Source organism: Nerophis lumbriciformis, linkage group LG19 (genome assembly GCF_033978685.3).
Source record: "Nerophis lumbriciformis linkage group LG19, RoL_Nlum_v2.1, whole genome shotgun sequence".
Taxonomy (NCBI): domain Eukaryota; kingdom Metazoa; phylum Chordata; class Actinopteri; order Syngnathiformes; family Syngnathidae; genus Nerophis; species Nerophis lumbriciformis.
Window position 1 is genome coordinate 36,974,596 of NC_084566.2, and position 72,089 is coordinate 37,046,684.

At 39.3% G+C, this 72,089-nt stretch overlaps 1 protein-coding gene across 3 annotated transcripts; it reads right to left on the reverse strand.

Annotated features, from left to right (window-relative positions):
• Positions 1 to 3,328: 3,328 nt before the first annotated feature.
• On the reverse strand, positions 3,329 to 59,260 carry LOC133618472 (uncharacterized). 3 transcript variants are annotated; one of them, XM_061978858.2, is made up of 3 exons: positions 58,980 to 59,260; positions 11,131 to 11,437; positions 3,329 to 4,192 (listed from the first exon to the last, which is right to left on the reverse strand). In XM_061978858.2, the coding sequence occupies exons 2-3, from the start codon at positions 11,408 to 11,410 to the stop codon at positions 3,762 to 3,764; spliced, it is 711 nt and encodes a 236-aa protein (XP_061834842.1). In that variant the 5' UTR covers positions 11,411 to 11,437; positions 58,980 to 59,260; the 3' UTR covers positions 3,329 to 3,761. The 3 variants fall into 3 exon arrangements, with proteins under 3 accessions (XP_061834842.1, XP_061834841.1, XP_061834840.1); XM_061978857.2 differs by lacking the exon at positions 58,980 to 59,260 and adding an exon at positions 14,044 to 14,718 and having other exon boundaries at positions 11,131 to 14,011; XM_061978856.2 differs by lacking the exon at positions 58,980 to 59,260 and adding an exon at positions 13,360 to 14,718 and having other exon boundaries at positions 11,131 to 11,939.
• Between the last annotated feature and the right edge of the window lie 12,829 nt (positions 59,261 to 72,089).

The window sequence follows — 72,089 nt, forward strand, 5'->3', positions numbered from 1 at the left end:
TCTTGAAATGTCTTGAGTTGCATGTTATGAGCCTATGTTATGGTGGTTAGAGTGTCTGCCCTGAGATCGGTAGGTTGTGAGTTCATACCAAAGACTGTAAAAATGGGACCTGTTACCTCCCTGCAAAAGTGATAGCCCTATCCTTGAGAAGAGACTACCTGTCGAGCTCAACGCCAACATTTAAGTAATGACTTAAAGCAGTTGTTTTCCAGACACTTACACACAAACATCTCCTTTTGTGAGTAGGTTGTGAGTTCTAACCCCAGCCGGCCGAGTCATTTACCATTTACCATTAATTTCAACAATTCAACTTCAAATGTGAGACTAATATGTGATATCAACTCATCACATGCAAAGCTAAATAAGCCAAGCTTTTATTTTATAATTTTGCCGATCATTGTTAACAGATTTTTGAAAACCCAATATTTTCTAAAAATTTTAATTTGAGGTTTTTTATAAGTTTAATCATCAAAATTGTATCACCAGGAGTCTTGAAAAGTCTTGAGTTGCATGCTATGAGCCTATGTTATGGTGGTTAGAGTGTCTGCCCTGAGATCGGTAGGTTGTGAGTTCAAAGTCATACCAAAGACTGTAAAAATGGGACCTCCCTGCAAAAGTGATAGCCCTATCCTTGAGAAGAGACTACCTGTCTAGCTCAACGCCAACATTTAAGTTATGACTTAAAGCAGTTGTTTTCCAGACACTTACACACAAACATCTCCTTTTGTGAGATGGCTAGGTTGTGAGTTCAAACCCCGGCCGGCCGAGTCATTTACCATTTACCATTAATTTCAACAATTCAACTTCAAGTGTGAGACTAATATGTGATATCAACTCATCACATGTAAAGCTAAATAAGCCAAGCTTTTATTTGTTATAATTTTGGCGATCATTGTTTACAGTTTTTTGAAAACCCAATATTTTCTAAAAATTTTAATTTGAGGTTTTTTATAAGTTTAATCATCAAAATTGTATCACCTAGAGTCTTGAAATGTCTTGAGTTGCATGTTATGAGCCTATGTTATGGTGGTTAGAGTGTCTGCCCTGAGATGGGTAGGTTGTGAGTTCAAACCCCGGGCCGAGTCATACCAAAGACTATAGAAATGGGACCTCCCTGCAAAAGTGATAGCCCTATCCTTGAGAAGAGACTACCCGTCTAGCTCAACGCCAACATTTAAGTTATGACTTAAAGCAGTTGTTTTCCAGACACTTACACACAAACATCTCCTTTTGTGAGATGGGTAGGTTGTGAGTTCAAACCCCGGCCGAGTCATTTACCATTTACCATTAATTTCAACAATTCAACTTCAAATGTGAGACTAATATGTGATATCAACTCATCACATGCAAAGCTAAATAAGCCAAGCTTTTATTTATTATAATTTTGCCGATCATTGTTTACAGATTTTTGAAAACCCAATATTTTCTAAAAATTTTAATTTGAGGTTTTTTATAAGTTTAATCATCAAAATTGTATCACCAGAAGTCTTGAAATGTCTTGAGTTGCATGTTATGAGCCTATGTCATGGTGGTTAGAGTGTCTGCCCTGAGATCGGTAGGTGGTGAGTTCAAACCACCGTCCGAGTCATACCAAAGATTATACAAATGGGACCTCCCTGCAAAAGTGATAGCCCTATCCTTGAGAAGAGACTGCCTGTCTAGCTCAACACCAACATTTAAGTTCTGACTTAAAGCAGTTGTTTTCCAGACACTTACACGCGAACATCTCCTTTTGTGAGATGGGTAGGTTGTGAGTTCAAACCCCGGCCGAGTCATTTACCTTTAATTTCAATAATTCAACTTCAAATGTGAGACTAATATGTGATATCAACTCATCACATGCAAAGCTAAATATGCCAAGCTTTTATTTGTTATAATTTTGGCGATCATTGTTTACAGTTTTTTGAAAACCCAATATTTTCTAAAAATTTTAATTTGAGGTTTTTTATAAGTTTAATCATCAAAATTGTATCACCAAGAGTCTTGAAATGTCTTGAGTTGCATGTTATGAGCCTATGTTATGGTGGTTAGAGTGTCTGCCTTGAGATCAGTAGGTGGTGAGTTCAAACCACCGGCCGAGTCATACCAAAAACTATACAAATGGGACCTCCCTGCAAAAGTGATAGCCCTATCCTTGAGAAGAGACTACCTGTCTAGCTCAACGCCAACATTTAAGTTATGACTTAAAGCAGTTGTTTTCCAGACACTTACACACAAACATCTCCTTTTGTGAGATAGGTATGTTGTGATTTCTAACCCCGGCCGAGTCATTTACCATTTACCATTAATTTCAACAATTCAACTTCAAGTGTGAGACTAATATGTGATATCAACTCATCACATGCAAAGCTAAATAAGCCAAGCTTTTATTTGTTATAATTTTGGCGATCATTGTTTATAGATTTTTGAAAACCCAATATTTTCTAAAAATTTTAATTTGAGGTTTTTTATAAGTTTAATCATCAACATTTTATCACCAAGAGTCTTGAAATGTCTTGAGTTGCATGTTATGAGCCTATGTTATGGTGGTTAGAGTGTCTGCCTTGAGATCGGTAGGTTGTGAGTTCAAAGTCATACCAAAGACTGTAAAAACGGGACCTCGCTGCAAAAGTGATAGCCCTATCCTTGAGAAGAGACTACCCGTCTAGCTCAACGCCAACATTTAAGTTATGACTTAAAGCAGTTGTTTTCCAGACACTTACATGCGAACATCTCCTTTTGTGAGATGGGTAGGTTGTGAGTTCAAACCCCGGCCGAGTCATACGAAAGACTGTAAAAATGGGACCCGTTACCTTCCTGCAAAAGTGATAGTCCTATCCTTGAGAAGAGACTACCTGTCTAGCTCAACGCCAACATTTAAGTTATGACTTGAAGCAGTTGTTTTCCAGACACTTACATGCGAACATCTCCTTTTGTGAGATGGGTAGGTTGTGAGTTCAAACCCCGGCCGAGTCATACGAAAGACTGTAAAAATGGGACCCGTTACCTCCCTGCAAAAGTGATAGCCCTATCCTTGAGAAGAGACTACCCGTCTAGCTCAACGCCAACATTTAAGTTATGACTTGAAGCAGTTGTTTTCCAGATACTTACATGCGAACAAAAATGGGACCCATGACCTCCCTGCTTGGCACTCAGCATCAAGGGTTAGAATTGGGGGGTTAAATCACCAAAAATGATTCCCGGGCGCGGCTACCGATGCTGCTCACTTCTCCCCTCACCTCCCAGGGGGTGGAACAAGGGGATGGGTCAAATGCAGAGGATAATCTCACCACACCTAGAGTGTGTGTGTGACAATCATTGGTATTTTAACTTTAACTTTAAAGGAAAGGAAGACCCTCACAAACCGTACAAATCACTAAGATTCTTGGTGTGATGAAGAATAATAAGCCAGGGGAAAGTAGTGATTAGTACGATTACAAAATTAATAGGACTGTGTTGTCTGAATTTGCTGTGTCTACCGCGTTCCAGTCGGAAGAACGTTGAAATATACTTGGGTTGAGATGTGAAACGGTGAAGTTTAGTCTTGAGCCGGGCGGCCATGACTCATCAGGTCTTAGTCACGCGGTCACGTGACCCGGAAGAACACGCCATGTTGCTACATTGCTGTGTTTACAGTGTTACTACACATATAGAAAAAGAACAGTCATTCTCTGTCTGCAAATCCTTCTGATTCATTCCCACGTGGAGTCGGTCCAGGTCCAACATATTCCTGATCTGGAGTTCCCCCCCTCCCCATGTTGTCCCACGTCGGAGTCCGTGGGTCATACGCAGCCGCAGTTCTTGGCCGAGATGTTCTGTATGCTGTGGTAGCGGCTCCGGTTGTCCAGGAAGGAAAAGTCCTTCTCGAAAGCCGTGGGCCGGCAGCACGGACCGTTGCCGACCTTGTCCTTGCGGCCCCTCTTCTTGAAGCCAGTCCGCATCATGTGCTCCATGGTGATGTCGTAGTTGCGCCGCTGCGCCGTGCACTTGCCGCTGCAGTAGCGCAGCACCACCGTCTCGTCGCTGTCGTAGCCCAGGCCCAGCTCGCTCACTGTCAGCTCCAGTTCTCTCAGGGAGCAGGGCTTGGCCCGCCGGGCTCTTTTAGTCCTTCTGGTCTGGCTTTGGCTCCGGTTCTTCCGCTGCTTCCTGTCCATCAGGGTCCCAACCATGTGCTGAAGTTCACCTTCCGTGAAGCTCTGGAACATCATGGACACTGCGAGAGAAAAACAGGGTTTGGGTTAGAGCTCGGGCAATTGGGGCTAGGGTTGGAATGAGAGAACTAGACTCAGGGTTTTAGCAAGTGTTATAATTAGATTTTGGTTTAGAACTAGCTTTTAGGTTGAGGTCCTCTCCCAGGACTGGCATTTGGGTCAGAACTAGCTTTTAGGTTCAGGACCTCTCCTAGGACTGGCATTTGGGTTAGAACTAGCTTTTAGGTTGAGGTCCTCTCCTAGGACTGGCATTTGGGCAGAACTAGCTTTTAGGCTGAGGTCCTCTCCTACGACTGGCATTTGGTTTAGAACTAGCTTTTAGGTTCAGGACCTCTCCTAGGACTGGCATTTGGGTCAGAACTAGCTTTTAGCCTGAGGTCCTCTCCTAGGACTGGCATTTGGTCTAGAACTAGCTTTTAGGTTCAGGACCTCTCCTAGGACTGGCATTTGGGTCAGAATGAGCTTTTAGGTTGAGGTCCTCTCCTAGGACTGGCATTTGGGTCAGAACTAGCCTTTAGGCTGAGGTCCTCTCCGAGGACTGGCATTTGGGTCAAAACTAGCTTTTAGGTGTAGGTCCTCTCCTAAGACTGGCATTTGGGTCAGAACTAGCTTTTAGATTGAGGTCCTCTCCCAGGACTGGCATTTGGGTCAGAATTAGCTTTTAGGCTGAGGTCCTCTCCGAGGACTGGCATTTGGTTTAGAACTAGCTTTTAGGTTCAGGACCTCTCCTAGGACTGGCATTTGGGTCAGTACTCGCTTTTAGGTTGAGGTCCTCTCCCAAGACTGGCATTTGGGTCAGAACTAGCTTTTAGGTTGAGGTCCTCTCCCAGGACTGGCATTTGGGTCAGAACTAGCTTTTAGTTGAGGTCCTCTCCTTGGACTGGCATTTGGGTCAGAACTAGCTTTTAGGTTAAAGTTCTCTCCTAGGACTGGCATTTGGGTCAGAACTAGCTTTTAGGCTGAGGTCCTCTCCTATGACTGGCATTTGGTTTAGAACTAGATTTTAGGTTCAGGACCTCTCCTAAGACTGGCATTTGGGTCAGAACTAGCTTTTAGGTTGAGGTCCTCTCCTAGGACTGGCATTTGGGTCAGAACTAGCTTTTAGGTTGAGATCCTCTCCCAGGACTGGCATTTGGGTCAGAACTAGCTTTTAGGTTAAAGTTCTCTCCTAGGACTGGCATTTGGGTCAGAACTAGCTTTTAGGCTGAGGTCCTCTCCTACGACTGGCATTTGGTTTAGAATTAGCTTTTAGGTTGAGGTCCTCTCCTAAGACTGGCATTTGGGTCAGAACTAGCTTTTAAGTTGAGGTCCTCTCCCAGGACTGGCATTTGGGTCAGAACTAGCTTTTAGGTTGAGATCCTCACCCAGGACTGGCATTTGGGTCAGAACTAGCTTTTAGATAGAGGTGCTCTCCCAGGACTGGCATTTGGGTCAGAACTAGCTTTTAGGTTGATGTCCTCTCCCAGGACTGGCATTTGGGTCAGAACTAGCTTTTAGGTTGAGGTCCTCTCCCAGGACTGGCATTTGGGTCAGAATTAGCTTTTAGGTTGAGGTCCTCTCCCAGGACTGGCATTTGGGTCAGAACTAGCTTTTAGGTTGAGGTCCTCTCCCAGGACTGGCATTTGGGTCAGAACTAGCTTTTAGGTTGAGGTCCTCTCCCAGGACTGGCATTTGGGTCAGAACTAGCTTTTAGGTTAAAGTCCTCTCCTAGGACTGGCATTTGGGTCAGAACTAGCTTTTAGATTGAGGTCCCCTCCCAGGACTGGCATTTGGGTCAGAACTAGCTTTTAGGTTGAGGTCCTCTCCCAGGACTGGTATTTGGGTCAGAACTAGCTTTTAGGTTGAAGTCCTCTCCCAGGACTGGCATTTGGTTTAGAACTAGCTTTGAGGTTCAGGACCTCTCCTAGGACTGGCATTTGGGTCAGAACTCGCTTTTAGGTTGAGGTCCTCTCCCAGGACTGGCATTTGGGTCAGAACTAGCTTTTAGGTTGAGGTCCTCTCCCAGGACTGGCATTTGGGTCAGAACTAGCTTTTAGGTTAAAGTTCTCTCCTAGGACTGGCATTTGGGTCAGAACTAGCTTTTAGACTGAGGTCCTCTCCTACGACTGGCATTTGGTTTAGAATTAGCTTTTAGGTTGAGGTCCTCTCCTCAGACTGGCATTTGGGTCAGAACTAGCTTTTAGGTTGAGATCCTCACCCAGGACTGGCATTTGGGTCAGAACTAGCTTTTAGATAGAGGTCCTCTCCCAGGACTGGCATTTGGGTCAGAACTAGCTTTTAGGTTGATGTCCTCTCCCAGGACTGGCATTTGGGTCAGAACTAACTTTTAGGTTGAGGTCCTCTCCCAGGACTGGCATTTGGGTCAGAATTAGCTTTTAGGTTGAGGTCCTCTCCCAGGACTGGCATTTGGGTCAGAACTAGCTTTTAGGTTGAGATCCTCTCCCAGGACTGGCATTTGGGTCAGAACTAGCTTTTAGGTTGAGGTCTTCTCCTAGGCCTGGAATTTGGGTCAGAACTAGCTTTTTGGTTGAGGTCTTCTCCCAGGACTGGCATTTGGGTCAGAACTAGCTTTTAGGTTGAGGTCCTCTCCCAGGACTGGCATTTGGGTCAGAACTAGCTTTTAGATAGAGGTCCTCTCCCAGGACTGGCATTTGGGTCAGAACTAGCTTTTAGGTTGATGTCCTCTCCCAGGACTGGCATTTGGGTCAGAACTAGCTTTTAGGTTGAGGTCCTCTCCCAGGACTGGCATTTGGGTCAGAACTAGCTTTTAGGTTGAGGTCTTCTCCTAGGCCTGGAATTTGGGTCAGAACTAGCTTTTTGGTTGAGGTCCTCTCCCAGGACTGGCATTGGTTTAGAACTAGCTTTTAGGTTCAGGACCTCTCCTAAGACTGGCATTTTGGTCAGAACTAGCTTTTAGGTTGAGGTCCTCTCCTCAGACTGGTATTTGGGTTAGAATTAAGGCAGTGTTTCCCACACATTCATTTATTTGTGGCGGCCCGCCACGAAAGAATTACGTCCGCCACAAATGGATTTTTCGGCTTTTGACTCGCTCGACCGCTCATAAAAGCAATGGGACTCTGTCTGTGAATGTACCTTGTAGTTACAACTCCGGTGCAGTAGGTGGCGGTAGCCTACTATGCATTGTAACTCCGCCAATAGCACTTAATTCACCTGGTGGGCCAGAAGAAGAAGAAGAAGAAGAAGACGACGACGACGGAGTAAAAGAACGGACCGACCGGATCAAAATACGAGGGTAATATAGGTTATAAGTAGCTAGGTTATAGCTGCATCGCTCGCGGCTCGTCATATATTTAACGGTAATCCGCGATTTCACCGAGCGTTTCACTGACTGTGAGCAGCCTGACGCTGCTTCATTAACACCGCCGCTGTTTGACTCGGGGGCCGGGGCAGACGCACGCAGTAACAGTCTTCTGTTTTCATACCGACGAGCTAACGTGTCCAGGTTTTAGGTCCAGGTGTCAATAAACACACGTGGAGACGGTGCTTCAGATACTACATTAATACTCAAGCTAAAATGTCCACTGTCCATTGCAGCATGTGAATGCAATGAAAAGAATAAAATCTGAGCCAACCAGCTGTTAAAATGTTGTCCAGGTTAATGTTTTGGCCATTAAAGGCCCTTCATTTCAAGATTTCAACTGTGATCGGGCTTTAAACAGGTGGCTGACCTGTTCAGATGAGTGTAACTGCTACTGGTCAAATAATGTGAAACAGCATTTAATTTTACATGTATGCAATGTCATTTAAATGTAATTATAGATAATAATAATAATAATAATAATAATAAATACTGTGTAGTGTTGTAAATAGTCAACGGGAAGGATTTTAGTAAGATATAAGCCATGAGCACTACACAGCCAGAAAAAAACCTAGGCAGGACAAGTAAAAATATTGGGGCAAGTAGATTTGAGAAGTCGGGCAAGTAGAAAAAAACCTTAACGTTGAACGCTGCATGTGTTGAGCTGCTGCCGCTTAAGGTTAGACGGCACTGTACATAGAGCGGTTCTGCTCGTTAGTAATAAATTCTAATGTTGGATGTTCACTCCTTCACACAGATGAGTATAGAAAAATAATTCATTAATTAATTAACTAATTTATATTCTTATGTGCCTTATAGAGAGGACCACGACAAAACATAGAGCGACTAGCTCCAGTGCGACCTGTTCAGCAGCAGCAGGAGGAGGAGGAGGAGGTTGACTGACTGTGGCAGGACACCTCTGCCTCTGTTTCACTTTATGTTGCTGGTAAATAATATGGTTGTAGTAGTAGGCTAAAGTTAAATTATTTAGTATGCACTAATTAAAGGGGCAGAGCTTTAAGAGACATTTTAGCTTTTATATTTTATAAGATATATTTTTTGTAAGAACCACAATTAATAAATATATTTCAGTGAATAACTAATTGTTCAAATCTGTATATAAATATGTACATAAAGTGTTGTAATTATATTCCAACTCCGCGTTCTTCTTGGTCATCGCCGCTGCCGCCGCCACCCGACCACACCACCACAAATAGATGCCTGTCCTGTGGGAAACACTGTTAGGGTTTGAGAGCATATTGAAGGCATATTTTTATCTATTTTATTTTTATACAAGTTTTTGTTTTAATTTCGGGCTCGGGTCAGTGTTTTGGTTAAAACTAGGGTTAGGGCTAAAATTAAACCTGGATTATGATTTTGGTTACAGTTGAAATAAAGTTTTGGGTCAGAACTAGCTTTTAGATTGAGGTCCTCTCCCAGGACTGGCATTTGGGGTCAGAACTAGCTTTTAGGTTGAGGTCCTCTCCCAGGACTGGCATTTGGGTCAGAACTAGCTTTTAGGTTGAGGTCCTCTCCGAGGACTGGCATTTGGTTTAGAACTAGCTTTAAGGTTCAGGTCCTCTCCTAGGACTGGAATTTGGGTCAGAACTAGCTTTTAGGTTGAGATTCACTCCCAGGACTGGCATTTGGGTCAGAACTAGCTTTTAGGTTGAGGTCCTCTCCCAGGACTGGCATTTGGGTCAGAACTAGCTTTTAGGTTGAGGTCCTCTCCCAGGACTGGCATTTGGTTTAGAACTAGCTTTTAGGTTCAGGACCTCTCCTAGGACTGGCATTTGGGTCAGAACTCGCTTTTAGGTTGAGGTCCTCTCCCAGGACTGGCATTTGGGTCAGAACTAGCTTGTAGGCTGAGGTCCTCTCCTACGATTGGCATTTGGTTTAGAACTAGCTTTTAGGTTCAGGACCTCTCCTAAGACTGGCATTTGGGTCAGAACTAGCTTTTAGGTTGAGGTCCTCTCCCAGGACTGGCATTTGGGTCAGAACTAGCTTTTAGGTTGAGGTCCTCTCCCAGGACTGGCATTTGGGTCAGAACTAGCTTTTAGGTTGAGGTCCTCTCCCAGGACTGGCATTTGGGTCAGAATTAGCTTTTAGGTTGAGGTCTTCTCCTAGGACTGGCATTTGGGTCAGAACTAGCTTTTAGATTGAGATCCTCTCCCAGGACTGGCATTTGGGTCAGAACTAGCTTTAAGGCTGAGGTCCTCTCCCAGGACTGGCATATGGGTCAGAACTAGCTTTTAGGTTGAGGTCCTCTCCTAGGACTGGCATTTGGGTCAGAACTAGCTTTTAGGTTGAGGTCCTCTCCTAGGACTGGCATTTGGGTCAGTACTAGCTTTTAGGTTGAGGTCCTCTCCCAGGACTGGCATTTGGGTCAGAACTAGCTTTTAGGTTCAGGACCTCTCCTAAGACTGGCATTTGGGTCAGAACTAGCTTTTAGGTTCAGGACCTCTCCTAAGACTGGCATTTGGGTCAGAACTAGCTTTTAGGTTGAGGTCCTCTCCCAGGACTGGCATTTGGTTTAGAACTAGCTTTTAGGTTCAGGACCTCTCCTAGGACTGGCATTTGGGTCAGAATTAGCTTTTAGGTTGAGGTCCTCTCCTAGGACTGGCATTTTTTAGGTTGAGGTCCTCTCCCAGGACTGGCATTTGGTTTAGAACTAGCTTTTAGGTTCAGGACCTCTCCTAGGACTGGCATTTGGGTCAGAACTAGCTTTTAGGTTGAGGTCCTCTCCTAGGACTGGCATTTGGGTCAGTACTAGCTTTTAGGTTGAGGTCCTCTCCCAGGACTGGCATTTGGGTCAGAACTAGCTTTTAGGTTCAGGCCCTCTCCTAAGACTGGCATTTGGGTCAGAACTAGCTTTTAGGTTGAGGTCCTCTCCTCGGACTGGCATTTGGGTTAGAACTAAGGGTTTGAGAGCATATTGAAGGCACATTTTTATCTATTTTATTTTTTATACAAGTTTTTGTTTTAATTTCGGGCTCGGGTCAGTGTTTTGGTTAAAACTAGAGTTAGGGCTAAAATTAAACCTGGATTATGATTTTCGTTACAGTTGAAATAATGTTTTGGGTTAGAACTAGGGTTCAGGTCTTCACCTACAATTGGCATTTGGAATAGGTTTAGATTTATGGTTTGGTTTAGAATTAGAGTTTGGTCTATGGTTAGGTTTGGATTTGGGCTATGGTTGGAATTAGGTTTTGTGTTAAAACTGGGGTTTGCGTTCAAGCCTAAGGGTTAGTGTTTGGGTTTCAGTTCAATTAAGGACTTTGGGCTAGGATTGGAACGAGGGTTCGGGCTTGGGTTAGGGTTCGGACCACTGCACTGTCAATCAGGTAGACTGACACCATTACTGTGCATGCTGGACTGAAGGAAATGTAATCAAAACAGCTTTTCACGCAAGCGCAAGAGAAGATAACGACATGTAAGTCGTTAATTGCCTGCACAACATTACGAGACATTCAAACCTGCTCTAACGTGCCGCTATGAGCATGATGTCATGCTGCATATTTTGACACTTCCCGCTAACACACCTGAGCTGGCACGGGAGCAGCCGCCAGGTGGACGGGAGCGTCATGGCAACGTTCTTACGTCAGTCCCGAGAAAACTTACACTCGGAGAGGAGAGAGCTCATGTCTGCCGAGCGCGGCCGCCGACGGAGGCCGACACCCCAGCCGGGCGGAGATGATGGCGATGATGAGGTTTCTGACGGTGAGGTGGAAGGGTACCACGAGGAGGAGGAGGATGATGATGATGATGATGATGAGGATGAGGTGTGTTTGGTCTTGGCTTTAGGCGCTCCCACGACGGTGGCCATGTTTTTAATGAGGACGACAGACAGGGCGGCGCCACAGAGCACAAAGGCAAAAGTAGCACTTTTCCATAACTTCATCTTAGAACGTGGAAGAGCATTGAAACTCTGGCGGGAAGGAGAAGGAGAAGAAGAAGAAGAAGGAGAAACGATCAAACGTTACTTGAGTGTTCAGTCGCACTTTTTACCACATGCCACAAATCAGCTCACTCTCACTTTGTGACACCTGAGAATGCAGCGAGAAGGTCTCACGGAACCCTGAGACTTTTCCTTCAAGTCCTCAGGCTTCCTACATACATAAACATGTGAAGGTGATTGTTTTTCTTATTTTCTTCTCCGGGAATCCGTTTTTTTTTTTTTTTTATGTGGTGGAACAAAAACGTACCTTGTTTGAGTGCATATGCAGACCCTCCCTGTCAAAGGTTGCTTGGTTTATCCCTCCTTTTGTACCCTAAAGCAGGGGTCGGCAACCCAAAATGTTGAAAGAGCCAAATTACAAATCTGTCTGGAGCCGCAAAAAAAAAAATTGTGGCTCAATTTTTGTTTCATCTCAACTAAATTTGTTGGTTTTCTGACATGGACTTGTTTCTTGGGAATGCCATTCTAAAACCTTAATTCTAGCCTGATTTAGCCATTCCTTTACCACTTTTGACGTGTGTTTGGGATCATTGTTGGAACACCCAACTGCGCCCAAGACCCAACCTCCGGGCTGATAATTTTAGCTTGTCCTGAAGAATTTGGAGGTAATCCTCCTTTTTCATTGTTCCATTTACTCTCTGTAAAGCACCAGTTCCATTGGCAGCAAAACAAGCCAAGAGCATAGGACTACCACCACCATGCTTGACGGTAGGGATGGCGTTCCTGGGATTAAAAGCCTCAACTTTTCTCCTCCAAACGTATTGCTGGGTATTGTGGCCAAACAGCTCCATTTTTGTTTCATCAGAAGCTTGTCAATGGCTACCAAAAGCACCCTCCTACATACATAAACATGTGAAGGTGATTGTTTTTCTTATTTTCTTCTCCGGGAATCGTTTTTTTTTTTTATTCGTGTGGTGGAACAAAAATGTACCTTGTTTGAGTGCATATGCACTGTTAAAGGTTGCTTCAGGTTGCTCGGTTTATCCCTCCTTTTATACCCTAAAGCAGGGGTCGGCAACCCAAAATGTTGAAAGAGCCAAATTACAAATCTGTCTGGAGCCGCAAAAAAAAAATTGTGGCTCAATTTTTGTTTCATCTCAACTAAATTTGTTGTTTTTCTGACATGGACTTGTTTCATCAGAATTGTCCACACGTTTAAGTCAGGACTTTGGGAATGCCATTCTAAAACCTTCATTCTAGCCTGATGTAGCCATTCCTTTACCACTTTTGAAGTGTTTGGGATCATTGTCCTCCTGGAACACCCAACTGCGCCCAAGACCCAACCTGATGATTTTAGGTTGTCCTGAAGAATTTGGAGGTAATCCTCCTTTTTCATTGTCCCATTTAAAGCACCAGTTCCATTGGCAGCAAAACAAGCCAAGAGCATAATACTACCACCACCATGCTTGACGGTAGGGATGGCATTCCTGGGATTAAAAGCCTCAACTTTTCTCCTCCAAACGTATTGCTGGGTATTGTGGCCAAACAGCTACATTTTTGTTTCATCATAAGCTTGTCAATGGCTACCAAAAGCACCCTCCTACATACATAAACATGTGAACGTGATTGTTTTTCTTATTTTCTTCTCCGGGAATCCGGTTTTTTTTTTTATTCATGTGGTGGAACAAAAATGTACCTTGTTTGAGTGCATATGCAGACCCTCCCTGTCAAAGGTTGCTCGGTTTATCCCTCCTTTTATACCCTAAAGCAGGGGTCGGCAACCCAAAATGTTGAAAGAGCCAAATTACAAATCTGTCTGGAGCCGCAAAAAAAAAATTGTGGCTCAATTTTTGTTTCATCTCAGCTAAATTTGTTGGTTTTCTGACATGGACTTGTTTCTTCAGCATTGTCCACAGGTTTAAGTCAGGACTTTGGGAAGGCCATTCTATAACCTTAATTCGAGCCTGATTTATTACCACTTTTGACGTGTGTTTGGGGTCATTGTCCTGTTGGAACACCCAACTGCGCCCAAGACCCAACCTCCGAGCTGATGATTTTAGCTTGTCCTGAAGAATTTGGAGGTAATCCTCCTTTTTCATTGTCCCATTTAAAGCACCAGTTCCATTGGCAGCAAAACAGACCCAGAGCATAATACTACCACCACCATGCTTGACGGTAGGTTTGGTGTTCCTGGGATTAAAAGCCTCAACTTTTCTCCTCCAAACGTATTGCTGGGTATTGTGGCCAAACAGCTACATTTTTGTTTCATCAGAAGCTTGTCAATGGCTACCAAAAGCACCCTCCTACATACATAAACATGTGAAGGTGATTGTTTTTCTTATTTTCTTCTCCGGGAATCCGTTTTTTTATTTTTTTATTCGTGTGGTGGAACAAAAATGTACCTTGTTTGAGTGCATATGCAGACCCTCCCTGTCAAAGGTTGCTTGGTTTATCCCTCCTTTTATACCCTAAAGCAGGGGTCGGCAACCCAAAATGTTGAAAGAGCCAAATTACAAATCTGTCTGGAGCCGCAAAAAAAAAATTGTGGCTCAAATTTTGTTTCATCTCAACTAAATTTGTTGGTTTTCTGACATGGACTTGTTTCTTCAGCATTGTCCACACGTTTAAGTCAGGACTTTGGGAATGCCATTCTAAAACCTTAATTCGAGCCTGATTTATTACCACTTTTGACGTGTGTTTGGGGTCATTGTCCTGCTGGAACACCCAACTGCGCCCAAGACCCAACCTCCGGGCTGATGATTTTAGCTTGTCCTGAAGAATTTGGAGGTAATCCTCCTTTCTCATTGTCCCATTTAAAGCACCAGTTCCATTGGCAGCAAAACAAGCCAAGAGCATAATACTACCACCACCATGCTTGACGGTAGGTATGGTGTTCCTGGGATTAAAGGCCTCAACTTTTCTCCTCCAAACATATTGCTGGGTATTGTGGCCAAACAGCTCAATTTTTGTTTCATCATAAGCTTGTCAATGGCTACCAAAAGCACCCTCCTACATACATAAACATGTGAAGGTGATTGTTTTTCTTATTTTCTTCTCCGGGAATCCGTTTTTTTTTTATTCGTGTAGTGGAACAAAAATGTACCTTGTTTGAGTGCATATGCAGACCCTCCCTTTCATAGGTTGCTTCAGGTTGCTCGGTCCTTTAAGCAGGGGTCGGCAACCCAAAATGTTGAAAGAGCCAAATTACAACAACAACAAAATCTGTTTGGAGCCGCAAAAAAAAAATTGTGGCCAAACAGCTCAATTTTTGTTTCATCTGACCACATAACTTTCCTCCAGAAGGTCTTATCTTTGTCCATGTGATGTCAGGTGAAACAAAAATGGAGCTGTTTGGCCACAGCAATATGTTTTGTCTTTTGACCCAGCACATTTGCTCAAATTTTCAGTAGACCCATAATAAATTCATAAAAATAAAAAAAAACTTCATGAATGTTTTTAGTGACCAACAAGTATGTGCTCCAATCACTCTATCACAAAAAAAATAAGAGTTGTAGAAATGATTGGAAACTCAAGACAGCCATGACATGATGTTCTTTACAAGTGTATGTAAACTTTTGACCGCGACTGTAAGTGTCTATATTAGCTATATTAGCCTACTATCAAAGGCTTGACGCAAATCTTCGTTGACAGAAATGTCGTACATATATTTTTATTCTACACATTTTTGCAACATTGGAAATCATTAGTAAAATGGAGGCTTCTCACAAGATGAGTTAACTTCTGGAAATGACTGGCTCATGGTGGCCAAAGGTATAGGTGTGTTGGTCCAAGTTTAAGGAAAGGAAATAATAAATCAACCAAAGCTCACCTTTATGCATTCACGCACAGCATAAAACATTTGGTGGACAGAACGAGACATGGAAGGAGTGTCATAAAACACGTCTTTCTGTGGCAGCGTCGGAGAAAGTCGGACATGTAAACTAACTACGATGAGTTCACGGATCGCTGAAATTAGTAGGACAAAACGGTGCTCGCCAAATACTCTCATCGGTGAAGCACGTTTTTACATAAACAGTGGGATTTATAACACTTAAGAAGGTTTGTTCTTCCACAGAAAATATATTAAAACAAAAAAGATATTTTCATCTTTTTTCATTTTCACACATCTCTGAAAGAGGTCCAGGGAGCCACTAAGGTGGCGCTAAAGTGGCTCTAGAGCCGCGGGTTGCTGACCCCCCGCCCTAAAGCTAGCCCCAACCCTACACTGCAAAAAGTGAAATCTAAGTAAGATGAAATATGTCAAATAAGGGTGATATTTGCTTCTTTTCTGTCTGATAAGATCATTCTTCTCACTAAGCAGATTTTATGTTAGAGTGTTTTACTTGTTTTAAGTAAATAAAAGTAAATATTAATATTGTTTAAATTATTTATATATTATTATTTTATTATTATATTATATTATTATATATTATATTATTATATATATTTATTATTATTATTATTATTATTATTATTTATATTATATTTAAAATATTATTTAAGTAAATATTACAGTTTTTTGCTGAGATTTGATGACCTATATTGAGTAAAACATGCTTGAAACTAGAATATCAACTGTTGCAAAGCTGTGTCATCAACACTCACAAGTATAAAACTGCTTTTTTAAAGTACCGTATTTTTCGGAGTATAAGTCGCACCGGAGTATAAGTCGCACCTGCCATAAATGCATAATAAAAAAGGAAAAAAACATATATAAATCGCATTGGAGCCCAGCCAAACTATGAAAAAAACTGCGACTTATAGTCCGAAAAATAAGGTAATCATTTCTTACTTCAAGCATGAAAAAAAAAAATCATGATGCCGAGCGCATATCATTATGTCAAGATAATGGCACTAGCATTTACTTATTTAAGAATATTTTTCAACATATTGAGCAAAAAGGTCCAAAAAAAAAGCACTTATTAGTGAGAATTTACTTATTTTAAGGTATTTTTGTTAGCTAATTTTACTTGTTTTGGAAAGTCTTGACAAGCCGGATTTTCTTGTTCTATTGGCAGATAATTTTGCTTAGTCCAAGTAAAATACCCCTCATTTTTATATATTTTTTTTCTTGTTTTTGAACACTGAACTCAAAGAGCTTTTAAAAACTCTGTGTTTGCGTGCACTTGCAGACCTTCACTTTTGTTAAAAGGGGCAAGAGGTTGCTGCTTCGTTTATCCCTCCCCTCGTTATCGTCACACCGCACGTACTTTTCAAGCACTTACAGATTCGCATATCTCTTATCATGTCACACACACAAAAAAAGCCAGAAAAGAAATCATTTCCCCTGAGCCGGAAATAAGTAAATATCCGTCAGTGTCTAACAGCGAATCCAGGCTGGCCTCAAAGTGTTTTGCCAGACTGGGTTGTGTTCACACACGTCTGTGGAGCTCCCACTGACACATACATGTGGATCCAGGCCATTACAACTATGTATGTGATAAATGGCGAGCCTCATAATTATAACAACAGTCAGGGATGTCCCCACTTTTGGCCTCAGATCCTGATCTGATACAACAGATTATAGAAGTGAAAATGTTTTATAGCATGTAACTAAAGCACAGATGTCAAACTCAAGGCCCGGGGGCCCAGATTTGGCCCGTGACATCATTTTATCTGGCCTGCAAACACCTGGAAATGACATGTGTCAATAAAGTACTTCATATTTTCTCACTAAATGTAATGGATTTTTTCAATTTTGACAGAAAAAAATATATGCACTGCTCGAAATTGCATGCCTTTTAAACTTTATAAGTATCCAATATCGCAACAAATGTTACAGTATATTATCCTACTTTCCAAAAATGTTTTTGTCTAAATAAAGCATACTTGCCAACCTTGAGACCTCCGATTTCAGGAGGTGGGGGGTGGGTAGGGGGTGGAGGGCGTGGTCGGAGGTGGGGTGGGGGCGTGGTTAAGAGGGGAAGAGTATATTGACAGCTAGAATTCACCAAGTCAAGTATTTCATACATATATATATATATATATATATATATATATATATATATATATATATATATATATGTCTTAATAAGGTTATCCAAAAAATAGTGCTCGATACCGTAGTAGAGCGCGATATATGTATGTGTGGGAAAAAAAATCACAAGACTACTTCATCTCTACAGGCCTGTTTCATGAGGGGTTCCCTCAATCATCAGGAGATTAATGATGATTGAGGGAACCCCTCATGAAACAGGCCTGTAGAGATGAAGTAGTCTTGTGATTTTTTTTCCCACACATACATATATATATATATATATATATATATATATATATATATATATATATATATATATATATATATCCAGTGATTATACTATAAAGTTATTTTCCATTTAACTTAACCCGTTTTAGATTATTTTTTATTTAAAATCGCTGAATTTTCACATTTGCCGTTCAAATACTGAGAAGAGACGGTGTGGTGAACAGCAGCCAGTTGAGGCACGTCACTCAGTGCCTCAACATGGATTGCGGACTCGGCTAACTGCTGGCCTGCTGTGCAGTGAGACTGTATTGCTATATGAATTATATTATACATTTCCATAGTTTAGTTAGCTGAGGTATATAATGTACAGTGTATTTTGTCAACAACTGTATGTGTGTAAAGTATTTCTTGTGCTGAGCGATCATAAAACGGCTGCAAAAGACGCACTGGCTGAGGCTCGCCTCCTGCACCCCCGCCGTAGAATGCACGGCAACCCCTGAGTGTTATATCAACTAAAGCCCACACTTAAACTTTCCACGTGCAAGATTGAATCTATTTAAAAAAGTTATTTCATAAGAAGCCAAAAAGTGCAAAAACAATAATGTTCGTGTTGGAGAAGTTGTGAATGACTGCAGGGCCACAACATTAGGTACACCTGCAGACTGCAGGTGTATCTAATTCACAACTCCTCCAACACGAACATTATTGTTTTTGCACTTTTTGGCTTCTTATTAAATAACTTTTGTAACCTATTTTCATGGGCTTTCCTCTTTGTGATGTTAAGTTCCTGTTATGCACTGTTATACAGTATATGCCTTGAGCTCTTATTTTGAAGGCGCTAAGAGTGGAAGTGATGTCACGTTGCGGAGTTTTTTGAAAGAAGGTAAATAAAGTGGTCCTCGTGTAAACTGGAGCCTCCGTGTTTGTTATTTTGTAGTTTCATACAGTATAGGCGACATTTATAAACCCTCGGTTACACTTTTTTAAATAGATTCAATCTTGCACGTGGAAAGTTTAAGTGAGGGCTTTAGTTGCGGCGCATGGACTTAATTTCTAAGTAAAGGTAAGACCATAATAACGTTTTTTTTATTAAATGTGCTATTTTGTGTGCTACAGTTTGTATGTGTAAAGTTAAAGTTAAGTTAAAGTACCAATGATTGTCACACACACACTAGGTGTAATGAAATGTGTCCTCTGCATTTGACCCATCCCCTTGTTCACCCCCTGGGAGGTGAGGGGAGCAGTGGGCAGCAGCGGCGCCGCGCCTGGGAATAATTTTTGGTGATTTAACCCCCAATTCTAACCCTTGATGCTGAGTGCCAAGCAGGGAAGAATGCTGGTATGAGCTTTTAAACATAACCCGTTAACTGCTGCCAATCAAATGGTGAATAAGATACTCTTTAGGGTTCATATGTTTGTAAATCTGACTGTGATGAAGTCAGTGCCTCACCAGCCATCAACCTCACCGTACGTCACTGATATATATATATATATATATATATATATATATATATATATATATATATATATATATATATATATATATATATATATATATCTACATCCTGAAAATATGCAAACAAAACTGTGTTTAGATAATTGATACTTCAAACTTGCATAAATAAATATTAAGGAATATAACATAACTTGGCTTCTGAGAGCTTCAAAATGTAATGAATAAAATGCTAAAGTTGTTGATAAACAAGCAATTATTTTAATAATTAAATATGGTCATTTTAAATGAATTATTATGATCATTTAAAATTAATTATTTCAAATATGTTTATTGTAATGTATAATTCTATGGCTGGATGTAATAAGGAGTCAGAAAAAATACAAATAAAATATACAATTAATTTTGATGTTTTTAGCAAAATATAGTAATTTTTTTTTTAATTAATACATTTTTTTTTTTTTTAGGTAAGATAAACATAATAGTACAATTTATCTCTCGTCTGGATGATTTAGTTCTTGTCACCCTGTTGTCCTCCCGTCACAAAAAAAGGTTGTTCTCACTCAGGTCCGCATGGAGCTGGAGGGGGCGTGGCCTCTAGCTCCGGCTGAAAATCGGGAGATTTTCGGGAGAATATTTGTCCCGGGAGGTTTTCGGGAGAGGCGCTGAATTTCGGGAGTCTCCTGGGAAATTCGGGAGGGTTGGCAAGTATGCCTGGGAATAAACTTCATTAATTTTCCGCCATTGGGGGCTGAGGATTAATATCTTAGCTTAGTTTAGTTGCAGCTTGCTCTTTAAATTGGAGCCAGTGTTCTGGCAAGACATGAACCCTCCTGGAATTCATGCAACTCCTCCAAGCTGCGCAACGAGGAATATGGAAATGTCATTGTCTCTCGCTGCGTTTCACATGAGTACAATATTTAGCATGTAAACACTACTCAGTGGCCTAGTGGTTAGAGTGTCCGCCCTGAGATGGGTAGGTTGTGAGTTCAAACCCCGGCCGAGTCATACCAAAGACTATAAAAATGGGACCCATTACCTCCCTGCTTGGCACTCAGCATCAAGGGTTGGAATTGGGGGTTAAATCACCAAAAATGATTCCCGGGCGCGGCCACCGCTGCTGCCCACTGCTCCCCTCACCTCCCAGGGGGTGATCAAGGGTGATGGGTCAAATGCAGAGAATAATCTCGCCACACCTAGTGTGTGTGTGACAATCATTGGTACTTTAACTTTTTAACTTTATCTTTAGCATGCACTGGGTTGTTCTAATGAGGTTACACAGCAAAAAGTGAAATCTAAGTAAGATGAAATATTTCAAATAAGGGTGATATTTGCTTATTTTCTGTCTGATAAGATCGTTCTTCTCACTAAGCAGATTTTATGTTAGTGTGTTTTACTTGTTTTAAGGGTTTTGGTCCTAAATTATCTCACGGATAGAAAAAGTACAACTTCAGCACAATTGATAATAACTATAGCAACGGCCCTTAAGCATAAGAGTTGTGTGATAATATATACATAATTATTCTAACAGTAAGATATTACAGCTTGTTGCTGAGATTTGATGACCTATATTGAGTAAAACATGCTTGAAACTAGAATATCAACTGCTGTGTCATCAACACTCACAAGTATAAAACTACATTTTTAAAGTAATAATTTCTTACTTCAAGCATGAAAAAAAATAATCATGATGCCTAGCATTTACTTCATTTAAGAATATTTTTCAACATATTGAGCAAAAAGGTCTCTTTTTTTTTTTCTACCAAGAAAAGTGCACTTTAATACGTACTCATATAGTAGTACAGTTGTTATTAGTGAGAATATACTTATTTTAAGCTATTTTTGGGTTCATTGAGGTTAGCTAATTTGTTTTGGAAAATCTTGACAAGCCGAATTTTCTTGTTCTATTGGCAGATAATTTTGCTTATTTCAAATAAAATACCCCTCATTTTTGTATTTTTTTTTTCTTGTTTTTGAACACTGACTTTTTGCAGTGTAGCATCTTTGTTGCTGCCTTGGCTAAACCCGGATCACCGAGTTAACATTCTATAACAATGGTGGACCAGTCAGGACTAGAGATGTCCGATAATATCGGACTGCCGATATTATCGGTTCGATTAATGCTTTAAAATGTAATATCGGAAATTATCGGTTTTGGTTTCAAAAAGTAAAATAATGACTTTTTAAAACGCCGCTGTGTACACGGACGTAGGGAGAAGTACAGAGCGCCAATAAACCTTAAAGGCACTGCCTTTGCGTGCCGGCCCAATCACATAATATCGACGGCTTTTCACACACACAAGGCATACTTGGTCAACAGCCATACAGGTCACACTGAGGGTGGCTGTATAAACAACTTTAACACTGTTACAAATATGCGCTACACTGTGAACCCACACCAAACAAGAATGACAAACACATTTCGGGAGAACATCCGCACCGTAACACAACATAAACACAACAGAACAAATACCCAGAATCCCTTGCAGCACTAACTCTTCCGGGACGCTACAATATACACCCCCCGCTACACCCTACCCCCAAAACCCCGCCCACCTCAACCTCCTCATGCTCATGTCCCATATTCCAAGCTGCTGTTTTGAGGCATGTTAAAAAAAAATAATGCACTTTGTGACTTCAATAATAAATATGGCAGTGCCATGTTGGCATTTTTTTTTCCCATAACTTGAGTTGATTTATTTTGGAAAACCTTGTTACATTGGGCAAAATAATGTGTTAATTCCACGACCGTATATATCGGTATCGGTTGATATCGGAATCGGAAATTAAGAGTTGGACAATATCGGGATATCGGCAAAAAAAGCCATTATCGGACATCTCTAGTCAGGACACTGGTGTGATGTTAGCAGCTGACATGGATGCTAAAGTGACTGTTCATACTTGTGTGTTTGTTATAGAGATGCGCGGTTTGCGGACACAACCGCGGAGTCCGCGGATTATCCGCGGATCGGGCGGTTGAAATAAAAAAAAATTAGATTTTATCCGCGGGTCGGGTCGGGTCGGGCGGTTGAAATAAAAAAAAATTAGATTTTAAATAGATTCAGGCGGATGGCAGTTAAACCAATTGGGAAATATATATACATAGTTAAATGTTGTTACCCACATACGAAAAACGAGCAGGCACCTGCAGCATATGCCACAACAGAAGAAGAAGAAAAAAAAAGAGATGGACACTTTTACGGAGCGGAGAAGGGACGCCTCGCCGGGGTCCGGGACCGAGGCCCCTTCCCCCGAGAGGGCCCCACCGGGAGCCGTAGCTGAGGTGATCCGCGAGAAGGGCCCGACGCACGTCCAGGGTCACCACCGCGCCCACCGCACCGACACCCCGCCTCGTCCGCCTTCGCCGCGGCCGGCGTCACGCGCAGCAGGTAAGCAGCTTACCTGCCCGCCACCGGGGGCTCGTAACAGGGGTCACTTCGCGCGCTCCGCCCGCGCAGCTTACCTGCCCGCCACCCCCGTTGCCGGGGGCGCGTAACAGGGGTCACTCCGCGCGCAGTGCGCTCACGAAAGGGGTGGGGCTCACCCTGGTGAGCCGAGTGGATGAACCGAACGCCGGGTTAAGGCGCCCGATGCCGACGCTCATCAGACCCCAGAAAAGGTGTTGGTTGATATAGACAGCAGCTGGACGGTGGCCATGGAAGTCGGAACCCGCTAAGGAGTGTGTAACAACCCACCTGCCGAATCAACTAGCCCTGAAAATGGATGGCGCTGGAGCGTCGGCCGGCCCATCCCCGGCCGTCGCCGGCAGCGAGAGCCGCTAGGGCTAGGCCGCGACGAGTAGGATGGCCGCCGCGGTGCGTGCTGAAGCCTCGGGCACGAGCCCGGGTGGAGCCGCCGCGGGTGCGAGGGACATCGCACCTCCACGCGCTTGGAGGTGCGCTCAGCGCGGCTCCCAGATGATTGCGCACTGGTGTGCGTCTGGGCCGTGACAGCGTGGCACGCATTGAATGTCTCTGCTGCATTGGATCAGTCTCCTTTCTTTAACAGGCAAAAGCTTTATAACCTCACTAATGCCTTGCATCGTCTATATTAGATATATAACAACGGGCGGGTGCGGTGTTGATTAAATGTTAATTCGGGTGGATGCGGATGGTTGACGACTTTTGTGATGCGGTTGCAGATGAAATAATTGCCTATCCGCGCATCTCTAGTTTGTTATCATTTCAATTAGCAGACAAAAATAGTAATATTTACAAGTTAAATTTAAAATATGTTATGATTTCAAAAAGAATTTTTAGCACATTTTTCTCATGTTGCTTTTGCTACAATTGTACAAAGTCATGAAATGTAAAAAAACAAAAACAGAATAGTCATGTATATACAGTGGTGGTCAAAAGTGTACATACACTTGTAAAGAACATCATGTCTTGAGTTTACAATAATTTCTACAAGTCTTATTTTTTTGTGATAGAGTGATTGGAGCACATACTTGTTGGTCACAAATAAACATTCATGAAGTTTGCTTCTTTTATGAATTAATTATGGGTCTACTGAAAATGTGCTGGGTCAAAAGTATACATACAGCAATGTTAATATTTGCTTACATGTCCCTTGGCAAGTTTACCTGCAATAAGGTGCTTTTGGTAGCCATCCACAAGCTTCTGCTTGAATTTTTGACCACTCCTCTTGACAAAATTGGTGCAGTTCAGCTAAATGTGTTGGTTTTCTGACATGGACTTGTTTCTTCAGCATTGTCCACACGTTTAAGTCAGGACTTTGGGAAGAAAACCTTCATTCTAGCCTGATTTAGCCATTTCTTTACCACTTTTGACGTGTGTTTGGGGTCATTGTCCTGTTGGAACACCCAACTGCGCCCAAGACCCAACCTCCGGGCTGATGATTTTAGCTTGTCCTGAAGAATTTGGAGGTAATCCTCCTTTTTCATTGTCCCATTTACTCTCTGTAAAGCACCAGTTCCATTGGCAGCAAAACAGGCCCAGAGCATAATACTACCACCACCATGCTTGACGGTAGGAATGATGTTCCTGGGATTAAAGGCCTCACCTTTTCTACTCCAAACATATTGCTGGGTATTGTGGCCAAACAGCTACATTTTTGTTTCATCAGAAGCTTGTCAATGGCTACCAAAAGCACCCTCCTACATACATAAACATGTGAAGGTGATTGTTTTTCTTATTTTCTTCTCCGGGAATCCGTTTTTTTTTTTTTATTCGTGTGGTGGAACAAAAATGTACCTTGTTTGAGTGCATATGCAGACCCTCCCTTTCATAGGTTGCTTCAGGTTGCTCGGTTTATCCCTGCTTTTATACCCTAAAGCAGGGGTCGGCAACCCAAAATGTTGAAAGAGCCAAAATTACAACCAAAAAAATCTGTCTGGAGACGCAAAAAAAAAAAAAATTGTGGCCCAACAGCTCAATTTTTGTTTCATCTCAGCTAAATTTATTGGTTTTCTGACATGGACTTGTTTCTTCAGCATTGTCCACACGTTTAAGTCAGGACTTTGGCAAGGCCATTGTAAAACCTTCATTCTTAGCCAGATTTAGCCATTATTTTACCACTTTTGACGTGTGTTTGGGGTCATTGTCCTGTTGGAACACCCAACTGCGCCCAAGACCCAACCTGATGATTTTAGCTTGTCCTGAAGAATTTGGAGCTAATCCTCCTTTTTCATTGTCCCATTTACTCTCTGTAAAGCACCAGTTCAATTGGCAGCAAAACAGACCCAGAGCATAATACTATCACCACCATGCTTGACGGTAGGAATTCGAGCCTGATTTAGCCATTCCTTTACCACTTTTGAAGTGTTTGGGATCATTGTCCTGCTGGAACACCCAACTGCGCCCAAGACCCAACCTGATGATTTTAGGTTGTCCAGAAGAATTTAGAGGTAATCCTCCTTTTTCATTGTCCCATTTAAAGCACCAGTTCCATTGGCAGCAAAACAAGCCAAGAGCATAATACGACCACCACCATGCTTGACGGTAGGGATGGTGTTCCTGGGATTAAAAGCCTCAACTTTTCTCCTCCAAACATATTGCTGGGTATTGTGGCCAAACAGCTACATTTTTGTTTCATCTGACATCACATGGACAAAGATAAGACCTTCTTTTTTTTCTTTCTTTCTTTCTTTAGTTTATTTCGAACATGAACACACTTACATCATAATACATCACACAATTTCATATCATTTCATTTTACATCATGCCCGAAAAGGAGTAGGAAGAAACAAAGCTTATTTAATCCTACCCCTTTCCCACTTCAAAGCGTTTACAAATATATAGAATCATTTACTGACCTTTTTCTATAATAAAATAACATCTATGAATTAGTATACAACAGTTTTGTAATATGTAATTAATTAATTAATTCAGTCATTATTAACATACTGAGATGAAGAATATCTTATTTTCAATAAGGTTGAAAGTATTTCTCATAATTATTCTTCTTTGTACTCTGTAAGCACTATTATTTTGAACAACCTCTTAAACTGGATCATATCAGTACAATTTTTAACTTCTTTACTTAATCCATTCCATCATTTAATTCCACATACTGATATGCTAAAAGTTCTAAGTGTTGTACGTGCATATAAATGTTTTAAATTATTTTTTCCTCTAAGGTTATATTTCTCCTCTTTAGTTGAGAAGAATTGTTGTACATTCTTTGGTAGCAGAAGAAAGTTCTGTGGTCAGATGAAACAAAAATGTAGCTGTTTGGCCACAACACCCATCAATATGTTTGGAGGAGAAAAGGTGAGGCCTTTAATCCCAGGAACACTATCCCTACCGCCAAGCATGGTGGTGGTAGTATTATGCTCTGGGCCTGTTTTGCTGCCAATGGAACTGCTGCTTTACAGAGAGTAAATGGGACAATGAAAAAGGAGGATTACCTCCAAATTCTTCAGGACAAGCTAAAATCATCAGCCCGGAGGTTGGGTTTTGGGCGCAGTTGGGTGTTCCAACAAGACAATGACCCCAAAAACACGTCAAAAGTGGTAATAAATCAGGCTCAAATTAAGGTTTTAGAATGGCCTTTCCAAAGTCCTGACTTAAACATGTGGACAATGCTGAAGAAACAAGTCCATGTCAGAAAACCAACAAATTTAGCTGAACTGCACCAATTTAGTCAAGAGGAGTGGTCAAAAAACTCAAGCAGAAGCTTGTGGATGGCTACCAAAAGCGCCTTATTGCAGGTAAACTTGCCAAGGGACATGTAAGCAAATATTAACATTGCTGTATGTATACTTTTGACCCAGCACATTTTCAGTAGACCCATAATAAATTCATAAAAGAAGCAAACTTCATGAATATTTTTTTGTGACCAACAAGTATGTGCTCCAATCACTCTATCACAAAAAAATAAGACTTGTAGAAATTATTGTAAACTCAAGACATGATGTTCTTTACAAGTGTATGTACACTTTTGACCACCACTGTATATACATGAGCCTAATTAGCAGTGTGAACATAGATGACATGTTCCACCTTTAGGGGGTATTTGGGGACAAATATTCTTCATCATGATGCAGAATGTGCTGCACCACAGATGGTCAACACCTGGGCGCTGCACACTTGACATGCAAACACAACATAAACAGGAACAAGCGGCCAAACTGAGCTGGACCTGCTGGACTCACGGCCTCGCCATTTGTTTGTGTTGTTGAAGCAGAATGTCGTCATGCATCACCTCCCGTGTGTGTCTGCCTCTGCAGCCAACCTCCTTGACAGTCCAACCCTCAGTGCAAACACGCCGCAGCTTCATGTGATACACACTGCAAAAAGTCAGTGGTCAAAAGCAAGAAAAAAAAAATACAAAAATGAGGGGTATTTTACTTGAACTAAGCAAAATTATCTGCCAATAGAACAAGAAAATTCGGCTTGTCAAGACTTTCCAAAACAAGTAAAATTAAAGCTGCAAGCAGCGTTGGTCGGGCCCGCGTATTTGGCAGGTGCTAGTCCTAAGTGTCCCAATACTTTAGTCCAGTTTTAGTCCTAAGTGTCCCAATACTTTTGTCAAGTTGCAGTCCTAAGTGTCCCAATACTTTTTTCCAGTGTAGGTGTCCCAATACTTTTGTGCAGTGGTAGTCCTAAGTGTCCCAATACATTTGTCAAGTTGTATTCCTAAGTGTCCCAATACTTTTGTCCAGTGTAAGTGTCCCAATACTTTTGTCCAGTGTAAGTGTCCCAATACTTTTGTGCAGTGGTAGTCCTAAGTGTCCCAATACTTTTGTCAAGTTGTATTCCTAAGTGTCCCAATACTTTTGTCCAGTGTAAGTGTCCCAATACTTTTGTCCAGTGTAAGTGTCCCAAACCTTTTGTCCAGTGGTAGTCCTAAGCGTCCCAATACTTTTGTCTACTTTTAGTCCGAAGTGTCCCAATACTTTTGTCAAGTTGTAGTCCTAAGTGTCCCAATACTTTTGTCCATTGTAAGTGTCTCAATACATTTGTCCAGTGTAAGTGTCCCAAAACTTTTGTCCAGTGGTAGTCGTAAGTGTCCCAATACTTTTGTCAAGTTGTATTCCTAAGTGTCCCAATACTTTTGTCCAGTGTAAGTGTCCCAAAACTTTTGTCCAGTGGTAGTCCTAAGTGTCCCAATACTTTTGTCCAGTGTAAGTGTCCCAATACTTTTGTGCAGTGGTAGTCCTAAGTGTCCCAATACTTTTGTCAAGTTGTAGTCCTAAGTGTCCCAATACTTTTGTCCAGTGTAAGTATCCCAATACTTTTGTCCAGTGTAAGTGTCCCAATACTTTTGTCAAGTTTTAGTCCCAAGTGGCCCAATACTTTTGTCAAGTTCTGTCCTAAGTGTCCCAATACTTTTGTCCAGTTGTAGTCCTAAGTGTCCCAAAACTTTTGTCCAGTTTTAGTCCTAAGTGTCCCAATACTTTTGTCCAGTGTAAGTGTCCCAAAACTTTTGTCCAGTGGTAGTCCTAAGTGTCCCAATACTTTTGTCTACTTTTAGTCCGAAGTGTCCCAATACTTTTGTTCAGTGGTAGTCCTAAGTGTCCCAATACTTTTGTCCAGTGTAAGTGTCCCAATACTTTTGTCAAGTTTTAGTCCCAAGTGGCCCAATACTTTTGTCAAGTTGTATTCCTAAGTGTCCCAATACTTTTGTCCAGTTTTAGTCCTAAGTGTCCCAATACTTATGTCCAGTGGTAGTCCGAAGTGTCCCAATACTTTTGTCAAGTTGTAGTCCTAAGTGTCCCAATACTTTTGTCCAGTGTAGGTGTCCCAATACTTGTGTCCAGTGGTAGTCCTAAGTGTCCCAATACATTTGTCCAGTTTGAGTCCTAAGTGTCCCAATACTTTTGTCCAGTGTATGAACCCAAAAATAGCTTAAAATAAGTATATTCTCACTAATAACAAGTGCACTTTTCTTGGTGGAAAAAAAAGAGACCTTTTTGTTCAATATGTTGAAAAATATTCTTAAATGAAGTAAATGCTAGTGCCATTATCTTGACATAATGATATTACATTTCTTGAAACCAGCAAACTTATACTAAAAACTAGTTTATTGTTCTTAATGGAAAGACAACAAGGCAACCGCTTGTTACTCTCGGGGTATCCTAGCCGCTCAGGAAAATCATATTGTCTAAAAATGCATTTTTCCATGGATAACATGACATCATCGCGCCAAGTGCGTGATCTTTCAGTCAATTAGTGCGCATATATACAGCCCGGCCCCCGGCCCAATGTTTTTTAATGGTAATTTTGAAGAATTTACCTGAATGTGCATGAACTATTTATGTTCAAAATAGTTAGAAATGTTATATGTTTAAATATTAACTGTCAGTTTACTGTACTGTGCCAACTGTACTACTATATGAGTACCTATTTTCTATTGTTTCATTGAAAATAAAACAGCAAAGTCCATTTGGCTGTCATCTGTTTTAATTATGAGACACAATTGTGTCAAAGTCATGATTTTTTTGTTCATGCTTGAAGTAAGAAACGATTACTTTAAAAAAGTAGTTTTATACTTGTGAGTGTTGATGACACAGCTTTGCAACACTTGATATTCTAGTTTCAAGCATGTTTTACTCAATATAGGTCATCAAATCTCAGCAACAAGCTGTAATATCTTACTGAGATCATTTAGGACCAAAACACTTAAAACAAGTAAAACACTCTAACATAAAATCTGCTTAGTGAGAAGAATTATCTTATCAAACAGAAAATAAGCAAATATCACCCTTATTTGAGATATTTCATCTTACTTAGATTTCAGTTTTCTCTTATGTATGGTAATCAACAGAAAGATATTGTTCTAACCCAAGGACTTCAAAGCGGACAGATGACAGGATCTGCCCAATTTCCAGACGAACTCTTTTTGAACTATTTTATGGAACTCTTTTTAAACTATTTTACGAACCTTTAACCTTTGGAAGCAGTGGTGACCATGTGGTCGGGGGAGGTTCCAAAATAAAAGGAGGAGGCGTGCAATCTTTTGGCAGAACGTGATGACACCGTTGTGGTGAAGAAGGAGCTGAGCCGGAAGGCAAAGCTCTCAATTTACCGGTCGATCTACGTTCCCATCCTCACCTATGGTCATGAGCTTTGGGTTATGACCGAAAGGACAAGATCACGGGTACAAGCGGCCCAAATGAGTTTCCTCCGCCGGGTGGCGGGGCTCTCCCTTAGAGATAGGGTGAGAAGCTCTGCCAACCGGGAGGAGCTCAGAGTAAAGCCGCTGCTCCTCCACATCGAGAGGAGCCAGATGAGGTGGTTCGGGCATCTGGTCAGGATGCCACCCGAACGCCTCCCTAGGGAGGTGTTTAGGGCACGTCCGACCGGTAGGAGGCCGCGGGGAAGACCCAGGACACGTTGGGAAGACTATGTCTCCCGGCTGGCCTGGGAACGCCTCGGGGTCCCACAGGAAGAGCTGGACGAAGTGGCTGAGGAGAGGGAAGTCTGGGCTTCCCTGCTTAGGCTGCTGCCCCCGCGACCCGACCTCGGATAAGCGGAAGAAGATGGATGGATGGATGGATGGATGGATGGTGATGACACTGTACAAGGATACAGATGTGCACGTTTCTCCTCACTGAACCACATTGAATTCTGTCTCTGTTTGATTCTTTGCTTCTTGTCTTGTTTAATAGATGTCATCAGTGTTTGAACCTGACACACACCAGACTGTATCTGTGCTACACGACGCGTTGCTTGAACTAAATAAATGACACTTTCAACTTTTAGGGGGCGCTTGGGATCCACGATTCTTTTCGCAAGCAATTGCAGCTTTTAATGAATATCAATTGTATGGAATTAGTGTCACGATGTTATGGTGATCGTAGGTTGCAGTCCTCTGGAGCTGTTCCTAATGTTTTGGTTAGCTCCAAGTCCTATTGCCGGTCTCCCTAATAAATGGTATCATTGTCGAAATGACCACCTAGTGATAATTGCTCCATATTAGGCCAACTTTTAGCCATTAGGGGTGCCCTGCCATTCGTTATGATGATGAATCGGCGTCCGTTTGACATTGAGCGAGGAAGCGGCGCGACGCGGATGAGTGCACGGCTTCCTGTTAGGACAAACGCTGATGTCTGCCAGCAAAACAGCGGCGAGGACGGAGGAGGAGGAAGAAGAGGGGAGACAAAGTCCCGGGAGAAAGAGAGGAAGCAGCAGGAAAAGTCATAATCCGAGAAGCTGAAAAACAAAATGTTGAGAAAAGGCGAAGATACGTGAGGTCAACACAATGTTCGCCGTTTTTGGCCCCCGACCAGCAACACAACGTCTCTGAGGATTGTTCACATGTTTGAAGGCAGCCGTTAAAGCGTCGCCAAAAATCATCACAATGCTGACAGGCTCATACTCCAACTGTATTTTTATTTTATTTTTTTTAACATGGATAACAATTGCAAAGGTAAAAGTTAAAGTTAAAGTTAAAGTACCAATGATAGTCACACACACCCTAGGTGTGGTGAAATTACCCTCTGCATTTGACCCATCCCCTTGTTCCACCCCCCCTGGGAGGTGAGGGGAGCAGTGAGCAGCAGCGGTGGCCGCGCCCGGGAATAATTTTTGGTGATTTAACCCCCAATTCCAACTGAGTGCCAAGCAGGGAGGTAATGGGCCCCATTATTAATAATAATAATAGGTTTTATTTGTAAAAAAGCACTTTCCATTGGGTAAACAACCTGAAAGTGCGACAGTGTATTAAAAAAATAATAAAAATAAATAAAAATAAAAAGTAGAACGAGCACGCATATATCTAGCCCAGAGGATCACTGCATGTCCTCTTACATCTCTAGAGCAGTGGTTCTCAAATGGGGGTACGCGTACCCCTTGGGGTACTTGAAGGTATGCCAATTTTTTTTTAAATATTCTAAAAATAGCAACAATTCAAAAATCCTTTATAAATATAAATAAAAACCTATCTTTATTTCCAAATAGTTCAAGAAAGACCACTACAAATGAGCAATAGTTTGCACTGTTATACAATTTAATAAATCAGAAACTGATGACATAGTGCTGTATTTGACTTCTTTATCTCTTTTTTTCAACCAAAAATGCTTTGCTCTGATTAGGGGGTACTTGAATTAAAAAAAAAAATCACTGAAAAAAGGTTGAGAACCACTGCTCTAGAGGACCTGTATAAGAGACACTGTAACAGGAGGGCAAACAGCATCCTCAGGGACTCATCCCACCCAGGTCACCACTGGCTTGAACTCTTGCCCTCAGGGAGGCGCTATAAGACCATCAAAGCAAAGACAAATAGACTGAAAAACAGTTTCTATCCTAGAGCTGTTATTGCCCTAAACTCTGCATTTACCTGAACACTCACCACTTTATTACTGGCTTACCTCTGATAGAGATCTACTGTGCAATATTTTTTTAACATTTTATTATGTTTTTAAAAATTTTTTATTATTATTGTTGTCTTAAGACTATTTCATGTAGCGTATTTTTCGGAGTATAAGTCGCACCTGCCGAAAATGCATAATAAAAAAGGAAAAAAACATATATAAGTCAAACTATGAAAAAAACTGCGACTTATAGTCCGAAAAATACGGTAGGTTTGTTTTAAGAGCACTGAGCTGGATTGCTGTCCAATTTCGTTGTTTCCATACAATGACAATAAAGGTATTCTGATTCTGATTCTAAAAAAATTCTTTTTTAAAAAGAAGGGTTTTTAAGCCTTTTTTAAAAGCATCCACAGTCTGTGGTGCCCTCAGGTGGTCAGGGAGAGCGTTCCACAGACTGGGAGCGGCGGAGCAGAAAGCCCGGTCTCCCATTGTTCGTAGCTTTGTCCTTGGAGGTTAGAGGAGGTTAGTCTGTCCGATCCGGACAGACTAACAGACTTATTATAGTCTTTGGTATGACTCGGCCGGGGTTTGAACACCGTCTTACCGATTTTAGGGCAGACACTCTAACCACAAGGCCACTGAGCAGGATAGTATTGCACGTTTTCTGATCAAAGTTCAGATCATGGATGGAGAGGCAGTGATGTCCCACATCAACAAAAGATTGTAGCGATTAAATCTAATGCTAAGTGTTTTAACGACATGGAACAAAGTATTTTCTGCAAGACAGTCCCTATGCCGCTTACTGCCACTAGGGGGCATATATACATGGTATCAGGGGGTTGTTTTGATATGCTGCAATGCATGTCCAGCCTCATAGCTCTGCATGCACAATTTCTAGTGTGATTCTTTTCTATTCTAATCTATTCTATTCTATTCTGTGATGAAAAATGCTAACTCTAAAAGTCAGTGTCCTTTCACAGCCATAAAAAGTCTGCTATCAATGTAGTCATTGGGGGCTCTCTATTTTGCCCACAAAATTTTCTAATTCACGATCCAAAACCCAGCAACAGTACTCTTTATACATATCTTGACCTGAATATTGACCAAATAGTATGCATTATAACCTAATATTATGCATTCTAAGTCGTAAATAAATAAATACATAAAAAGTCTGCTAACAATGTAGTCAATGGGGGCTCTCTATTTTGCCCACAAAATTATCTATTTAATGATCCAAAACCCGCCAACAATACCCTTTATACATATCTTCACCTGAATATTAACCAAATATTATGCATTCTAACCAAATATTATGCATTCTAAGTCGTAAATAAATAAATACATAAAAAGTCTGGTAAAAATGTAGTCATTGGGGGCTCTCTATTTTGCCCACAAAATTCTCTAACTAACGATCCAAAACCCGCCAACAATACCCTTTATACATATGTTGACCTGAATATTAACCAAATATTATTCATTCTAACCAAATATTATGCATTCTAAGTCGTAAATAAATAAATACATAAAAAGTCTGCTAACAATGTAGTCATTGGGGGCTCTCTATTTTGCCCACAAAATTCTCTAATTAACGATCCAAAACCCGTCAACAGTACTCTTTATACATATCTTGACCTGAATATTGACCAAATATTATGCATTCTAACCAAATAATATGCATTCTAAGTCGTAAATAAATAAATACATAAAAAGTCTGCTAACAATGTAGTCATTGGGGGCTCTCTATTTTGCCCACAAAATTCTCTAACGATCCAAAACCCGCCAACAATACTCTTTATACATATCTTGACCTGGATATTAACCAAATATTATGCATTCTAAGTCGTAAATAAGTAAATACATAAAAGTCTACTAACAATGTAGTCATTGGGGGCTCTCTATTTTGCCAACAAAATTCTCTAACTAACGATCCAAAACCCGCCAACAGTACTATTTATACATATCTTGACCTGAATATTATGCATTCTAACCAAATATTATGCATTCTAAGTCGTAAATAAATAAATACATAAAAAGTCTGGTAAAAATTTAGTCATTGGGTGCTCTCTATTTTGCCCACAAAATTCTCTAACTAATGATCCAAAACCCGCCAACAATACTCTTTATACATATCTTCACCTGAATATTAACCAAATATTATGCATTCTAGCCAAATATTATGCATTCTAAGTCGTAAATAAATAAATACATAAAAAGTCTGGTAAAAATGTAGTCATTGAGGACTCTCTATTTTTCCCACAAAATTCTCTAACTAACGATCCAAAACCCGCCAACAATACTCTTTATACATATCTTGACCTGAATATTGACCAAATATTATGCATTCTAACCAAATAATATGCATTCTAAGTCGTAAATAAACAAATACATAAAACGTCTGCTAACAATGTAGTCATTGGGGGCTCTCTATTTTGCCCACAAAATTCTCTAACGATCCAAAACCTGCCAACAATGCCCTTTATACATATCTTGACCTGCATATTAACCAAATATTATGCATTCTAACCAAATATTATGCATTCTAAGTCGTAAATAAATAAATACATAAAAAGTTTGGTAAAAATGTAGTCATTGGGGGCTCTCTATTTTGCCCATAAAATTCTCTAACTAACGATCCAAAACCCGCCAACAATACTCTTTATACATTTATTTATTTACGACTTAGAATGCATAATATTTGGTTAGAATGCATAAAAAGTCTGCTAACAATGTAGTCATTGGGGGCTCTCTATTTTGCCCACAGAATTCTCTAATTAACGATCCAAAACCCACCAACAGTACTCTTTATACATATCTTGACCTGAATATTGACCAAATATTATGCATTCTAACCAAATATTATGCATTCTAAGTCGTAAATAAATAAATACATAAAAAGTCTGCTAACAATGTAGTCATTGGGGGCTCTCTATTTTGCCCACAAAATTCTCTAACGATCCAAAACCCGCCAACAATACTCTTTATACATATCTTGACCTGGATATTAACCAAATATTATGCATTCTAAGTCGTAAATAAGTAAATACATAAAAGCCTGCTAACAATGTAGTCATTGGGGGCTCTCTATTTTGCCCACAAAATTCTCTAACTAACGATCCAAAACCCGCCAACAGTACTATTTATACATATCTTGACCTGAATATTATGCATTCTAACCAAATATTATGCATTCTAAGTCGTAAATAAATAAATACATAAAAAGTCTGGTAAAAATTTAGTCATTGGGGGCTCTCTATTTTGCCCACAAAATTCTCTAACTAACGATCCAAAACCCGCCAACAATACTCTTTATACCTATCTTGACCTGAATATTAACCAAATATTATGCATTCTAACCAAATATTATGCATTCTAAGTCGTAAATAAATAAATACATAAAAAGTCTGCTAACAATGTAGTCATTGGGGGCTCTCTATTTTGCCCACAAAATTCTCTAACGATCCAAAACCCGCCAACAATACTCTTTATACATTTATTTATTTACGACTTAGAATGCATAATATTTGGTTAGAATGCATAAAAAGTCTGCTAACAATGTAGTCATTGGGGGCTCTCTATTTTGCCCACAGAATTCTCTAATTAACGATCCAAAACCCACCAACAGTACTCTTTATACATATCTTGACCTGAATATTAACCAAATATTATGCATTCTAACCAAATATTATGCATTCTAAGTCGTAAATAAATAAATACATAAAAAGTCTGCTAACAATGTAGTCATTGGGGGCTCTCTATTTTGCCCACAAAATTCTCTAACGATCCAAAACCCGCCAACAATACTCTTTATACATATCTTGACCTGGATATTAACCAAATATTATGCATTCTAAGTCGTAAATAAGTAAATACATAAAAGCCTGCTAACAATGTAGTCATTGGGGGCTCTCTATTTTGCCCACAAAATTCTCTAACTAACGATCCAAAACCCGCCAACAGTACTATTTATACATATCTTGACCTGAATATTATGCATTCTAACCAAATATTATGCATTCTAAGTCGTAAATAAATAAATACATAAAAAGTCTGGTAAAAATTTAGTCATTGGGGGCTCTCTATTTTGCCCACAAAATTCTCTAACTAACGATCCAAAACCCGCCAACAATACTCTTTATACCTATCTTGACCTGAATATTAACCAAATATTATGCATTCTAACCAAATATTATGCATTCTAAGTCGTAAATAAATAAATACATAAAAAGTCTGCTAACAATGTAGTCATTGGGGGCTCTCTATTTTGCCCACAAAATTCTCTAACGATCCAAAACCCGCCAACAATACTCTTTATACATATCTTGACCTGGATATTAACCAAATATTATGCATTCTAAGTCGTAAATAAGTAAATACATAAAAGCCTGCTAACAATGTAGTCATTGGGGGCTCTCTATTTTGCCCACAAAATTCTCTAACTAACGATCCAAAACCCGCCAACAGTACTATTTATACATATCTTGACCTGAATATTATGCATTCTAACCAAATATTATGCATTCTAAGTCGTAAATAAATAAATACATAAAAAGTCTGGTAAAAATGTAGTCATTGGGGGCTCTCTATTTTGCCCACAAAATTCTCTAACTAACGATCCAAAACCCGCCAACAATACTCTTTATACATATCTTGACCTGAATATTGACCAAATATAATGCATTCTAACCAAATATTATGCATTCTAAGTCGTAAATAAATAAATACATAAAAAGTCTGCTAACAATGTAGTCATTGGGGGCTCTCTATTTTGCCCACAAAATTCTCTAACTAACGATCCAAAACCCGCCAACAATACTCTTTATACATATCTTGACCTGAATATTGACCAAATATTATGCATTCTATGTCGTAAATAAATAAATACATAATATGTCTGGTAAAAATGTAGTCATTGGGGGCTCTCTATTTTGCCCACAAAATTCTCTAACGATCCAAAACCCGCCAACAATACTCTTTATACATATCTTGACCTGGATATTAACCAAATATTATGCATTCTAACCAAATATTATGCATTCTAAGTCGTACATAAATAAATACATAAAAAGTCTGCTAACAATGTAGTCATTGGGGGCTCTCTATTTTGCCCACAAAATTCTCTAACTAACGATCCAAAACCCGCCAACAATACTCTTTATACATATCTTGACCTGAATATTAACCAAATATTATGCATTCTAACCAAATATTATGCATTCTAAGTCGTAAATAAATAAATACATAAAAAGTCTGCTAACAATGTAGTCATTGGGGGCTCTCTATTTTGCCCACAAAATTCTCTAACGATCCAAAACCCGCCAACAATACTCTTTATACATATCTTGACCTGGATATTAACCAAATATTATGCATTCTATGTCGTAAATAAGTAAATACATAAAAGCCTGCTAACAATGTAGTCATTGGGGGCTCTCTATTTTGCCCACAAAATTCTCTAACTAACGATCCAAAACCCGCCAACAGTACTATTTATACATATCTTGACCTGAATATTATGCATTCTAACCAAATATTATGCATTCTAAGTCGTAAATAAATAAATACATAAAAAGTCTGGTAAAAATTTAGTCATTGGGGGCTCTCTATTTTGCCCACAAAATTCTCTAACTAACGATCCAAAACCCGCCAACAATACTCTTTATACCTATTTTGACCTGAATATTAACCAAATATTATGCATTCTAACCAAATATTATGCACTCTAAGTCGTAAATGAATAAATACATAAGAAGTCTGCTAACAATGTAGTCATTGGGGGCTCTCTATTTTGCCCACAAAATTCTCTAACTAACGATCCAAAACCCGCCAACAATACTCTTTATACATATCTTCACCTGAATATTAAACAAATATTATGCATTCTAAGTCGTAAATAAATAAATACAATAAAAGTCTGCTAACAATGTAGTCATTGGGGGCTCTCTATTGTGCCCACAAAATTCTCTAATTAACGATCCAAAACCCGCCAACAATACTCTTTATACATATCTTGACCTGGATATTAACCAAATATTAGCGATGTTTGTTATTCTAAGCGCTAACACAAACAAACTTAGCGACGCAATGATTCAGACAGCTAAGTAGACCTCTGCTGCTTTACTGTGAGCATTTCGGCTCGTCAAAGTTATTCTAGATTATGAACCATGCCTCTTATCTGGATATTAGGAGGATTGAACCATACATTTAGAAGTTGTTCATCTGAGATATGCAATTTATACCCGGTGATGAAGACAGGACTTCCCGAGGGACACGGTCGAGTGGGGAGTGCTCAGAGAGTATGGGGTATCGGACTGTCTGATTGTGGCGGTCCGCTCCCTGTATGATCAGTGTCAGAGCTTGGTCCGCATTGCCGGCAGTAAGTCGGACACGTTTCCAGTGAGGGTTGGACTCCGCCAAGGCTGCCCTTTGTCACCGATTCTGTTCATAACTTTTATGGACAGAATTTCTAGGCGCAGTCAAGGCGTTGAGGGGATCTGGTTTGGTGGCTGCAGGATTAGGTCTCTGCTTTTTGCAGATGATGTGGTCCTGATGGCTTCATCTGGCCAGGATCTTCAGCTCTCACTGGATCGATTCTCAGCCGAGTGTGAAGCGACTGGGATGAGAATCGGCACCTCCAAGTCCGAGTCCATGGTTCTTGCCCGGAAAAGGGTGGAGTGTTCCATCTCCGGGTTGGGGAGGAGACCCTGCCCCAAGTGGAGGAGTTCAAGTACCTGGGAGTCTTGTTCACGAGTGAGGGAAGAGTGGATCGTGAGATCGACAGGCGGATCGGTGCGGCGTCTTCAGTAATGCGGACGCTGTATCGATCCGTTGTGGTGAAGAAGGAGCTGAGCCGGAAGGCAAAGCTCTCAATTTACCGGTCGATCTACATTCCCATCCTCACCTACGGTCATGAGCTTTGGGTTATGACCGAAAGGACAAGATCACGGGTACAAGCGGCCGAAATGAGTTTCCTCCACCGGGTGGCGACCCTTAGAGATAGGGTGAGAAGCTCTGCCATCTGGGGGGAACTCAAAGTAAAGCCGCTGCTCCTCCACATGGAGAGGAGCCAGATGAGGTGGTTCGGGCATCTGGTCAGGATGCCACTCGAACGCCTCTGTTTAGGGCACATCCGATCGGTAGGAGGCCACGGGGAAGACCCAGGACACGTTGGGAAGACTATGTCTCCCGGCTGGCCTGGGAACACCTCGGGATCCCCCGGGAGGAGCTGGACGAAGTGGCTGGGGAGAGGGCAGTCTGGGCTTCTCTGCTTAGGCTGCTGCCCCCGCGACCCGACCTCGGATTAGCGGAAGAAGATGGATGGATGGATGGATAAAAGGAAGTCTAAGTCTAAGTCTAAAAGTGCAATTTCAAAGTAAATGATGTGCATTTCTTCGGAACATTCTAGCAGAACATTGTTTGTTTATGCAATCTATTTCACATAAAATATGCATTGAGCTTATAAATTGTGTTTTATCAGCTGTTGTGATGGTTTAAAAGTGCAACATGCACTGAGCGAGCAAAGATAAATACAGGACTTGAGTCACATATTTCCTCGGGAGTTGTGGCTCCGCGACAGCTTCCCTCAGCCCTCGCACGCGATTTGCTCGATGGTTTTTATGATTTACCGCCGCCGTGAAAGCCATTCCTGACTCATGAAGCGTCGGGGCCTGCAGCGTCCTCCACTAACTGGCCTCTTGTTGCCTCGCTCAAAGATGCTATTATCTTGGCCGGATACGATATCGAGGAATAAATGGGGTCAACCGCCCGGAGGAAGGGACGGCGTGTGACATCATCACGTTGTGACGGACCGTCACAGGAAAGGTCGCGCATGAAGCGTGCCTTTGTAGGAAGGACGCTTTATGAGTCACACATCTTTCATGGCGGGGCGTAACACCTGATAATCCACTTTTTACATAACGCCGCTTGATATCTGCCCGACGCGTACGTGCACTTTGACCACAGCCCGTAAAGCAAAGACACTGATAGCGGCGTGAGCCAGCAAGACGGAGAAAGGCACCTACTGTGTCGTCGCTTTAAGACAAGCGGACAAAAAGGGGCTTGTTGTGGAGGTGGTCCCTGGGGAGGCTTGATCTTGTCCTTGCCCTCCCTGAGTGAGCGCCAGGCGGGCCTGAGACCAGAACCTCAGGGACATATTCCAAAGATCAGGGCGGGATTAGCACTAATGCCCGCAGTCGGCTTTATCTGCTGTCACGTGGGCTAACACCTGGCTGCCCTGCCTTTCCTTTATATGCATGTGTGTGTGTGTGTGTGTGTGTGTGTGTGTACATGCGTTAATCCATAACACGTTAAACTCCGGGGTTAGTCCAGCGGACTCTGGCTCATCGCCTCCAGTCAGGAGAGCACAAGGAAACAAGACGGGTCTGGAGGCGGGTCTGTGGGACGATTTTAATTTTTTATTAAAAGAAAAATGATACAATTACCGTATTTTTCCGAGTATAAGTCGCACCGGCCGAAAATGTAAATTTTGGCATTTTTTTCATTTATTCGACAGTATTAGAAGATACATATTTTCTTCACTTTTTCTCATGTGGTTAAAATGGCTGCAGGTGCACTCGCATTACCAAAAACGGTTCTACGATGACGAGCTAAGCAAAATGTCTTAGTTTGATATTTATTTTATTTGATATGTATTCCTACCATATCCTATCATACATTTCACAAATGTGTGTCAGTGTTTTTACAATTCATTGATTGTATTTCACAAAAACACCTTCAGAATTATAAATATTTTTAAAATATTTATCTAAAATATTTATTATTTATGTACTTATTTTGGTATTTATTTCATTTATTCGACAGCATTAGAAGATACATATTTTCTTCACTTTTTCTCATTTAGGTTAAATGGCTGCAGGTCCACTCGCATTACCAAAAACGGTTCTACGAGGACGAGCTAAGCAAAATTTCTTAATTTTGTATTTGTTTTATTTGATATTTATTCCCATCATATATTTTACAAATGTATGTAAATGTTTTTACAATTCATTTATTGCACTTCACAAAAACAACTCCAGAATTATATATATTATTAAATATTTATTTAAAATATTTACTATTTATGTACTTATTTTGGCATTTATTTCATTTATTCGACAGTATTAGAAGATACATATTTTCTTCACTTTTTCTCATGTGGTTAAAATGGCTGCAGGTGCACTCGCATTACCAAAAACGGTTCTACGAGGACGAGCTAAGCAAAATTTCTTAATTTTGTATTTGTTTTATTTGATATTTATTCCCATCATATATTTTACAAATGTATGTAAATGTTTTTACAATTCATTTATTGCACTTCACAAAAACAACTCCAGATTTATATATATTATTAAATATTTATTTAAAATATTTACTATTTATGTACTTATTTTGGTATTTATTTCATTTATTCGACAGCATTAGAAGATACATATTTTCTTCACTTTTTCTCACTTAGGTTAAATGGCTGCAGGTGCACTCGCATTACCAACAACGGTTCTACGAGGACGAGCTAAGCAAAATGTCTTAATATTGTATTTATTTTATTTGATATTTATTCCCATCATATATTTTACAAATGTATGTAAATGTTTTTACAATTCATTTATTGCACTTCACAAAAACAACTCCAGAATTATATATATTATTAAATATTTATTTAAAATATTTACTATTTATGTACTTATTTTGGTATTTATTTCATTTATTCGACAGTATTAGAAGATACATATTTTCTTCACTTTTTCTCATGTGGTTAAAATGGCTGCAGGTACACTCGCATTACCAAAAACGGTTCTACGATGACAAGCTAAGCAAAATGTCTTAATTTGATATTTATTTGATTTGATATGTATTCCTACCATATCCTATCATACATTTCACAAATGTGTGTCAGTGTTTTTACAATTCATTGATTGTATTTCACAAAAACACCTTCAGAATTATATATATTTTTAAAATATTCATCTAAAATATTTATTATTTATGTACTTATTTTGGTATTTATTTCATTTATTCGACAGTATTAGAAGATACATATTTTCTTCACTTTTTCTCATGTGGTTAAAATGGCTGCAGGTCCACTCGCATTACCAAAAACGGTTCTACGAGGACGAGCTAAGCAAAATGTTCTTAATTTTGTATTTATTTTATTTGATATTTATTCCTATCATATATTTTACAAATGTATGTAAATGTTTTTACAATTCATTTATTGCACTTCACAAAAACAACTCCAGAATTATATATATTATTAAATATTTATTTACAAATATTTACTATTTATGTACTTATTTTGGTATTTATTTCATTTATTCGACAGTATTAGAAGATACATATTTTCTTCACTTTTTCTCATGTGGTTAAAATGGCTGCAGGTGCACTCGCATTACCAAAAACGGTTCTACGAGGACGAGCTCAGCAAAATGTTCTTAATTTTGTATTTATTTTATGATATTTATTCCTATCATATATTTTACAAATGTATGTAAATGTTTTTACAATTCATTTATTGCACTTCACAAAAACAACTCCAGAATTATATATATTATTAAATATTTATTTAAAATATTTACTATTTATGTACTTATTTTGGTATTTATTTCATTTATTCGACAGTATTAGAAGATACATATTTTCTTCACTTTTTCTCATGTGGTTAAAATGGCTGCAGGTGCACTCGCATTACCAAAAACGGTTCTACGAGGACGAGCTAAGCAAAATTTCTTAATTTTGTATTTATTTTATTTGATATTTATTCCTATTATATATTTTACAAATGTATGTAAATGTTTTTACAATTCATTTATTGCACTTCACAAAAACAACTCCAGAATTATATATATTATTAAATATTTATTTAAAATATTTACTATTTATGTACTTATTTTGGCATTTATTTCATTTATTCGACAGTATTAGAAGATACATATTTTCTTCACTTTTTCTCATGTGGTTAAAATGGCTGCAGGTGCACTCGCATTACCAAAAACGGTTCTACGAGGACGAGCTAAGCAACATTTCTTAATTTTGTATTTATTGTATTTGATATTTATTCCCATCATATATTTTACAAATGTATGTAAATGTTTTTACAATTCATTTATTGCACTTCACAAAAACAACTCCAGAATTATATATATTATTAAATATTTATTTAAAAATATTTACTACTTATGTACTTATTTTGGTATTTATTTCATTTATTCGACAGTATTAGAAGATACATATTTTCTTCACTTTTTCTCATTTAGGTTAAATGGCTGCAGGTCCACTCGCATTACCAAAAACGGTTCTACGAGGATGAGCTAAGCAACATTTCTTAATTTTGTATTTATTTTATTTGATATTTATTCCCATCATATATTTTACAAATGTATGTAAATGTTTTTACAATTCATTTATTGCACTTCACAAAAACAACTCCAGAATTATATATATTATTGAATATTTATTTAAAAATATTTACTATTTATGTACTTATTTTGGCATTTATTTCATTTATTCGACAGTATTAGAAGATACATATTTTCTTCACTTTTTCTCATGTGGTTAAAATGGCTGCAGGTGCACTCGCATTACCAAAAACGGTTCTACGAGGACGAGCGAAGCAAAATTTCTTAATTTTGTATTTATTTTATTTGATATTTATTCCTATCATATATTTTACAAATGTATGTAAATGTTTTTACAATTCATTTATTGCACTTCACAAAAACAACTCCAGAATTATATATATTATTAAATATTTATTTAAAATATTTACTATTTATGTACTTATTTTGGTATTTATTTCATTTATTCGACAGTATTAGAAGATACATATTTTCTTCACTTTTTCTCATGTGGTTAAAATGGCTGCAGGTCCACTCGCATTACCAAAAACGGTTCTACGAGGACGAGCTAAGCAAAATGTTCTTAATTTTGTATTTATTTTATTTGATATTTATTCCCATCATATATTTTACAAATGTATGTAAATGTTTTTACAATTCATTTATTGCACTTCACAAAAACAACTCCAGAATGATATATATTATTAAATATTTATTTAAAATATTTACTATTTATGTACTTATTTTGGTATTTATTTCATTTATTCGACAGCATTAGAAGATACATATTTTCTTCACTTTTTCTCATGTGGTTAAAATGGCTGCAGGTGCACTCGCATTACCAAAAACGGTTCTACGAGGACGAGCTCAGCAAAATGTTCTTAATTTTGTATTTATTTTATGATATTTATTCCTATCATATATTTTACAAATGTATGTAAATGTTTTTACAATTCATTTATTGCACTTCACAAAAACAACTCCAGAATTATATATATTATTAAATATTTATTTAAAATATTTACTATTTATGTACTTATTTTGGTATTTATTTCATTTATTCGACAGCATTAGAAGATACATATTTTCTTCACTTTTTCTCATGTGGTTAAAATGGCTGCAGGTGCACTCGCATTACCAAAAACGGTTCTACGAGGACGAGCTAAGCAAAATATCTTAATTTGACATTTATTTTATTTGATATCTATTCCTATCATATCCTATCATATATTTTACAAATGTATGTACCGTATTTTTCGGAGTATAAGTCGCACCGGAGTATAAGTCGCACCCCCGGCCAAACTATGAAAAAAACTGCAACTTATAGTCCGAAAAATACGGTATGTATATATAGACATACTGTAATAACTTGAAGTAAATAATGAAAATTAAAAACCAATTACAAATAAAAAATTCAACAAAAAAAAGAAAATAACTAAAAGCAGTTTTTTTCTCACAATGTGTCAACTTTTTTCTTATAAAATTGGGAGCAATTTCTCATATTATTTCTGTTTCTGTAATACTGCAATATTTTCTCGTAAAAGTGTTAATTTTTTTTTATGTAAAATGCAAAATGGTGACATTTGTCATAAAATTCTGACTATTATCACAATATTGCCAATTTTTTTCCTTGTAAAATAGTGAAATTTTTTGAGTAAAATGATGACTTTTGTCAAAATATTTCCAGGTAAAATTCCGATTATTATTATAATATTGCCAAAATTTTAAAGTTTTCAAATTATGACTTTTGTCGAGTAAAATTACGACTCTTTTCATACAATTGCCAACATTTCAAGCTTTTCTTGTTAAATTGCGACTGTTATTGAGTAAAATTCCAACTTTTATCAAAATACGGTAATTAATTTTTCAAATTGAGACTCACTGACTTTGGCTCATTTTCTGTGAAGAACATATATCAGAATACATATTTAATGACCACACACCATACACCCACTCTACACATTTATATTACATATAAGAAGTCCGGGTCCACTGGACCCGGGGCTAATAGAAGTGTGGAAATTGATGTTCTGTGTACCACACGCTAACACACACAGCAGGCCTAGACAGAAGGAGGACAGAGTGTAGGTACACAGAACATCAGAGGGTCAAATTGTGCGAGAAAATGAGAGCAGACAGTGTTGACAAACAATGTTGCAACCTTGTGTGGAAACCGCAGGTGCAGAAACACAAAAGAAGAATCCCTGTGGGATGCAGAAACTGGCAGATGTTTATTGGGATAAGGTAAACATCTGTTCAGTATTTGAACATAAAAGTGTTTGATTGTGAGGCATTAAAAGCCACAAAATGCAACGGGTCCATCAGACCCACAAACGCTGGCTGAGTAACAACAATATGAACGTTACACAAGGGTTAAGTGTAATTATTCCCAGCCGGGGATTGGCTGTTCTAAATTAGGCCTCGGTTCCCGAAACCGAGCGCTTGAGTCAGCTCAGACAATACTCAGTGCGAGGCTGGTGCTCGTTAGTGAGGGGAAAGTGGCGATCATTAAGAGTCCAAATGAGGGGAAACTCGTGTTTTTATTGCCAAAGCAGGAAAGAACAAAAATGCATCCTGCCCAAGTCCTGCAGACACTCACTGTCTTTTTGGAATAAATGGAGCCGGTGAACAGTAGGAGCCTATCTTAAAACTGCTGTAGCGCCTTGTCTGGGGGCCGTTATGCACCGAGATGGGCCTGAAGACGCCCGGCCAATGATTTACTTAAACACCCAAAATTAACATGTGAATAATGCTGTATAATAGACTGTATTTATATTATTCACATGTGAATAATGCTGTATAATAGACTGTATTTATATTATTCACATGTGAATAGTGCTGTATAATAGACTGTATTTATATTATTCACATGTGAATAATGCCATATAATAGACTGTATTTATATTATTCACATGTGAATAATGCCGTATAATAGACTGTATTTATATTATTCACATGTGAATAATGCTGTATAATAGACTGTATTTATATTATTCACATGAGAATAATGCTGTAAAATAGAATGTATTTATATTATTCACATGTGAATAATGCTGTATAATAGACTGTATTTATGTTATTCACATGTGAATAATGCTGTATTTGTTATTCACATGTGAATAATGCTGTATAATAGACTGTATTTATATTATTCACATGAGAATAATGCTGTATAATAGACTGTATTTTTATTATTCACATGTGAATAGTGCTGTATAATAGACTGTATTAATATTATTCACATGTAAATAATACTGTATAATAGACTGTATTTATATTATTCGCATGTGAATAATACTGTATAATAGACTGTATTTATATTATTCACATGTGAATAATGCTGTATAATAGACTGTATTTATATTATTCACATGTGAATAATGCTGTATAATGACTGTATTTATGTTATTCACATGTGAATAATGCTGTATAATAGATTGTATTTATATTATTCACATGTGAATAATACTGTATAATAGACTGTATTTATATTATTCACATGTGAATAATGCCGTATAATAGACTGTATTTATATTATTCACATGTGAATAATGCTGTATAATAGACTGTATTTATATTATTCACATGTGAATAATGCCGTATAATAGACTGTATTTATATTATTCACATGTGAATAATACTGTATAATAGACTGTTTTTATATTATTCACATGTGAATAATGCTATATAATAGACTGTATTTGTATTATTCACATGTGAATAATGCTGTATAATAGACTGTATTTATATTATTCACATGTGAATAATGCTGTATAATAGACTGTATTTATACTATTCACATGTGAATAATGCTGTATAATAGACTATATTATTCACATGTGAATAATGCTGTATAATAGACTGTATTTATATTATTCACATGTGAATAATGCCGTATAATAGACTGTATTTATATTATTCACATGTGAATAATGCCGTATAATAGACTGTATTTATATTATTCACATGTGAATAGTGCTGTATAATAGACTGTATTTATATTATTCACATGTGAATAATGCCGTATAATAGACTATTTATATTATTCACATGTGAATAATGCTGTATAATAGACTGTATTTATATTATTCACATGTGAATAATGCCGTATAATAGACTGTATTTATATTATTCACATGTGAATAATGCTGTATAATAGACTGTATTTATATTATTCACATGTGAATAATGCTGTATAATAGACTGTATTTATGTTATTCACATGTGAATAATGCTGTATAATAGACTATATTATTCACATGTGAATAATGCTGTATAATAGACTGTATTTATATTATTCACATGTGAATAATGCCGTATAATAGACTGTATTTATATTATTCACATGTGAATAATGCTGTATAATAGACTGTATTTATATTATTCACATGTGAATAATGCTGTATAATAGACTGTATTTATGTTATTCACATGTGAATAATGCTGTATAATAGACTATATTATTCACATGTGAATAATGCTGTATAATAGACTGTATTTATATTATTCACATGTGAATAATGCTGTTTTTATGTTATTCACATGTGAATAATGCTGAATAATAGACTGTATTTATATTATTCACATGTAAAAAATACCTAAGGGTTTATTGTCTATTGTGAGCGAACTGTGGTGCTGAATTTCCCCCAGGAATTCTATTCTATTTTATCCTAAAAACAACACACAGTTTCTCAATAGGGAGCTTTTTCCATTCCTGTTATTTGTGGTTGTTGCATGTCTTTGTCTTCTCTATCACTGCAGACATTCCTCGCTGAGAGGTAAGTTTGTGGCTGCACTCTATTGATTTGTTTTTTTTAAGAATGTTCTACATATCAGGCATAAAAATGCCTAACTTGGCTAAAATGATCAGTGCAGTAGAATCTTTAAGTACATATATATATATATATATATATATATATATATATATATATATATATATATATATATATATATATATATATATATATATACACATACATATATATATATATATATATATATATACACATATATATACACATATATATATATATATATGTATATACATACTTATATATATACTTAAATATACACACTCTTTGCACACTCTTGGCATTCTCTGGATGAGCTTCAAGCACACCTGGGAAGTGAAAACCAATTCAGGTGACCACCTCTTGAAGCTCATGGAGAGAATGCCAACAGTGTGCAAAGCAGTATTACTGAAGGGTGGCTATTTTGAAGAAACTAGAATATAAAAAATGTTTGCAGTTATTTCACCTTTTTGTGTTAAGTACATAACTCCACATGTGTTCATTCATAGTTTTGATGTGACAATCTACAATGTAAATAGTCATGAAAATAAAGAAAACACATTGAATGAGAAGGTGTGTCCAAACTTTTGGCCTGTACTGTATATATACAGTACATACATACATATGTTAATTATAATGGAAATATAATTAATAATTAGTACAATTGAATATTAAGAGTATGTGAAAGTTAAACTTCTACCTTGTTTACTTTTGTGACGACCTCCTTAAAGTTTTCTAATCCATCCGAAATATAAAGCAGCTAAAATGCGCCAGACATGAATAAGTGTGGAGAGAGTGTTTTGCATTTTTTCCCATCATGCTTTGCAGGGAATTTAAATGAGAGCAATTTTAAACAACGTGTTGTGATTGGACTTTTTTTTTTTGCAATAAACAGAGGCAGTGAGCAGGTTGTGTTGTGTGACCATGTGTGTTGACTTTTTGTGTCGGTTTGTTTGCGCCATGAGTGTAGATTGCGTCATAAATGATTCCCGGGCGCGGCCACTGCTGCTGCTCACTGCTCCCCTCACCTCCCAGGGGGTGATCAAGGGTGATGGGTCAAATGCAGGTTATAATTTCGCCACACCCACACTGCAAAAAGTCAGTGTTCAAAAACAAGAATTTTTTTTTACAAAAATGAGGGGTATTTTATTTGAACTAAGCAAAATTATCTGCCAATAGAACAAGAAAATTCGGCTTGTCAAGACTTTCCAAAACAATTAAAATTAGCTAACCTCGAACACCAAAATAGCTTAAAATAAGTATATTCTCACTAATAACAAGTGCACTTTTCTTGGTAGAAAAAAAAAGACCTTTTTGCTCAATATGTTGAAAAATATTCTTAAATGAAGTAAATGCTAGTGCCATTATCTTGACATAATGATATGCGCTCAGCATCATGATTTTTTTTTTTCATGCTTGAAGTAAGAAATGATTACTTTAAAAAAGTAGTTTTATACTTGTGAGTGTTGATGACACAGCTTTGCAACAGTTGATATTTTACTTTCAAGCATGTTTTACTCAATATAGGTCATCAAATCTCAGCAACAAGCTGTAATATCTTACTGTTAGAATAATTATGTATATATTATGACACAACTCTTATGCTTAAGGGCCGTTGCTATAGTTATTATCAATTGTGCTGAAGTTGTACTTTTTCTATCTGCGCAAAGCAAGTCGTCTCGTATCGGTGTTTTCAGACCCTGAATCGGCCTGCTGACTGCCAAGGGCGAACATCGAGTGCCGTGACGCAGACAGAGCAGAGACAGGGCGATATCACGAGTGTCAACACATTTGCATTTCGTTAAAAATCATATATTGTGTCTAGCTGGAGCTGCTGAGATTACCCCCCCTTCCTTCAGCGGCAGCTTCAGTGATGTAACCAGGGACCTCCCAAATAAATAGAGGAGCACGTGGGCTGGACTTTAGAGCGTAGTTTGGATCTGTAACTAGAGTACAGCCCAAAAAAACGTCTCTCCTCAATTGAGCCAAATTGAACTCTGTCTCTGCATGATTCCTTGCTTCTTGTCTGTTTAATAGATGTCATCAGTGTTTGAACCTGACAAGATAATTTAGGACCAAAAGCCTTAAAACAAGTAAAACACTAACATAAAATCTGCTTAGTGAGAAGAATTATCTTATCAGACAGAAAATAAGCAAATATCACCCTTATTTGACATATTTCATCTTACTTAGATTTCCCTTTTTGCAGTGTAGTGTGTGTGTGACAATCATGGGTACTTTAACTTGAACTGTAATATATAAAATGCTGTGCTGTGTACATTAAAAACTGGATGATGGCAGAAGTCAGGCAATTTTACTGTCGGATATAAAATTAATTTGGAGACAGATGTCTTAATAAACTTGTGACATCTCGCAGGCTGTAGTTTGGACACACCTGGTCTAAAAACTCTCATGATGCATTTAGGATCATACACAGGCTTTTTCTGCTCAAACTATCAACATTTTCAATTTGTAATCAATGATTCCTACTTCATGGTCAGGCCCGGAACCAATTAACCATCCCGGGACACGGGGTTTCGATTATCCTTAAAGCCAAACAGGACATTAAGGTCCTTAAGGGCATTCAAATATTTTGGATGCTTTGCTCAAATCTCTTAATAAACTTCAGTTCTAAACAAAAACATCAAACATGCAATGTTTTTTTGGGGGGTTTTGAAAAGCCTTTAGATCAGATCATCACCAGTGCCTCCATGGAAATGCCCCCCTCTACCTCAAAGAACTGCTCACCCCCAAAACCTCCTCCAACCTCCGAGGACAAAGCTACGAACAATGGGCTTTCTGCTCCGCCGCTCCCAGTCTGTGGAACGCTCTCCCTGACCACCTGAGGGCACCACAGACTGTGGATGCTTTTAAAAAAGACTTAAAAACCCTTCTTTTTTTTAAAAAAGCCTCTTTTTTTTATAGATATATGCATACTAGTTGTACCTATTTGGCTGTACTAGTTTTTAATTTTATTAATTTTTTATTATCTTTTTATTTGTATTTTTTTTAATACACTGTAGCACTTTGAGGTTGTTTACTCAATGTAAAATTCTTTTTACAAATAAAATCTATTATTATTATCATGTCAGAGGTTTAAATAGGTAAAATTCCTGCTATGCAAATCTATGCTATTGACAACTGTGACATTTGATCAAAAGGCCTTCAAATGGTTTGTAAAAAAATAAGAACATTACATATATATATATATATTTTTGTTTAGAACTGAAGTTGATTGGGATGTTTTAAACAAAAAAAAATTCTTGAATTTTTTGACATATACAGTCCAGAAACACAAGTAAACACACGCCAAAAACCCACATTAATTGTATATACAATCAATTTTAAAAAACATGTATCAGTCAAATAAGTACAGGCATGAAGCCACAGACAACTGTACTCCTGAATGACCCCGACATACATACACATACATACAAAAGCAGACAAAAGGCTAGTCAATTATCTACCGTTCAATAACAGTTAAATCCGAGTTCAATTTGAACACCCCAATACTTCTTGACACTTCACAGAACAAGCGCTCAATGCAGTGACGTGCGGTGAGGTTGATGGCTGGTGAGGCACTGACTTCATCACAGTCAGATTTACAAACATATGAACCCTAAAGAGTATCTTATTCATCATTTGATTGGCAGCAGTTAACGGGTTATGTTTAAAAGCTCATACCAGCATTCTTCCCTGCTTGGCACTCAGCATCAAGGGTTGGAATTGGGGGTTAAATCACCAAAAATTATTCCCGGGCGCGGCGCCACTGCTGCCCTCACCTCCCAAGAGGTGATCAAGGGGATGGGTCAAATGCAGAGGACAAATTTCATTACACCTAGTGTGTGTGTGACAATCATTGGTACTTTAACTTGACTTTAACTTTACACATACAAACTGTAGCACACAAAAAAGCACATTTAATTAAAAAAAACGTTAGTATGGTCTTACCTTTACTTATAAAATAAGTCCATGAGCCGCTGTTGTGCTGGATTAATGCACCCCCTGACGAGAGTGTTATATCAACTAAAGCCCTCACTTAAACTTTCCACGTGCAAGATTGAATCTATTTAAAAAAGTGTAACCGAGGGTTTATAAATGTCGCCTATACTGTATGAAACTACAAAATAACAAACACGGAGGCTCCAGTTTACACGAGGACCACTTTATTTACCTTCTTTCAAAAACTTCCGCTCCACTCCAACGTGTCATCACTTCCGCTCTTAGCGCCTTCAAAATAAGAGCTCAAGGCATATATTGTATAACACCGCATAACAGGAACTTTACATCACAAAGAGGAAAGCCCATACAAATAGGTTACAAAAGTTATTTAATAAGAAGCCAAAAAGTGCAAAAACAATAATGTTCGTGTTGGAGGAGTTGTGAATTAGGTACACCTGCAGTCTGCAGGTGTACCTAATGTTGTGGCCCTGCAGTCATTCACAACTTCTCCAACACGAACATTATTGTTTTTGCACTTTTTGGCTTCTTATGAAATAACTTTTTTTAAATAGATTCAATCTTGCACGTGGAAAGTTTAAGTGTGGGCTTTAGTTGATATAACACTCCCGTCAGGGGTTGCCGTGCATTCTACGGCGGGGGTGCAGGAGGCGAGCCTCAGCCAGTGCGTCTTTTGCAGCCGTTTTATGATCGCTCAGCACAAGAAATACGTTACACACATACAGTTGTTGACAAAATACACTGTACATTATATACCTCAGCTAACTAAACTATGGAAATGTATAATATAATTCATATAGCAATACAGTCTCACTGCACAGCAGACCAGCAGTTAGCCGAGTCATTGCGCAATCCATGTTGAGGCACTGAGTGACGTGCCTCAACTGGCTGCTGTTCACCGCACCGTCTCTTCTCAGTATTTGAACGGCAAATGTGAAAATTCAGCGATTTTAAATAAAAATAATCTAAAACGGGTGAAGTTAAATGGAAAATAACTTTATAGTATAATCACTGGATACATATAACAACTTAATAAAAAAAAAGTTCTATTTACATATTTTTCTTTCCATGATTGCAAGTGAGGCCCTGCCTCACCTGCCTCTATGTCAGCCTCATTTTTTCCAATTTAAGGATATTAAGAATATCTCTAATCCAGTGAGTGTGGCAAGGACTTCCAATTCAGCACAATGAGTCATCTAGCCAATAAAGTAGTGAATGCTACCAAGTTCTTTTTGGATTTGCTCAGAGAAGATGACCACCTCAAATAGTCCGCTCAGAGGATTCGGTTCGATCTGTTCGCCAATTACCAAAGACAAAGTAATAAGAATTTAGTTGGGCTTCCATAATGTTTTTACGGCCTTTTGAAAAACGAATGACTTTTATGTCCTGTTGTACGTGGTTGGGGTTTTGTGGAATATTTGGCAGAGTACCGTTCCGACGCATGCAACAGAATCTAACATCGGAATTTGAAAATGTAACGTGAAAAAAAATGTACTTTTAGGACAAAAAAGTTAACTATTATTTACAGTGATAAACGCGGGTTTACTGTCTTTAAGGGCCATTTGTGGCACGCAGTGGTAAGTTTGACCAAGTCTTACAATAAAAAACGTGAATTTTATCCATCAGGTTTATTAGATGGACTGTTCAGATTGTCCTAGAAGATGTTTGGCCTCTTGTTCGTTTGTACCCACAGACTACATCTGTACTATCTGAAAGGATAGAGCCTGAAACATACAAACCCCGTTTCCATATGAGTTGGGAAATTGTGTTAGATGCAAATATAAACGGAATACAATGATTTGCAAATTATTTTCAACCCATATTCAATTGAATGCACTACAAAGACAACATATGTGATGTTCAATCTCGTAAACTTTATTTATTTTTTTGCAAATAATAATTAACTTAGAATTTCATGGCTGCAACACGTGCCAAAGTAGTTGGGAAAGGGCATGTTCACCACTGTGTTACATGGCCTTTCCTTTTAACAATACTCAGTAAACGATTGGGAACTGTGGAAACTAATTGTTGAAGCTTTGTTTTATGTGGAGCTTCAGTCGTTCAACAGTCCGGGGGTCTCCGCTGTCGTATTTTACGCTTCATAATGCGGCACACATTTTCGATGGGAGACAGGTCTGGACTGCAGGCGGGCCAGGAAAGTACCCGCACTCTTTTTTTACGAAGCCACGCTGTTGTAACACGTGCTGAATGTGGCCTGGCATTATCTTGCTGAAATAAGCATGGGCGTCTATGAAAAAGACGGCGCTTAGATGGCAGCATATGTTGTTCCAAAACCTGTATGTACCTTTCAGCATTAATGGTGCCTTCACAGATGTGTAAGTTACCCATGCCTTGGGCACTAATGCACCCCCATACCATCACAGATGCTGGCTTTTCAACTTTGCGTCGATAACAGTCTGGATGGTTCGCTTCCCCTTTGGTCCGGATGACACAATGTCGAATATTTCCAAAAACAATTTGAAATGTGGACTCGTCAGACCACAAAACACTTTACCACTTTGCATGAGTCCATTTTAGATGATCTCGAACCCAGAGAAGCCGGTGGCGTTTCTGGATGTTGTTGATAAATGGCTTTCGCTTTGCATAATAGAGCTTTAACTTGCACTTACAGAGGTAGCGACAAACTGTATTTAGTGACAGTGGTTTTCTGAAGTGTTCCTGAGCCCATGTGGTGATATCCTTTACACACCGATGTCGGTTTTTGATACAGTGCCGTCTGAGGGATCGAAGGTCATGGTCATTCAATATTGGTGATTTAACCCCCAATTCCAACCCTTGATGCTGAGTGCCAAGCAGGGAGGTAATGGCTCCCATTTTTAGTCTTTGGTATGACTCGGCCGGGGTTTGAACTCACGACCTACTCAATCTCAGGACGGACACTCTAACCACTAGCCCACTACATACATACACACATACTGTATATACACGCACACACATATATACACATGCATACATACATACATACACACACATACATACACAGATACATACTGTACATACATACACATATACATACACACATACATACATACATACATACACAAATATACACATACATACATACATACACACAAACATACACACATACATACACAGATACATACTGTGCATACATACACACCTACATACATACATACACACACATACATAAATACATACATACACACACATACATAAATACACACCTACATACATACATACATATATACATACACACACACATAAATACATATATACATACATAAATACACATACATACATACACACATACATACACACACATGCATACACACATACACACCTACATACATACATATATACATACACACACACACACACACACACACACCTACATACATACATAAATACACACACACACACACACACACACACACACACCTACATACATACACATGCATACACACATACATACATACACACATACATATATACACATACACACACAAACATACATACACACCTACATACAGACCTACATACATACACACATATATACAAACATACATACACAAGCCTACATACACACACCTGCATACATACATACATACATACATACATACATACACACACACACACAAACATACATGCATACATACATGCATACATACATACATACACACACACACACACACAAACATACATGCATACATACAGTACATGCATGCATACATACATACATACACACACAAACATACATGCATACATACATACAGTACATGCATGCATACACACATGCATGCATACACACATACATAAATACAAATAACTTTGATGTGGCTGTGTAAGCACTTGAGCAAAGCCGCCAAAGAGCTGAGGCTGTGCAAACATTGGAAGTTACATTTCTCCAAGCATGTCTGATGACGGCTGCTTCTCCTGTGCTGCACACAAGAGGTGGCCGCCCCTGCTCATATCCCCTCCCCTTCTCCTTTTTTTTTAGCACTTTAAAAGCGACTGCCTCTCACAAAGTTGGACGTGTCGCCACTGCAACATCCACCTGGCACGCTGCACGGCGCTTTACAAAGGTGTGCAAGCACAGGCAAGCGCAAGCATCGAAAATATGATGACATTTTGTCAGTGTTGGTTGGTTTTAAACAAACTTTGCAGCGTGTGAGGAGAGGCCAGTGATCACAGGTCACAGCCATGATTCCCACTCTGCAGGTGTTATTGGCTGGGTCACATTTTGGCGGGTTTTTAAAACTCCTCAAATTGGCCTGCAGTGCAATTTACTGCGAGGGTCCAATTAGTCAGGATGAGCAACAGCATCCATTTAAAATATTTTGTTTTAATAATTAAACTTTATTATTGTTTTTGTTTTTTGTTCATTTTTGATTCAGGTCTTTTTTGTGGAGTGAGCAGACTCATTTTATTCTATTTAACTGTATCATATATTTTACATACGTGTATATTATTGACCTTTTTCTTACATTTATTAAGTGTATTATAGTAATAATGCTGAATACATATAGTGTAAAAAAAAAGCAGACACTAGAAATTAAAATCTTTATTTTTGTTTTTTATCTATTTAAAATTTGTATATAATTATGCTACTTTTTTTTTTCTACAATTTATTTATTGTATTTTTTCCAAAGTAAATTCCATACTTGTAATTGTATTTCAATATATTTATGATATTTATTGTGCATGTACTTATTTCATTGATGCCACTAGAGTAAAAGATACATATTTTCCTCAGTTGGTTAAATGGCTACATGTACAGGAGGTAAGTCTTGCCTTACCAAAAATGATTCTGCGATGAAGAGCAGAGTAAACTTTCTTAATAGAAATATTTGTATTCTATACTTAATTTGATCACATATTTTAAATATTTATTATATATATTTTTTTTACCTTTGTTATTATTTATTATGTATGTTCTTGAATACATTTAGCACTAAAAAAACACTGGATTAATTTTTTTTTTCATTAATATTATTTTACAATTAATTGATTGTGTTTCACAAAAACAACTCCAGAATTATATATATATATATATATATATATATATATATATTTTATTTTTTTTTACCTAAAATATTTACTTTTTATGTACTTATTTTGGCATTTATTTCATTTATTCGACAGTATTAGAAGATACATATTTTCTTCACTTTTTCTCATGTGGGCTGCAGGAGCACTCGCATTACCAAAAATGGTTCTACGATAAGGAGCTAAGCAAAATGTCTTAATTTGATATTTATTTTATTTGATATGTATTCCTACCATAGATTTCACAAATGTGTGTAAGTGTTTTTACAATTAATTGATTGTATTTCACAAAAACACCTTCAGAATTATATATATTTTTAAAATATTAATCTAAAATATTTATAATTTATGTACTTATTTTGGCATTTATTTTTAATTTATTAGACAGCATTAGAAGATATCATGGCTGCAGGTGCACTCGCATTACCAAAAACGGTTCTACGAGGACGAGCTAAGCAACATTTCTTAATTTTGTATTTATTTTATTTGATATTTATTCTTATCATATATTTTACAAATGTATGTAAATGTTTTTACAATTCATTTATTGCACTTCACAAAAACAACTCCAGAATTATATACATTATTAAATATTTATTTAAAATATTTACTATTTATGTACTTATTTTGGCATTTATTTCATTTATTCGACAGTATTAGAAGATACATATTTTCTTCACTTTTTCTCATTTAGGTTAAATGGCTGCAGGTGCACTCGCATTACCAAAAATGGTTCTACGAGGACGAGCTAAGCAAAATATCTTAATTTGATATTTATTTTATTTGATATCTATTCCTATCATATATTTTACAAATGTATGTACCGTATTTTTCGGAGTATAAGTCGCACCGGAGTATAAGTCGAACCGGAGTATAAGTCGCACCTGCCGAAAATGCATAATAAAGAAGGAAAAAAAACATAAGTCGCACTGGAGTATAAGTCACATTTTTGGGGGAAATGTATTTGATAAAAGCCAACACCAAGAATAGACATTTGAAAGGCAATTTAAAATAAATAAAGATTAGTGAACAACAGGCTGAATAAGTGTACGTTATATGAGGCATAAATAACCAACTGGTATGTTAACGTAACATATTATGGTAAGAGTCATTCAAATAACTATAACATATAGAACATGCTATACGTTTACCAAACAATCTGTCACTCCTAATCGCTAAATCCCATGAAATCTTATACGTCTAGTCTCTTACGTGAATGAGATCAATAATATTATTTGATATTTTACGATAATGTGTTAATAATTTCACACATAAGTCGCTCCTGAGTATAAGTCGCACCCCCGGCCAAACTATGAACACAACTGCGACTTATAGTCCGAAAAATACGGTAAATGTCTTTATAAATCATTGATTGTATTTCACAAAAACACCTTCAGAAATATATATATTTGAAAAATATTTATCTAAAATATCTATTATTTATGTACTTATTTTGGCATTTATTTCATTTATTAGACAGTGTTAGAAGATACATATTTTCTTCACTTTTTCTCATGGCTGCAGGTGCACTCGCATTACCAAAAATGGTTCTACGAGGCCGAACTAAGCAAAATGTCCTAATTCGGTATTTATTTTATTTGATATCTATTCCTATCATATATTTTACAAATGTGTGTAAGTGTTTTTACAATTCATTGATTGAATTTCACAAAATAAACTCCTGGAGTTGTATTTAAAGACAATACAACCGATGTAGTTTGGCATTGATTTCATTGATCATACCAGAGTAAACATACAGTATTTGGTTGAAAGGCTCCAGGTACAAGATGTAGGTCTGGGTCTACTTGCGTTACCAAAAATGCTAAGCAAACTTTCTCTGTAGGTTTGACAAGCCGACGTTTTGCCGTGATTCGCGCACCAGAGAGGTAGGGAAAGTGCAGCGGAACATTAGAGCGTTCGGTCCGCACACATTCCGTGACAGGCCGAGCACTGACATGTATCTCCAGGGAGGCGCCGCTTGCCGCAACTAATCCGGCGTGCGCTGCGTGGCGAGGCGGCACACCTTCAGTAACGCCTCGGCCATAAGCCGGCGGCTTAGAGCAACAAAAGACGACGTGTCGTCCTTACCGTTCGGGACGGCTAATCCTGCTTTAGCTGTGTGGCGTTTGTCTTCTGCTGACCCCGGCGAGGCAAGACCATGGCGACCGTCACCGTTCCCGAGAAGACGCGCATCCTGGCTTGATTGGGGTCCTCACACCTTCTCGCCGTTGACCGCACGGGCTCCTTCCTCCTCCCGGGGAGGCTCAGAGTCAACATTCCTGCCTGCAGCCAGCGGATCCATCGGGGGAAAAGGGGGAAAGTTTGAGGGTCGGGAAAGCGCTGTCAAGATGTTCTCGCGGCTCCTCTCAGAGAAGATGAGGCGAGGGCGAGCGAAAGAGGGAGAGCTTGTCCGCCTGACACCCCACCCCTCTCTCTCCCCTCCACTCCAACTGTTGCTCCTCCTCCGTGGTTCCCGAGTCGGATTACCCCTGACATGATAATCTGCCTGAGGGCTGCGACTGCTAAAGGATGCTTTGGGCTTTACGTTCACCTTCTGCTGCCGGAGAAGCTGCCATCTTAAGGAGGGCAAGATGGGCGAGGGGGGGGGGTCCGCGGGTCTTCCAATCTTTTAAGGGGGAATTAAGAAAGTTCACCATTGGTTTAAACGCCGCTAAGACACTTAGATGAAATTATCACAGCGGTGGTATTCCCCCGATAATGGAATCTACGGATAAAAAGCGGCCTTTTGGGCTCCTGAAGCCTCAGGGCGGAAAACGAGGAGCAGATGGTTGTGTGTTTTTAGGGTGGGTGGGGGGTGGGAGGGTGGGGGGTAGGCGGGGGGCTATCAAGGAGGCTTTGAGACGGCAACACAACAATAAACAAGCCGTCGGGCGTCAGGTGCAAAGAAGTCTAAAGAAGGTCTAGAAAGCTGGCAGGTGTTTTGGAGGAGACTTATAAACATACTTGCCAACCTTGAGACCTCCGAATTCAGGATTTCTTATTTAAACGGGGATAGCAGGTCCATTCTATGTGTCAATACTTGATCATTTCGCGATATTGACATATTTTTTAGTAGAGAACATCGACGATAAAGTTCGCAACTTTTGGTCGCTGATAAAAAATGCCTTGCCTGTACCGGAAGTAGCAGACGATATGCGCGTGACGTCACAGGTTGAGGAGCTCCTCACATCTGCACATTGTTTACAATCATGGCCACCAGCAGCGAGAGCGATTCGGACCGGGAAAGCGACGATTTCCCCATTAATTTGAGCGAGGATGAAAGATTCGTGGATGAGGAAAGTGAGAGTGAAGGACTAGAGGGCAGTGGGAGCGATTCAGATAGGGAAGATGCTGTGAGAGGCGGGTGGGACCTGATATTCAGCTGGGAATGACTAAAACAGTAAATAAACACAAGACATATATATACTCTATTAGCCACAACACAACCAGGCTTATATTTAATATGCCACAAATTAATCCCGCATAACAAACACCTCCCCCCTCCCGTCCATATAACCCGCCAATACAACTCAAACACCTGCACAACACACTCAATCCCACAGCCCAAAGTACCGTTCACCTCCCCAAAGTTCATACAGTACATATATTTCCCCAAAGTCACGTACGTGACATGCACATAGCGGCACGCACGTACGGGCAAGCGATCAAATGTTTGGAAGCCGCAGCTGCATGCGTACTCACGGTACCGCGTCTGCGCATCCAACTCAAAGTCCTCCTGGTAAGAGTCTCTGTTGTCCCAGTTCTCCACAGGCCAATGGTAAAGCTTGACTGTCATCTTTCGGGAATGTAAACAATGAAACACCGGCTGTGTTTGTGTTGCTGCAGTCGGCCGCAATACACCGCTTCCCACCTACAGCTTTCTTCTTTGCTGTCTCCATTGTTCATTGAACACATTGCAAAAGATTCACCAACACAGATGTCCAGATTACTGTGGAATTTTTGCGATGAAAACAGACTACTTAATAGCTGGCCACCATGCTGTCCCAAAATGTCCTCCACAATCCGTGACGTCACGCGCAGACGTCATCATATCGAGACGTTTTCAGCAGGATATTTCGCGCGAAATTTAAAATTGCACTTTAGTAAGCTAACCCGGCCGTATTGGCATGTGTTGCAATGTTAAGATGTCATCATTGATGTATAAACTATCAGACTGTGTGGTCGGTAGTAGTGGGTTTCAGTAGGCCTTTAAGGGGGGAGGAGTACCGTATATTTATAGCTAGAATTCACGGAAATTAAAGTATTTCTTATATACAAACGTATATATATATATATATAAATAAAATAAATACTTGACTTTCAGGAAATTCTAGCTATATACATATATATATACATATATATATATATATATATATATATATATATATATATATATATATATATATATATATATATATACACATATATATATATATATATATATATACATACATATACATACATATATATATACACACATACATATATATACTGTACATACATACATATATACACATACATATGTATGTATGTATGTATGTATGTATATATATATATATATATGTGTGTATATATATATATATATATATATATATATATATATATATATATATATACATATAAATAAAATAAATATTTGAATTTCAGTGTTCATTTATTTACACATATACACACATAACAGTCCTCTACTCATTGTTGTATTTGAAAGTGCAATGCTTTGCAGCCAGTCGCACAGCCTTTGAAGGAGCATAGGTATGGGCAGTGTAATATTCTGGGTTGGAGTCGAAAACCAGGCGAGGTGACGAAGTTACGTCTCTTTACTTCATACTTCAGAACCGACTCCCACACTTGCCGTCAGGGTGCGCAATACGGCGTAAACCGTTGGCCAACCAAAAAGTAACCACAGAACACTAGTGTTCTGTGCGAACGTGACGACAGGCTGTCCTCACTCAGGTCCGCACGGACCTGGAGGGAGCGTGCCTTAAGTCCGGCTGGAAATCGGGAGAAATTCGGGAGAATGGTACTGAAGAGGCACTGAAATTCGTGAGTCTCCCGGAAAATTCGGTAGGGTTGGCAAGTATGCTTATAAAACACATGACTTGTGTAGCCTCCAGCCGCAACATCAACACCACTCTGAGGACATCACGCCCTTGGAATTCCTCGCGAGAAAAACTAAAAAAAAAAAAAAAAAAGGTTACGAGAGTCTCTCCAGAAATGTACTTTGGTGGACGCTCTCGTACGTCTCAGCCTGCAGCCGCGCCGTAAATCACCTCGCGGAAAGTCAAGAATGCAACTCTGCAGGGACCTCGTGCCATTAGAGTCGTGTGGTGTGGCGTTCCTACTAAAACAGACGGTAGTTGAAATCCAGAAAAGTACGCAGACCGGTAAGAATTCAGACGTATTAAAGTGTGCACACGCATAAAGTTGAGCACGTTTCTTTTGTTACAATCGCAGTCAACGAGGAATTGATGTCAGGAGTTGGCTTGACCTGGCAGGCCAAAACCTCACCCAGGCTACGACCCCTTTTAAATACACACATCATAATGAAAATAGCCACCTGCTTAAGTGCTGCACGGTGCGGCCAATCACAAGTCAGTAGGAGGGGCTTCTTTCTGGTGTCGGGAGCGATCACCTGAGGTTTGAAATTGTTTTTGTGCTGCGGGAAGACGGGTGTGCAAAACCCCAAAAGCAGTGAAGTTGGCACGTTCTGTAAATGGTAAATAAAAAGAGAATACAATGATTTGCAAATCCTTTTCAACTTATATTAAATTGAATGGACTGCAAAGACAAGATACTTAACGTCCGAACTGGAAAAAGTTATTTTTTGCAAATATTAGCTCATTTGGAATTTTATGCCTGCAACGTGTTCCAAAAAAGCTGGCGCAAGTGGCAAAAAAGACTGAGAAAAATGAGGAATGCTCATCAAACACTTATTTGGAACATCCTACAGGTGAACAGGCTAATTGGGAACAGGTTCGAACTGGTTCGAACCCCACCTACTACCAACCTCGTCAAATCCGTTGTGTCCTTGAGCAAGACCCTTCACCCTTGCTCCTGATGGGTGGTGGTTTGGGCCTTGCCTGGCAGCTCCCGCCATCAGTGTGTGAATGTGTGTGTGAATGGGTGAATGTGGAAATAGTGTCAACGCGCTTTGAGTACCTTGAAGGTAGAAAAGCACTATACAAGTGAAACCCATTTACCATGATTGGGTATAAAAGTAGATTCCATGAAATGCTCAGTCATTCACAAACAAGGATGGGGCGAGGGTCACCACTTTGTCAACAAATGCGTGAGCAAATTGTCGAACAGTTTAAGAACAACATTTCTCAACGAGCTATTGCAAGGAATTTAGGGATTTCACCATCAACGGTCCGTAAAATCATCAAAAGGTTCAGAGAATCTGGAAAAATCACTACACGTAATCGATCCCTCAGGTGGTACTGCATCAACAAGCGACATCAGTGTGTAAAGGATATCACCACATGGGCTCAGGGACACTTCAGAAAACCACTGTCAGTAGCTACAGTTTGTCGCTACTTCTGTAAGTGCAAGATAAAACTCTACTATGCAAAGCGAAAGCCATTTATCAACAACACCCAGAAACGCCGCCGGCTTCATGGGCCTGAGCTCATCTAAGATGGACTGATGCAAAGTGGAAAAGTGTTCTGTGGTCTGACCAGTCCAAATTTAAAATTGTTTTTGGAAACTGTGGACGTCGTGTCCTCCGGACCAAAGAGGAAAAGAACCATCCGGACTGTTATAGGCGCAAAGTTCAAAAGCCAGCATCTGTGATGGTATGGGGGTGTATTAGTGCCCAAGACATGGGTAACTTACACATCTGTGAAGGCACCATTAATGCGGAAAGGTACATACAGGTTTTGGAGCAACGTATGTTGCCATCCAAGCAAAGTCTTGTTCATGGACGCCCCTCCTTATTTCAACAAGACAATGCCAAGCCACGTGTTACATCAACGTGGCTTGGTAGTAAAAGTGTGCAGGTACTGGACTGGCCTGCCTGTAGTCCAGACCTGTCTCCCATTGAAAATGTGTGGCGCATTATGAAGCCTAAAATAGCACAACGGAGACCCCCGGACTGTTGAACAACTTAAGCAAGAATGGGAAAGAATTCCACCTGAGAAGCTTCAAAAATGTGTCTCCTCAGTTCCCAAACATTTACTGAGTGTTGTTAAAAGGAAAGGCCATGTAACACAGTGGTGTTTCGTGGATTTCCTACTGAATATAGTCGTACGTTCGAATCCAATAAACTTTGTACACAAGAAAAAATCCTGTCTATTTTACATCACAATCTTCCTGGAATGGATCCTAGATGCCCGGGCCCCGCCTCTTTATAAATACCCAAATCATATTGAAAGTAGCCATGTACTAAAAGCTCTGACCAATCACAATCAGGCCTCTTGGCGTTGCACGTTGAGCCCACGGTCACCAACCTGGGCTTCCGTATGGATGGGGATTTGACATTCAATCAATCAATCAATGTTTACTTATATAGCCCTAAATCACGAGTGTCTCAAAGGGCTGCTCAAGCCACAACGACATCCTCGGCTCAGATCCCACATCAGGGCAAGGAAAAACTCAACCCAATGGGATGACAATGAGAAATCTTGGAGGGGACCGCAAATGTGGGGAACCCCGGGCAGGGGTTGGGTCGAGTAGATCTAACATAATAGTGTGAGAGTCCAGTCCATAGTGGATCAAACATAAGTGTGAGAGTCCAGTCCATAGTGGATCTAACATAAAAGTGAGAGTCCAGTCCATTGTGGATCCAACAGAATAGTGTGAGAGTCCAGTCCATAGTGGATCCAACATAATAGTGAAAGTCCAGGCCATAGTGGATCTAACATAATAGTGTGAGAGTCCAGTCCATAGTGGATCTAACTTAATAGTGTGAGAGTCCAGTCCATAGTGGATCTAGCATAATAGTGTGAGAGTCCAGTCCATAGTGGATCTAACATAATAGTGTGAGAGTCCAGTCTGTAGTGGATCTAACATAATAGTGAGAGTCCAGTCCATAGTGGATCTAACATAATAATGTGAGAGTCCAGTCCATAGTGGGTCTAACATAATAGTGAGAGTCTAGTCCATAGTGGATCTAACATAATAGTGTGAGAGTCCAGTCCATAGTGGATCTAACATAATAGTGAGAGTCCAGTCCATAGTGGATCTAACATAATAGTGTGAGAGTCCAGTCCATAGTGGGTCTAACATAATAGTGAGAGTCCAGTCCATAGTGGATCTAACATAATAGTGTGAGAGTCCAGTCCATAGTGGGTCTAACATAATAGTGAGAGTCTAGTCCATAGTGGATCTAACATAATAGTGTGAGAGTCCAGTCCATAGTGGATCTAACATAATAGTGAGAGTCCAGTCCATAGTGGATCTAACATAATAGTGAGAGTCCAGTCCATACACTGCAAAAACTGAAATCTAAGTAAGATTAAATATGTCAAATAAGGGTGATATTTGCTTATTTTCTGTCTGATAAGATAATTCTTCTCACCAAGCAGATTTTATGTCAGAGTGTTTTACTTGTTTTAAGGGTTTTGGTCCTAAATGATCTCAGTAAGATATTACAGCTTGTTGCTGAGATTTGATGACCTATATTGAGTAAAACATGCTTGAAACTAGAATATCAACTGTTGCAAAGCTGTGTCATCAACACTCGCAAGTATAAAACTACTTTTTTTGCATGAAAAAAAAAAATCATGATGCCGAGCGCATATCATTATGTCAAGATAATGGTACTAGCATTTACTTCATTTAAGAATATTTTTCAACATATTGAGCAAAAAGGTCTCTTTTTTTCTACCAAGAAATGTGAGAATATACTTATTTTAAAGGTATTTTTGGGTTGATTGAGGTTAGCTAATTTTACTTGTTTTGGAAAGTCTTGACAAGCCATATTTGCTTGTTCTATTGGCAGCTAATTTTGCTTAGTTCAAAATAAAATACCCCTCATTTTTGTTTTTTCTTTTCTTGTTTTTGAACACTGACTTTTTGCAGTGAGCTCCAAGACTGCAACCACATGAGTGGTTCTCTCCGAGCGTGTGCAGGTGAAGCGTGGGGGGCCGGGAGGGGGGTGCGACGTGCCTGATCAATGGTCCCAGGTAAGTGAAGAAAATGTCCCCTCAGGGGTTGGACGTGGAACCCATCTGTCAGTGTCCCGCTGCGTGTTCTCACCACAGATGTGGGCCTACTATTTATGAGACTTTCCAAACAAGTTTGTCATCTCCAAGCCAACAGCAAGTACAGCCCTCCCTCCCGGTCCTCAAACACGTCCCCCTCGCAACGCTTTTGGATGCAATAAAATGTAAGCACGCGAAAGAATTTGGCTTTCTTAGACTTACAGGATGTATTGACTCAACGTGCGTGTTTGATGTCATTTCCAGATTCTGTGTGGGTCTCCACGCACCCCAAAAATGCATTAAAATGTTCATACCAGCTGTGATTTTTTTTTACCTGGGAGATCAACAGATACTTCCGCTACCGCAGAGTACCGTAAATGTGAAAACAAGACACGAAGGGAGCCAAGCAAGACCAATCCCATATTTAACCAATTATTTGTGGTTACAGCCAAAGGACTGACATAATGGCGTTGGTGTAAACTCGCTCGTTTGCTGACAAGAGCTGCAATAAACACTGCTGACCTTTACCAACACCCTCATTCATCTGGGAATGTTGGTGGTGATGGAAGTCCCGATGTGACGAGCAGGTGTTCCTCCTCAGCTCCGTTGAGCACGAGTGTTACTATAACAATAAAAAATAGTGTATAACATAACCTTCACCGTAATTAAATGTGCAAGATGTATAGCCGGGACTTTTAGGGAAAAGGCGTCGGTTTGCAGACGTAATTATTTTGTGAGACATTTTACTCGGTCACTCCCCAAAATTTGTCCTGCCTCCCCCGACGCGGCTTCTTATCTCCCGCTCATGCATCACACGTGTCAAACTCCACACTTAAAAGGTCCCAAAAAGTTGTCCGATACAGTATCTCACAATACAGTCTGGTGTGCCGTGGGAGATGATCTAATTTCACCTATTTGGGTTAAAAATATTTTTTGCAAACCAGTAATTATAGTCTGCAAATGATGTGTTGTTGTTGAGTGTCGGTGCTGTCTAGAGCTAACCGTGTAATACTCTTCCATATCAGTAGGTGGCAGCCGGTAGCTAATTGCTTTGTAGATGTCGGCAACAGCGGGAGGCAGTGTGTAGGTAAAAATGTGTCTAATGCTTAAACCAAAAATAAAGAAAAGGTGAGTGTCAGGTTCAAACACTGATGTCATCTATTAAACAAGACAAGAAGCAAGGAATTAAACAGACATAATTAAATTGAGCTCAATTGAGGAGAAACGCGTAGACACTGTACCCTTGCACAGTGTCGTCCCACGCTCTGACGAAAGATTGCACGCCTCCTCTTTTATTTGGACTTTCCCTGATTACATGGCAACAGCTGTTTCTAAGGGAGGGGTGGTCGTAAACAGCCGTCGCCCTTATCACAAAACAGTTCAAAGAAAAGGTGCCTGGAGAGGAGTTAGGTCCTGCTTCCTCTCTGCTTTGTAGATCTCGGGTCAAAACAAAATCTTCCAGTGGATTACAATACATTAAAGAAACCGACGCCTTCATGTCGCTTCCCATCGTACACAGTGGAGTTTTACAAGCCTTTTGCTTGGTAATTTCAAACACAGCTTTTGTGATAGCTTAGACAATTATTCTGACAGTGTCTAATGTTTAAATCAAAAATAAACAAAAGAGGTGAGTGCCCCTAAGAAAAGGCATTGAAGCTTAGGGAAGGCTATGCAGAACCAAACTAAAACTGAACTGGCTACAAAGTAAACAAAAACAGAATGCTGGACGACAGCAAAGACTTACTGTGGAGCAAAGACGGCGTCCACAAAGAATATCCGAACATGACATGACAACAGACAATGTCCGCACAAAGAAGGATAAAAACAACTGAAATATTCTTGATTGCTAAAAAAAAATTGCGGGAAATATCGCTCAAAGGAAGACATGAAACTGCTACAGGAAAATACCAAAATAAGAGAAAAAGCCACCAAAATAGGATCGCAAGACAAGAACTAAAACACTACACACAGGAAAACGGCAAAAAACTCAAAATGAGTCAGGGTGTGATGTAGGGATGTCCCGATCCGATATTTGGATCGGATCGGCTGCCGATATTTGCCAAAAATTGTGTATCGGCAAGGCATGGGAAAATGCCGATCCAGATAAAAAAAACTCCGGTCCGTGTTTTCCAACGCACCGATTTAAATAATACATTCCACTTTTCTGCTGCTCCGTAATTTCCGTTCCGCTTTTTCCAGCACACCTTCAACACATCCACACGTCTGTGGAATCTCACGCAGTTGCTTTTAGCTGCTGGCATTACACGACAGGCTCTTCTCACTCTTTCTTGTGTCTCCTTCTCACAGACAGCAAGTGCACCTTCTTACACACGTCACATACTGTCACGTCATACGTCACATACGTATACGTCCTCTCCCAGCAGAGAGGTAGCAGCATGGCTCACGTTAGCTGTGATGCTAGCGCAGACGTGTGACCAAGCTCCCTCTAAGGTGCGCGCCTCTGCGCATAGCAAATCTATGCCACGCACAAAATCAAATAAAAAAATAAGCGCATAACAATTTTCGACACACGGACACGACAGAGAAAACAGTTTTCGTCATCATTGTTCAACTATAGTAATGTCTGTCGAGACGCTTATCTCCATTCGGTGCCACACGCCCACACCATCAAAATGCCGAGGCAAAAATGTCCACATCAACACCGTATGAAAAAATTAGTGATTGTTTTAGTTGTGATTTCCTTCTCTGCATGAAAGTTTAAAAGTAGCATATATTAATGCAGTATGAAGAAGAATGTTTTAATGTAGACATGCAAGCCTTGAAAGAAAAATTTGAAAATCAAGACTACATTTCCTGCAAATGGGTGCATTTCTACCCTATATTTTAACTTTAGATTTATTCTCATATCACACTCTTTTGGCTGTCTTTTTGACACTTACATCCGGCGCCCCCCTCCACACCCCGGATTATAAATAATGTAAATAATTCAATGTGATTATCTTGTGTGATGACTGTATTATGATGATAGTATATATCTGTATCATGAATGGACCCCGACTTAAACAAGTTGAAAAACTTATTGGGGTGTTACCATTTAGTGGTCAATTGTACGGAATATGTACTTCACTGTGCAACCTACTAATAAAAGTCTCAATCAATCAATCAAAACACATAGAATCATCATACTGCTGTGATTATATGCATCAACCTGCAACCTACTCAGTGGCCTAGTGGTTAGAGTGTCCGCCCTGAGATCGGTAGGTTGTGAGTTCAAATCCCGGCCGAGTCATACCAAAGACTATAAAAAATGGGACCCATTACCTCCCTGCTTGGCACTCAGCATCAAGGGTTGGAATTGGGGATTAAATCACCAAAAATGATTCCCGGGCGCGGCCACCGCTGCTGCCCACTGCTCCCCTCACCTCCCAGGGGGTGATCAAGGGTGATGGGTCAAATGCAGAGAATAATCTCGCCACACCTAGTGTGTGTGTGTGACAATCATTGGTACTTTAACTTTTTAACTTTTATCAAGTGTTCATTCAAGGCTAAGGCAAAATATCGAGATGTATATCGTGTATCGCAATATGGCCTTAAAATATCGCAATATTAAAAAAAGGCCATATCGCCCAGCCCTAGTTCAATGATGCCATTTCTGTTTGTCATGTATAATTTTGTCTATTTTGTGTTTATCCTTGAATAAACAGGTCAGTTTCTTGTTACCAACCATTGTATATTATTCAAACTCCCCTAATTCAGCTGGCTAGTTGTTATCAAGAGTACTAAAACCCTTTTCAACATGATTCTGACAATTAAGTAGGCTAAATAACTTTAAACTTCAATACATGCTCGGATAGGCCAGTATCGGTATCGGATCAGAAGTGCAAAAACAATATCGGTATCGGATCGGCAGTGCAAAAACCTGAATCGGGACATCCCTAAAACAGACAGAATTAAATTTAGCTCAATTGAGGAGAAATGCGTAGACACTGTACCCTTCTACAGTGTCGTCCCACGCTCTGACGAAAGATTGTACGCCTCCTCTTTTATTTGGACTTTCCCTGATTACATGGCAACAGCTGTTTCTAAGGGAGGGGTGGTCGTAAACAGCCGTCGCTCTTATCACAAAACAGTTCAAAGAAAAGGTGCCTGGAGGGGAGTTAGGTCCTGCTTCCTCTCCGCTTTGTAGATCTCGGGTCAAAACAAAATCTTCCAGTGGATTACAATACATTAAAGAAACCGACGCCTTCATGTCGCTTCCCATCGTACACAGTGGAGTTTTACAAGCCTTTTGCTTGGTAATTTCAAACACAGCTTTTGTGATAACTTAGACAATTATTCTGACAGTGTCTAATGTTTAAATCAAAAATAAACAAAAGAGGTGAGTGCCCCTAAGAAAAGGCATTGAAGCTTAGGGAAGGCTATGCAGAACGAAACTAAAACTGAACTGGCTACAAAGTAAACAAAAACAGAGTGCTGGACGACAGCAAAGACTTACTGTGGAGCAAAGACGGCGTCCACAAAGAATATCCGAACATGACATGACAACCGACAATGTCCGCACAAAGAAGGATAAAAACAACTGAAATATTCTTGATTGCTAAAAAAAAATTGCGGGAAACATCGCTCAAAGGAAGACATGAAACTGCTACAGGAAAATACCAAAATAAGAGAAAAAGCCACCAAAATAGGATCGCAAGACAAGAACTAAAACACTACACACAGGAAAACAGCAAAAAACTCAAAATGAGTCAGGGTGTGATGTGACAGGTGGTGACAAACTGAGTTTTTAACTGAGCTTGTATTTATTGCAATTGTACAGAAAGTGGGTTAAGTTTCTTGCCACTTAAATGTATTGTGAACACCGCAAAGTAGCAGCAGAAATCGTCTATGAATTACAGTCGGCCCAAAACATGACTTAAAAAATAATAATAAAATATCGACATTCAGACAATAAAAGTCGATATTATATTGCCGGAAAAAGTATGGTGTACAATGCCATATCCATATTTTGCCCCACGCCTAGCGGTAGTGGTAGTGTGAGTGCTATGGTCCTAAGCCACATGAGTGCTGCCAGTGCTATGGAACTGTGGTTTCTTGAGGGGAAATTCCCAAAAATCTGAAATGTGTCGCTGTTAGAATAATTATGTATTAAGTTATCACACAACTCTTATGCTTAAAGGCCGTTGCTAGAGTTATTATCTATTGTGCTCAAGTTAGACCTTTCTATCTGTGCAAGGACAAAACTTCTTATCTTCCACGGCATGAGGGGTGGCCTCAGCCGCAGATGTTATCTTTGTTTTAGCCCGCTAACAGCCAAGGACTTCAAGTATCTCAACGAAGATAAGACGACAGCACTCAGACGAAGCAAAGACAAGGCGAAATCACAAGGCCCCCAGCACATTCCGTCACGTATTGTGCGTACTGGAGCTGCTTTGCATGATATGTGTGACCACTCTTTTTAGGGCGGCCTCAGTCATGTTGACTGGGGAACTCCTGAATAAATAGAGGAACGCGGTACATGTACCTTAGAGCGTAGGGCGAGACTGTGACTGAGTGTGCAGCTCCATGCATTCTCCTCATGAGCTAAATTGAACTCTGTCTCTGCCTGGTTCCTTGCTTCTTGTCTGTTTAATAGATGTCATCGGTGTTTGAACCTGACAGTCGCATGGCAGTTTCCCAACATGATAGCGATCTCTACAATAACAAACGCCGTACTTTAGCACCTTACTGGATCGGCTGTCCAATAAAATCCTTGGGCTCTTTGGTTGAGCATTGTGATGGAAATTCAGTGAAGAAGTGGATGACTTCCTACAGCAGCTGTACGAGGCCAACAACAGCGCTGCTGGTAGAAAACAAGAATGGTGCTCATTCTGTGAGAGGTTTGCGTGATCTTGAGGGACAGACGAGCCTCTGTGTTCTGGTTTTGATGTCCTCTCGTCTTTGAGGTCCCTCCAGTAAATGGATGCGGTCACTGCGTCGACTGTAAGAACTGTTTGAGTTCATGGTCTGACACTCAACATTCATTGTTCCGCTTCATGTCCACGACTATTTCTTCTCCTTCCATTTATTCTACCGAGTCCTGCACAGTCTCCAA

What these genes read in the sequence shown, in the direction of transcription:
- LOC133618472 (XM_061978858.2), bottom strand. Translation starts at nt 11,410, where the DNA reads ATGAAGTTATGGAAAAGTGCTACTTTTGCCTTTGTGCTCTGTGGCGCC. An exon ending in GAGCTCTCTCCTCTCCGAGT is followed by an intron (nt 4,193 to 11,130) that starts GTAAGTTTTCTC and finishes TTTCTCTCGCAG; the next exon opens with TGTCCATGATGTTCCAGAGC.